A 71816-nucleotide genomic window follows, 5' to 3' on the forward strand; every position below is an offset into this window, starting at 1 on the left:
CTGTTAGCACCATTAGCTAAACTGCTAGCTAACAGACAGCTAACGGTGCGTTCACACCAAACGTGTTACATGTGTTAAAAACGTCTGACGCTTCATATTTGACGTGTGTGAACTATTGGTGTGTTCACACCGCTTTGAGCATCAGGGGCGTCTGGTTAACATTTAAACTCTATGTGGCGCGTCGGACACTCTTGACAGCGTCAAACGGTTCAAATCACGCCGTGCTAGATGCTCAAAACGCGCCACAACGGCCCTCAACCCTCGACCCGAACTCTACAGAGACTTTGAATGTAAACCAGACGTGTCTGACGCTCAAAACGCGTTTGGTGTGAACGCACCCAAACACTTTTGTTGAATAGTTAAACTCAGCTAACAGTTGAGTTTGTTATCTAAGCTGTTAGCTAACAGACAGCTAACACTGTTGTTGAACAGTGTGTTAGCTAACAGACAGCTAACACTGTTGTTGAACAGTGTTAGCTAACAGACAGCTAACACTGTTGTTGAACAGTGTGTTAGCTAACAGACAGCTAACACTGTTGTTGAACAGTGTGTTAGCTAACAGACAGCTAACACTGTTGTTGAACAGTGTTAGCTAACAGACAGCTAACACTGTTGTTGAACAGTGTGTTAGCTAACAGACAGCTAACACTGTTGTTGAACAGTGTTAGCTAACAGACAGCTAACACTGTTGTTGAACAGTGTTAGCTAACAGACAGCTAACACTGTTGTTGAACAGTGTTAGCTAACAGACAGCTAACACTGTTGTTGAACAGTGTGTTAGCTAACAGACAGCTAACACTGTTGTTGAACAGTGTTAGCTAACAGACAGCTAACACTGTTGTTGAACAGTGTTAGCCCAGGGCTTGTTGCTGTAGGACCTGAACCTGCTTTACAGTTTCTCCAGATCATTCTCTGACCTGCTGCCGGGTTCCTGGTCTCAGCTGATGGTTCTCTCAGAACCAGAACAGATGCAGTTAAACGAAGATTCAAAACGAGGAATAATAATAAGGAAGAGTTCCTCAGCTCACACACTGACTGTAAAGACTTTCTTTAAGGTGATGGCATCATTAAACATTCATATGGCTGGTCATACCCTCTGCATTTAAATTTAATAACCCATCGCCCTCTTTGTGCGCCTGAGACCCTAAAATAAATGCAGCTCTTCAGTCATTAATAAGTAACAGTGATTACTTTCATCCCGCACGTTGAGCCTCCAAAGCCACAATATTCTTTTACATTTTAGATAAATGAATAACTATCAGTCTTTTCAGTTGTACTCTTCCTCAGAGGTCCAGCTTTGTTCATAAACCAACCAGAGAATATTTTTAGTGATCATATTTCTATGGAAGCCTGTGAGTCTCAGTGTGTGGAGAATGTTGTGTTTCTAGTGAGGGAAGCAGAAACGGCTCGGATCTTTAGAGGAAGGAAAAAATCTGCTAAAAGCAAATCCTGCAGTTTCACTTGGGCTCTTCTCAGTGGCTGCAGGTGAAGATGTGAGCGCTCCACCTGAGTCCCTCCATGGAGCTAATTAGCAGCTAGCTGCTCTGAAGTAGATGTGCTTGAACCTTCAGTCTTCCTGTCTTCCTACCTCCGGTAAAATAAATCCATCAGTGAGAACTGAGCCTGGATTACAAATAAATATAAAACTAAACAAAGATCAGACAAATCCTTTCATTATGACTTTCAGAAAAGTCTAATTATTTAAATTTACATGACTGATGATTAAACAGAAATGCCTGAAGGGTAAATATTCTCATGATTTTCATAAAACTATATTTCAGTCCACAGATCTAATAACAATATAGGAGTAGAAAAATATTGCTGTCAGTATCATGTTTATGCTGAAGTTATGGGGAAAGTTGATTCATAAAGGAAACATTAAAGAGAAGATGTATGATGAGAGATGTGAGGGTTCTGCAGGTCAACGAGGCTGAACTGCACTAATGAATATGTTGGTGAGAGCGCCGTCCTCGTGCTGCAGCCCCACATCGGTCCTGTTTCAGACTGAAGAGTAATGAGAAAATGATGGGTTTGATTAAATGACAGACTTACTTTGTGCTCAGCACAGCAGAACCAGGATGGAAATAGTCATCGCATAATAGATTTCAATTTTTCTGATTCTTCTTTTCGCATGAAAAGATAAGAAGATCACTTCAGGAAGTGGTAAAACCTGATTATGTTCTTAGCTGGAACAAATCAATAAGCCTCATAAAGAGTTATTATTCAACGTGATGATGAGCTGCATCGCTAATGCAGGCTAATTGCTGCATCTCAGGGTTTTCTTCAAGCAGCATCAGAATGGTTTATTATCTGCAAAGTGAAGCTCAGTTTTATCAATATGCTCCATTTATTCTCACCATGTTTAACACTTTTCACAACCTGGACTGAAAAGTTTCAGGAGAACTGAAATGGAGAAAAGCAGGTGATAAAGAATCAAACATAAAACTATAAAACATTTTCAGAAATGACCTGGGAGTCTGAAGCAAAAACGTTACAGCAAAAAACTGAGAAAATATCATAAAATATTTAAGAAAAAATCAAAATGTGACCCAACCAGGAGGTCTTAGACAACTGCTAATAATATGCCAATTAATGATAATATAGCAAATATTATCTGTTGCCTCACTTTGAATAAAATAAATTAAAATAAAAAGAATAAAGAAACAGCAATTGAATTATAAAAATGACTGTTGCTGCTGTAAGTTTAGACATGTTACTGTGGGACTCAGCAGTTCTGAACTATTGTCTTTATAAATCATTTAGAAAGAAAAACCTGAACTGGACCTGCTTGTCTCTGGTCCCTTAAGATGATCCGATGTTCTGTGAAACCAGCAGGAGAATCTGACCAGAACAATCAGAAACGTTTTGACCCAAAGCTGTTTCTGCGTCTCATCGGTCTCCCAGCGCCGGCGTCCTGCTGACATCATCACCTTGAACCAGGTCAAGTCAAAAGGTTTTACTGGAAGGTCATGATTAAAACGAAGGAATCTACTGTGTTTTTATCTCTCACCGGAGCAGAGCGCCGTTTGTAATGTTTTAATTAGAAATCATTAATAAGCCGAACTTTCTGAGGGTTTCCAGGCGCAGCAGCACCTGAGGCTGAGAGCGGCTGAATCTCTTAAATATGAAATTCAATTATTAAATACATGATAAATGAGGTTATTGGAAAAGAAATGCTAATGAACAGAGACGTGGTTTACTCCCACATTCCCTCAGTTTCATTTATAAAACTCTGATCCTGTTCAGACGATCGGATCGGATCGGATCGGATGGGATCAGGTTGGGTCGGGTCGGGTCGGGTCGGGTCGGAGAGGAGAGGAGAGGAGAGGAGAGGAGAGGAGAGGAGAGGAGAGGAGAGGAGAGGAGAGGATGATGGGATATTGATGAAGCGCCGCTTCTCGTTTTAGCTGGAGGAAAATATATTTCCAGGCGTCATGCTGCTCTTCACCTGACGGATGTTTTGTTGTTAGACGTCATTTCTGCTGCTGCTTTCTCTTTGTTCCTCCATGTTTCACTCAAATTTATCTGACTTTTAAAAATATTTCCTCCTTTTTGCATGTGTGTGTTGAACATGGATATTAATGCTGATTATTTCCTTCATACCAAGACATTTTCCCATGGTGAGATAATCTGCAGTGGAACTTTTTACATCAATACTTACAGATTATTTACTACAAACAAGCTCCTATATTTTGCTTTAAAGTAACTTGTAAGTTAGTTTTGTCTTATTTCAAGTGTAAAAAGTTATTTGCACTAAAAACTAGACAAAAATACTCAGTAAGATTTTGTGTTTTTGCAGTGTACGGTTTGGATTAAATCAAACTAAACAAAATAATGATTTATTTCTCAGCTTCATCTCAGGTTTGAAAAGCTGTTAACGCCTCGTCAGAAACGAACCAGATAAACTTTAGAAGAACTGATCAACAGGAGATCAGAATAAACCTGAAATTAGACGGGTTTGAACTTTTCACATCCTGGGAACGATGCTGTCAAGAAACGCTTGAATGGAAACTTACAGATTTAGTTCAGACTAAATGCCCGTTCTCATTTGGTTCTGAACAGCCGTCAGAACATCCTGGTTCGTCGTCTCCGTGGTTACAGCCTGCAGGACGGACGACGCCAGAGCTTACAGTGAGGCGTCCTGCCAGTCTGACGCTCATAAATGAAAGGTTTAATTCTGTGGCAGGAAGACAAACGTAAACTCCTGGAGACGAGATGCTGCTGTGCTGACAGGCTGAACCAGACTGACGTCTTTCAGGCAGAAAAAAGAACTTTTTGAAGGTTTACATTTCTTTCTTTTTGAGTCTTTATGAAGGATCCAGGCCCGACTCACAACTCCAACTCCTCCTGGATGAGGCGGTTTGTTTAGTCGGCTATCAGTCCTCTATCTGAGCCGCAGAAAAACATTTCTACAGAATGAAAAAAGCCCTGAAGTGGCCTGGATCTTGATTTAAAATCGTCTCCTTCAGCTGGAGCTGGAGCAGCAGAAAAGCTTTTTGTTCAGTAAGAGCTGCTTCTGATTGTGAGAGCCATTTCTTCTCAACTTTCTCTCTTAGAGTGGCCTTTCACTTTTCCACCGCCAAAAACAGAAAGTCTGTGTAATTGTGGCTTTTAATGTTTCATGGAGTCTTTATGTCTTTAAAAAATCCCATTTTTTCCAGGTCTGGAGTGTTTTTCCCCTTTTGGTCCTAACGGGCCATTTATTGCTCTCATTAGCAGCTGAAGCATAAAGCCAGCTTTGTTTTTTTCACATGTTCAACATAACACACTCAGTCTAATTATACAATGGAGGATGTGTAATTGCAATTAATTACCTGTGAGATTAGCTGCATTAGGAAATGAAATGTGCTGCTAATTGTATTGAGTTGTTTCTTCTCAAACAGTGGAACTGATTCGTTCAGCTCAGGAGTTAATTGTTGTTCTGCAGGTAATAAAAGACATTTTAATTACATTACAGCTGCAAATCTGGAGAACTATAAAACCAGCTGATTTTTTAAACTCTGATGTTTTCCTTCAGATCAAACTGATGATCTGTGAGCTGGTGAGGATCATCAGACGTCCAGCTGTATTATTTTGTATTAAAACTAATAAATTTACACACACACACACACACACACACGCCATATGGTTCCTATAGATCATGAAGATCAATCCCATATTTGATATCATGGATTAACTGATATTTGTCCTTTTTTACCACATTTACCTCATCAAATCGTCGCTCCTGTTCCGCCTCGAGTTCCTGCTGATCTGTCGTTCCTTTTCCTCCGTCCGCTCAGATGGACTGATCTGGTGCAAAGGAATGATTGTTATAAAATACAGCAGCATGTCGTGTCAGTGGAAACAGAAACTGTTGTCAGATCTAAGCTGAACTGAAGGCAAAATCAGGATCAGTTATTTACAGAATCTCACAGAACTTTAGCTTAGAGTCCAGATTTCAACCAGCTGAATGTTAGATGTTCCTGGATCAAATTGATATTTAAAGAGTTGGAGGTTTAGAACTGAACACAAGACAGAAATAAAAAGACACTCAGGAAAAGTTAAAATAAATAAATTTTTTGTAAAATACCCAGTAGAGTTAGAAACCTTCCTCCAGCCGAGGTGTTAGCAGTTAGCATCAAATTATTTTACTGATTCATTGAGCAGCTATGATGGAGGATGAAGAAATGTCATTTTAAATATAAAGTCACAAGATTTTCCTCTTCAACAACAGCAGATGCTAAATTATGAGAAACAATCCATATTTCATTTTCCTTGCTGGATTTTTTCTTCTTTGCATGAGAAGTTTCCTTCCTGAACACGTCCGCATCAGAAGATTCACTCACAGAAGTGAGAGTGATGTTTTCTCCTCTTTTATTGCTCTAATAATGCTTAATATAAAGTAACAGATTTTTTTCCAGCTGCTTATCGATCAAGAGGAACAGGAATCCAGAGTCCAGATGATTCCTGCAGATGAAGCAGCAGCTGCTCCAAACGAAGCGGCTGAATCTTCAGGTACTGCTGCTAACACGCTTTGGAATAAAAATATTATGTAGTATAAACATAAGAAGAGGCGTCATTATGAATAAGAATGAAATCATGACAGGCTGTTAACACTGACGGTATAAACTCTTCTGTTTCCGTCATTTCAGTCAGGCAGAAACAAGCTGGTCAGATGTTTCATCCAAAGTGTTTCATAAAACCACAGATTTGCCTCGTTTGTTTCCAGTGTGTGAATGTCTGCTCGATGTTTCCGCTGTAGATGTTTTTCATGTCTGATTGGTCTGCTGGGTCAGAGAGAAACCAGAGCAGAATGAAGGTTTGTTGTTTGTAATCTGGCAGATATCAGCTCTTCCCCGGAGGCTAAAGAAATGGGGCTGCAGCCGATGTTTCCTTGTTGAGTTTGTTCTGAGACCAGAAACACTTTGTTCCCACAAATTTAATTAGAGGAAGATTCTGTTTCTGTGCCAGCCGATGCGTCCATCTGTCCGTGTCGACATTTTGAAGCCGCCGCCGCTGAGCTCAGCACTCAGATTAGAAAGTCCAGGATGAGTTTAGCTCAGACAATAGGATGTTTTTTTCTGTCTGAATCATGAATCATGAATAACTTCCTTTTTGGTTTCAAAGAGCCGTTTCTAATGAGTTCAGAGACCACACTGCTAATTTGGGTCCAACATGTTCTAATCCGTCTAAAAATGGGATTTGGGATGTTTTTCTCCCAGTGAGGCAGGATGAAACGTTCCAGCAGGACTTCGCCTCCTCTAAACATTTCTCTGTTTTCTAAAGGACTTGATTGTGATTTCTGAATGAAGTAAATACAGATTTTAGCTGCATCAGGAAAACAACAGAACTATTTATCTATCAGAATTTAAAACAATAACTCAGGTAGATGTAATGTTGTTCTCTTTTATGCAACATTCTCATTCATAGATTTTTGATACATTTCTGAATAAATGACAAATTCAGAGTCCAAACGCATCTGAGTCCAAACCTGAGGCTACGTTTCTGCAGGTAACGTCGCCATCACCCAGCTACGGCTACGCAGCTAATGTGTGTCATAAATCATTCACAAAGAGGTCTGACTGTATTTTATTGAATTAGTACTAAGAACAAACGTAAAGAAATCTTGGATTTAAGAAAAAGATGCGAACTGAGCTCCATGCCCTAACATAACCCTTCCTTCCAGTTAAAGGGGAGCTTTTCTTCCCACTGTCGCTGCATGCATGCTCAGGATGACAACATGTTGTGAAACAAACAGACTTGAACTGAACAGTCATGGTTCACTTCAGACTTCTATCAACCCTTCAGCTGAGATGAATCACATTCATCAGAACATGATGGCGTCGATGCGATCCTCTTCCTCAGCCGGTGTTTCCATCCTCAGACAGACTTCATCTCTTTAACACATCCTTCAGCTGCTGGAAACTCAATTCCCTCATGGATTCTCAATCCTATCACTTCAGCTATGCTATGCTTCACTGAGTGCTTAAAGCAATTTTGCAAATGACTTCTTGCGGGTAATGCACTTAACACAGATGGACTCACTGGCAGCATTCGTCAGTGCAGTCCGTTTTCTGAGGCATGCTTTTTGTCATGCGGTCCCTTCTGGAATCGGACGATTGGTTCGTTGATTTGTTTGATTAAGTTGTTGCTCTGAAGCCCTCAAAGTGTTGGTTCTGGTCTCTAAGGTCCGGAGAAACCCAGAGACGGATATTTGCCGGATCTGAGGCGCTGAGATTCCAGCTGGTTTCTGTCTTTAGGAAACTTCCAGCATCTCAATACAAAGAGAACCTGAATGTTTAATGGAGCATCTCATGGAATCTGTTCCCTCTGGGGACCAGAACATGTTCTGGACCATCCTGATCCTCAGGACCCTGTTCCTGCACTGGGACAACAGAGACCTGTACTGGGAGCTGGACTGGGAGCTGGAGTGGGAGCTGGAGTGGGAGCTGGACTGGGTGAGAAACACATTACCAGGTCAAATCCTCCATAATAAAACATGACCTGTCTGGTTGGACAGCTTTAGATTCAGCAGAGGTGGATCCATGTTTTTCTGAATGATTTAGCTCTGCTTTGCTTTTCTCTACCTGCTTTATAGATCAACAACATCCAGAGAAATTTCTCCTTCAGAGCACAAACACAGAGACAGTAACGCATCTCCGGCTCCGTGTCGTATTGACTGAAGTAATAATTCAGCCCTCCCCAGGAAACGAGTCTTTCATTCTGTCAGCCTGCGATATACAGCATGCATACCTGGGAGCGCAGTGTTTGCTCTGCCCACTGCAGCACAATTTATTCCTGCAAATCTATTACAACATGCAGGATATCATGGCTGCAAAGCACCAGCATCAAATAGACCCATTCCTCTCAGAAGCAGTCAGCTTTAGGAAGAACGAAATAAAAACGTATTCACTGTTTGTCAGGTTTTACTAATACTGAAGTGCAGAAAAATACAACTGATTTTCTGCCCTAAATTATTTAAAATGATGGAAACAAAGAGAAAAGAAGTGAGTAACCCTTTGATTAGGACGAAGACGCTCAGCTCATGTTTTCTGTCAAACTCTCACATCATAATGTAGGAATTTCAACCAATTAAAAATCTTTTCTTTACGTTCTTCTTTCTGGCTCTGAGGTCTTTATAAGACGAGCAGAGAGGCAGGGAATCGAACCTGAGACCTGCCCTACCGCTGAGCACAAACACAACCTGCACTTCTTTCTCTGAAGGTCCCAGCACAACATTTCCAACAGCAGGATGTGTGAACTTTGACTAGACCGTTGCAGGACCTTGATTCTTCTCTTCCCTTCCTGTTCCTGGTGGGACGTTCCAGGAAAACAACCAGGAGGAACGTTGACCAGATGAATGGCCTCAGCTCATTTTCAGGTATTTGTGACAAAATCTGTGTTTCTCACAACCGTAGAAGAACCGTCTGTATCTTCTATCATTATAGAGAAACACACAGATAATCCACCTCCTCCTCTGGAGGCACAGAGGAGGAGACGTCACTCAGAGGCAACTTTCACTGCCTGCCGTGAACAGCAGCTCCAGGAAACCAGTAGGACCAGTTATGGAACCAGTGGAGGACAGGGCTGGTCTGTGGAAACCAGATCAACGACGCAGTAAGAACCAAAACAACAGAATTCACATATATGATCACAGTTTAGGGTGACCTGACCTTTCATGACCTTTCATGACCTAATATAAATGTTTGTGAACCGTGGGAGGAAACTGGACCTGGAACAGAACTCCATCACTGGCTGGGATTTGTTGCTGGGAGGTAAAGCTGCGGTCGGTTCTCCGCTCTGCATCAGGAATCTGAATCAGCTGATATTAAATCTCACAGGTAGAGGAAGAGTTGAGCTGCGATCAACAGGATCAACCTTCTGTTTTTCAGACGTCTTTTCTAAATGACATGAGTTAATGTGATCTGGCACAAAGGAGCCTCTGATCTGCCAGAGGTTTTCAGAATCTGTTCTCTTCTCACTAATTACAGAACAATCTGGGAAGATTTCATCCTCCTCCAGCTTTTTGGTATCAATTATCCTAATTATGTTTCCAGGCATTGATTCATCAATAGATTGGTCCGGTATGATCGTTACAATTAATGACACTTTAATTAAAACTAATCAAAGGTGTGGGCGGACATGCTTACAAGTTTACAGTTTTTATTTTGTCAGTATAAAAACTCCTAAGAAAAGATGATTTTTTCTCTTTTTCCCAGCATGCCTCTGACCCTGCTGTTGATCTGTCTTTGCTTTTTTCCACAGTCTGTTCAGGGAACCTGAAACATACGTTGTCCATGTCCCTGCAAACCTACATATTTTATCATGTCATCATCATTTATTCATGCTGCGTATTGATCTGCTCTTGCATCCTGCCTCACGCTTGTTACACCTTCAAACAGCTTTAACAATTATAACTGCATGAAATATGAGCATATTTACAGCTGATGTACAGTGAAGCAGTGGAAGACGCAGCATAAACTGTGACAGATTACATTCATATTCTAGTTAAAATGAGAGCTAAACTATTTTTTTGTTAAGTTAGAGGAGATATTAATGTGTAAAAAATCCTGTTAAAACTAAAAAACTGAGGTTATAATGATCATTTAAAACTTTTTCCATCTTTAATGTGATATTTATCCTGTAAAATATAAAACATAAATCTCTCTGATAGCCTGATTGCAGAAGTGTTCAGGTATTAGCTTAGCGGTGTGAACACCGACGCCATCCGGTTATAGAAATGGTTTTTATCTCATTACAGCTAAAAAGGCTGAAAATCACTTTAACAGTTATTCTGGTCTCTGCTGTTAATCCAGATTTTAGCAGAAGTTTAAACCAACGAGGCCGCGGCGTCATGGAGCTCTACTGCCACCTGCTGGTTGTTAGCAATTCTGCAACAAACCACAGGCTGCAGGTGATTTGCAGAAATCCTGCAGAGTTTTGGTTTGATGCTGGTGACTGATATTCAGCTGGATACATTAATCATATCTCGGTATTTTTATGCTCTGCGTTTGATTTTATGTAAACTGGGTTTGTTTTGCATCCAGTTCAGCGTCTCTGGATGCCGAACTGGATGCATTGTGATGCCAGAGGTGGTGCTGTGTGTGTGTGTGAGTGTGTGATGAAAGCCTTGAACCTGATGAGCATTCAGAGGAAGAAGCAACACATCTCCAAGCAGTCAGTGCTGTGAGGTGAGTCTGGCAAGCCGCCGCTGAGCAGCAGGCCGACCTGGAAAGGTTTTCTCTTTCTTACCAGGAACGTCTCTAGAATTTCCTGACTTGAGCTTTGCTGCAGTCAACTTTCCTTTTGTCTCCCCAGACACACATGTGTCTCCCGCTTACTTTCCCAGAGACGTGTGAAGCATCATTAAGGTGTCAACATGAGAGCCGAGCCAGAAGCGCCATCACTGCGCTCTGAAAACAAAACAGACCTTCACAGTTCTGGCACGTCCCTCCTGCACATTAGTATGCAGCTGCATCAGGACTCATTTGAAGTGATGTACTTTAATTTGTGATGAAGATGAAAGTGTGTTTTTGCCTCTGGTTAGAGTGCAGCATCAGCCAACAAGTGGGATCAGCACCGCTACTCAAGGACACTTCAGGAGGAAGCCAAAGCTGCTCTGACGAGTGGATCTTTAACTTCATTCATACATTATTTAGCATTTCCTCCATTTAACAGATCAACTCTAAACTCCAAACAGAAGAGCGGCTCACCATCAGGCAGGAATCGGTCCAGAACCACACAAGGTTCCAGAAAAGAAGGAGAATCAACTCTGCAAATATTGACTTTTCATGGAAATTTGATATTTTTGCTAATAAAATTAAACAATTATCTGATTTTACAAAGGAATCATGTAAACATGTTAAAACCAGAATAAACAGCTAAATGTGTTCCAGGCCTCCCTCACCTTTCTGTTTATGTTCAGTTTTTGATTCTCCCTGAAAAATAAATATATTTATAAAAAGAAGCAGAATAAACCAGGGTTGGTTTTTGGCTCATGGCTCATTATTATCACTCTACTCACATTTATGCTGGGAATTCTGCAGTAAGAAGGACTTCTGCTGCAGGAAGAAATGCAAAAATGTACATCTTACACAGATATAAATATTTTACAGACATTCGACTGAACTAAAAAACCTTCTGATTCCACAGAGAGGGGCCCCTCTCTGTGGCCCCCCCACAGAGAGGGGCCCTGCAGACAGAAATGGATCAGCAGCAGTCAGGTTTTGGCCATGAAGCTGATATGAAGCATTGAAAACATCTGATCACTGCAGTGTTGTTATACCTGCTGTGGACACTAGGTGTCCTCCTTTCCCCAGATGCTTGATGATGATGATGAACCTTCATCATCAGCGTCATCAGGAAACAGAACAGATCCTAACATGAAGCAGGAAAGTGAAACAATGAAACGTTTTAATTTGTTATCAGAACAGAAACACTGAATTTATTTCTCTAGATAACCTGACATCCGGGTTGTTTGCTGGTTCGATTCCTTTTATGTATATCTAACTTCCTTTTATGTATATCTAACTGAACCGAGGTTCAACATTTAAAATCTGAGCTCCAGTTTTGTGCATGAAAGTACAAAACAAGCATCAATGCACAGCTGATTTTCATATCTATATTTAGCATCGCAGGATTTGAGGTTTGATTATCTTCATCAGCAGCTGCAGTAAAGCCTGAATCCTCTGACATCATCCTAACGCAGTTTTTACCCTAACCCTAACCCTATCCAAGATTACCCTAACCCTAACCCTAACCCTACTTAGATCGGGGACTTTGCGGTGGAAATATGGATTTTCCGGCCAAAAATCGGATTAAAGGGTAGCTTGCAACGGAGGATCGGGTTTATGGAGCGGATTATCAGGTTTATTCAGCGGAGAATTCGGGCAGGCAGCGGAGAATAGGGGCGGCGCACAGCGGATAATTGGGGCTCATTCAGGTCACCTGCCAGACGCCTGCCTTTTCCATGTGCTGAAGCCGCAGGCTGCAGCTCAGTTGCTTTCTGCACACACAGAGGAGAGATGACACGGACGAAGGGGAAGAGCTTCTGCCCTGTATGCATGCACAATTCGGGGAAACTGCTTCTGCACCTGCAGCTTCGACACAACGTGACAAACCGCACAGAGCGGCGGCTTCTACTGGCTTTGGCGTGTGGAAGGGTGAGTGTAAAAGGCATGGTTTGTCCGGTGAAACGCTGCAACTACACGGGAAACAGAGTGGACAGGCACTTGAAGGAGGTCCATGCCGAGCTGCAAGACTGGAAGGAGCACCTGAGACGGCTTCAGCGTAGCAGGACGCTCCAGTTAATGGCCGAACTGCGGAGGTCCGAACCACAGCCGCCGCTCGCAACCACTCTGGACCTGGACCACGGTCAGCCCGCCACCGTGGAGACATCCAGCCCGCAGCGCAGCCCTCCGCAAAGCCCGGACGCACAGAGCGCCACCGTGGAGAGATCCAGCCGGCAGCGCAGCCCTCCGCAAAGCCCGGACGCACAGAGCGCCACCGTGGAGAGATCCAGCCCGCAGCGCAGCCCTCCGCAAAGCCGGGACGCACAGGCCACCCTGGAGACATCCAGCCCGCAGCGCAGCCCTCCGCCAAGCGAGGAGGAGGAGGAGGAGGAGGAGGAGGAGGAGGGAGAGGCCCATGCTGCTGCACGTCCCTGCAGGGTGGGTAAAAGAGGATCTTTTAACCCGCCACCATCCATTTTCCCCCCATGCGTCTGCAGCTACCTGGAAGAGTTTCATGTGCACCTGGTCGGTGCCCTGCCAAGAGCCAAGCACTTGGAGAACTGCGGCTCCAAGATGAAGCGGCTCAGGGCGTTCTTGAGCCACCTCAGCGAGGGCAAGTCCGAGCTGCGCACCTGGCAGTTTGTGGATAATGTGCGGAGGGTCATGGCCTGGCCGGCGTACCTGCAAGGGCAGGGCAAAGCCGTGACAACCATCAAGGTGTACTTGGTGAACGTGAGCCAGTTCCTGGCCTACTTTGCTGAAACGCCGCCGCCGGACAGCACGCTTTCCAGGGCGCAGATCGTGCGCGCGACCAGGGCGGTGAAGGCTGCCTCATCGCAGATTGCAACCGGCATTGTGCTGCGCCAGATCCGCGTCAAAGCAGCCAAGGAGCAGCGGATGGTGACAGCGGATCTTCTTCGCAGGTGTAGGACCGGGGCTGCGCTGCAAATCCCAAGGCTGCTGGAGCGGCTCGAAGCGGAGCCATCCGCGGTGGAGCTCCGACACCGTTTCTATGGTTACTTTGCGCTGTATGTGACCGCCATCTATGGACACAGGCCCGGCGTCATCTGCAACCTGACTACCGCCGAAGTCCAGGAAGCCAGATCCAGAGCTTCGAGCACCTCTCCTGGGTTTGTGATTAACGTGAGTATGGGGGCTGAACCTCCAAGCACCACAAACCCCCCCAAAAAAGCATAATTCATCCATGACATCTCACCATCCTTTTTCCACAGGTGGAGAACCACAAGACCAACCGGAGCTTCGGGGTCGCACAGCTCTACTTGAAGTCGGACGAGTTCCAGTGGCTCACTCGGTGGATCGCGGTTAGGGCCGGCCTGGGTCCATCCTGTGACCTGGTGTTCTTCACACCCGGGAATGGACCAGTGAAGAAGCTTGTGCACAGCGCACAGAGAGCCTGGAAGGAGATGGGGCTCGCGGGGAGACCAACCATGACTGACATCCGCACCTCTGTTGCTACACTGGTAAGTAGGATCCACAGAGCCAGCCAGCGCTGCCCTAGAGCCAGCACCAGCTAATCGGAAGCCTGTCACATCCCTCTATCCACAGGCAAGAAACACGCAGCCAATGGATGTCCGGAGCAAGATGTCCAGGCTGATGTGTCACGACACAGCCACTGCTGACAGGTTCTACGCCCTCAACCTGGATGAAAAGCAGCTGGATGACCTCCGGAAGAAGTTTGAAGAGGCCACACAGCCAGCCTCCCCCTCCCCAAGTGTCGAGGTCACCCTCCGTGACTAGTGAGGGTGAAGAAAAAGCTTATTTAATAAAAAACATTACCCATGGTAGATGCACTTGTGTCCTGGATAATATTTTATTTAAAGTGGCCTGGAGGACTGCAGGGGCCCTTAGCTTATTAAGTAGCCTTAATTGGAGCATTGAAAGCTGGCTCTGAACACTGCTACTGACCCCTGCACAGCTCCAGGCCTGGAGGTCAGCACAGAACCAGGCCTGGAGCTGTGCAGGGGCCCTTAGCTTATTAAGTAGCCTTAATTGGAGCACTGCTAGCTGGCTACAACACCTGCAGTTGACCCCTGCAGAGCTCCAGGCCTGGAGGTCAGCACACAACCAGGCCTGGAGGCCTGCAGGGGCCCTTAGCTTATTAAGTAGCCTTAATTGGAGCACTGCTAGCTGGCTACAACACCTGCAGTTGACCCCTGCAGACATCCAGGCCTGGAGGTCAGCACACAACCAGGCCTGGAGGCCTGCAGGGGCCCTTAGCTTATTAAGTAGCCTTAATTGGAGCACTGCTAGCTGGCTACAACACCTGCAGTTGACCCCTGCAGACATCCAGGCCTGGAGGTCAGCACACAACCAGGCCTGGAGGCCTGCAGGGGCCCTTAGCTTATTAAGTAGCCTTAATTGGAGCATTGAAAGCTGGCTATAACACCTGCAGTTGACCCCTGCACAGCTCCAGGCCTGGAGGTCAGCACACAACCAGGCCTGGAGGACTGCAGGGGCCCTTAGCTTATTAAGTAGCCTTAATTGGAGCATTGAAAGCTGGCTACAACACCTGCAGTTGACCCCTGCACAGCTCCAGGCCTGGAGGTCAGCACACAACCAGGCCTGGAGGACTGCAGGGGCCCTTAGCTTATTAAGTAGCCTTAATTGGAGCATTGAAAGCTGGCTACAACACCTGCAGTTGACCCCTGCACAGCTCCAGGCCTGGAGGTCAGCACACAACCAGGCCTGGAGGACTGCAGGGGCCCTTAGCTTATTAAGTAGCCTTAATTGGAGCATTGAAAGCTGGCTCTGAACACTGCTACTGACCCCTGCACAGCTCCAGGCCTGGAGGTCAGCACAGAACCAGGCCTGGAGGACTGCAGGGGCCCTTAGCTTATTAAGTAGCCTTAATTGGAGCATTGAAAGCTGGCTACAACACCTGCAGTTGACCCCTGCACAGCTCCAGGCCTGGAGGTCAGCACACAACCAGGCCTGGAGGACTGCAGGGGCCCTTAGCTTATTAAGTAGCCTTAATTGGAGCATTGAAAGCTGGCTACAACACCTGCAGTTGACCCCTGCACAGCTCCAGGCCTGGAGGTCAGCACACAACCAGGCCTGGAGGACTGCAGGGGCCCTTAGCTTATTAAGTAGCCTTAATTGGAGCATTGAAAGCTGGCTCTGAACACTGCTACTGACCCCTGCACAGCTCCAGGCCTGGAGGTCAGCACAGAACCAGGCCTGGAGGACTGCAGGGGCCCTTAGCTTATTAAGTAGCCTTAATTGGAGCATTGAAAGCTGGCTACAACACCTGCAGTTGACCCCTGCACAGCTCCAGGCCTGGAGGTCAGCACACAACCAGGCCTGGAGGACTGCAGGGGCCCTTAGCTTATTAAGTAGCCTTAATTGGAGCATTGAAAGCTGGCTACAACACCTGCAGTTGACCCCTGCACAGCTCCAGGCCTGGAGGTCAGCACAGAACCAGGCCTGGAGGACTGCAGGGGCCCTTAGCTTATTAAGCAGCCTTAATGTGAGCATTGAAAGCTGGCTACAACACCTGCTACTGACCCCTGCACAGCTCCAGGCCTGGAGGTCAGCACACAACCAGGCCTGGAGGACTGCAGGGGCCCTTAGCTTATTAAGCAGCCTTAATGTGAGCATTGAAAGCTGGCTACAACACCTGCAGTTGACCCCTGCACAGCTCCAGGCCTGGAGGTCAGCACACAACCAGGCCTGGAGGACTGCAGGGGCCCTTAGCTTATTAAGTAGCCTTAATTGGAGCATTGAAAGCTGGCTACAACACCTGCAGTTGACCCCTGCACAGCTCCAGGCCTGGAGGTCAGCACACAACCAGGCCTGGAGGACTGCAGGGGCCCTTAGCTTATTAAGTAGCCTTAATTGGAGCATTGAAAGCTGGCTACAACACCTGCAGTTGACCCCTGCACAGCTCCAGGCCTGGAGGTCAGCACACAACCAGGCCTGGAGGACTGCAGGGGCCCTTAGCTTATTAAGTAGCCTTAATTGGAGCATTGAAAGCTGGCTCTGAACACTGCTACTGACCCCTGCACAGCTCCAGGCCTGGAGGTCAGCACACAACCAGGCCTGGAGGACTGCAGGGGCCCTTAGCTTATTAAGTAGCCTTAATTGGAGCATTGAAAGCTGGCTACAACACCTGCAGTTGACCCCTGCACAGCTCCAGGCCTGGAGGTCAGCACACAACCAGGCCTGGAGGACTGCAGGGGCCCTTAGCTTATTAAGTAGCCTTAATTGGAGCATTGAAAGCTGGCTCTGAACACTGCTACTGACCCCTGCACAGCTCCAGGCCTGGAGGTCAGCACAGAACCAGGCCTGGAGGACTGCAGGGGCCCTTAGCTTATTAAGCAGCCTTAATGTGAGCATTGAAAGCTGGCTACAACACCTGCTACTGACCCCTGCACAGCTCCAGGCCTGGAGGTCAGCACACAACCAGGCCTGGAGGACTGCAGGGGCCCTTAGCTTATTAAGCAGCCTTAATGTGAGCATTGAAAGCTGGCTACAACACCTGCTACTGACCCCTGCACAGCTCCAGGCCTGGAGGTCAGCACAGAACCAGGCCTGGAGCTGTGCAGGGGCCCTTAGCTTATTAAGTAGCCTTAATTGGAGCACTGCTAGCTGGCTACAACACCTGCAGTTGACCCCTGCAGACATCCAGGCCTGGAGGTCAGCACACAACCAGGCCTGGAGGCCTGCAGGGGCCCTTAGCTTATTAAGTAGCCTTAATTGGAGCATTGAAAGCTGGCTACAACACCTGCAGTTGACCCCTGCACAGCTCCAGGCCTGGAGGTCAGCACACAACCAGGCCTGGAGGACTGCAGGGGCCCTTAGCTTATTAAGTAGCCTTAATTGGAGCATTGAAAGCTGGCTACAACACCTGCTACTGACCCCTGCACAGCTCCAGGCCTGGAGGTCAGCACAGAACCAGGCCTGGAGGACTGCAGGGGCCCTTAGCTTATTAAGCAGCCTTAATGTGAGCATTGAAAGCTGGCTACAACACCTGCTACTGACCCCTGCACAGCTCCAGGCCTGGAGGTCAGCACACAACCAGGCCTGGAGGACTGCAGGGGCCCTTAGCTTATTAAGTAGCCTTAATTGGAGCATTGAAAGCTGGCTCTGAACACTGCTACTGACCCCTGCACAGCTCCAGGCCTGGAGGTCAGCACAGAACCAGGCCTGGAGCTGTGCAGGGGCCCTTAGCTTATTAAGTAGCCTTAATTGGAGCACTGCTAGCTGGCTACAACACCTGCAGTTGACCCCTGCAGAGCTCCAGGCCTGGAGGTCAGCACACAACCAGGCCTGGAGGCCTGCAGGGGCCCTTAGCTTATTAAGTAGCCTTAATTGGAGCACTGCTAGCTGGCTACAACACCTGCAGTTGACCCCTGCAGACATCCAGGCCTGGAGGTCAGCACACAACCAGGCCTGGAGGACTGCAGGGGCCCTTAGCTTATTAAGTAGCCTTAATTGGAGCACTGCTAGCTGGCTACAACACCTGCAGTTGACCCCTGCAGACATCCAGGCCTGGAGGTCAGCACACAACCAGGCCTGGAGGCCTGCAGGGGCCCTTAGCTTATTAAGTAGCCTTAATTGGAGCATTGAAAGCTGGCTCTGAACACTGCTACTGACCCCTGCACAGCTCCAGGCCTGGAGGTCAGCACAGAACCAGGCCTGGAGCTGTGCAGGGGCCCTTAGCTTATTAAGTAGCCTTAATTGGAGCACTGCTAGCTGGCTACAACACCTGCAGTTGACCCCTGCAGACATCCAGGCCTGGAGGTCAGCACACAACCAGGCCTGGAGGCCTGCAGGGGCCCTTAGCTTATTAAGTAGCCTTAATTGGAGCACTGCTAGCTGGCTGCAACACCTGCACTTAACCTCTGCAGAGCTCCAGGTCTGGATGGAAGCACACAACCAGGCTGGAAGGCCTGCAGGGGTCAAATACAGCTGTCAAAGCCAGAAATTGAGCACTGCTAGCTGGCTGCAACACCTGCACTTAACCTCTGCAGAGCTCCAGGTCTGGATGGAAGCACACAACCAGGCTGGAAGGCCTGCAGGGGTCAAATACAGCTGTCAAAGCCAGAAATTGAGCACTGCTAGCTGGCTGCAACACCTGCACTTAACCTCTGCAGAGCTCCAGGTCTGGATGGAAGCACACAACCAGGCTGGAAGGCCTGCAGGGGTCAAATACAGCTGTCAAAGCCAGAAATTGAGCACTGCTAGCTGGCTGCAACACCTGCACTTAACCTCTGCAGAGCTCCAGGTCTGGATGGAAGCACACAACCAGGCTGGAAGGCCTGCAGGGGTCAAATACAGCTGTCAAAGCCAGAAATTGAGCACTGCTAGCTGGCTGCAACACCTGCACTTAACCTCTGCAGAGCTCCAGGTCTGGATGGAAGCACACAACCAGGCTGGAAGGCCTGCAGGGGTCAAATACAGCTGTCAAAGCCTTAAATGGAGCACCGAAAGCCGGCTTCTGAACAGCCAGCCTGGGCAACCAGGGAACCTCACCCTCCCTCTGATCCGGGGTACCCACACTTAAGCACTCCCTACACGGACTGGACCCACCAGCACGCACAGCCCGGAGGCTCGTGCCCCTGGTAAGGCAAAGACAAGCAGCTGCAGGTTGGGGGGAAGGGTGCCTCGGTTCTGCCCGTTTCTGGGGGAGGCCCTGGGTGGCCAGGCCGACTGCTTGTCCGTGTGTGCCGGCCAACACACCACCTCCGCACCAAAGGGCTGGGACTTAGGCCATGATTCGAAGCGCGTCTCATGCCCCTGGTAGGGCATAGTTCCAGCAGGGGAGGGAGGGAGGCCCCGGAGGTCGGCCGACAAAGCGTTGGATCGAGAGCTGGCTCTCGGTGCCTTCCTTGGATGTGGTTGCCATTTCTCAGGCTCCCTCTCTCCGGAATCGAACCCTGATTCCCCGTTACCCGTGGTCACCATGGTAGGCACGTAGCGTACCATCGAAAGTTGATAGGGCAGACATTCGAATGAGACGTCGCCGCCACGGAGGGCCAGCGATCGGCCGCAGGTTATCTGGAGTCACCAAAGCGCGCTGGGGCGGGGCGGGCCCCACCCACCCCCGTGAGAGAGAGGGAGAGCCGCACCCCGCATGGGTTTTGGGTCTGATAAATGCACGCATCCACGGCGGACCCCCCACCCCGAGGAGGAGAAGGGGGGGCCGTGTCAGCGCTCGCTTGCATGTATTAGCTCTAGAATTGCCGCAGTTATCCAAGTAACGGAAGAGCGATCAAAGGAACCATAACTGATTTAATGAGCCATTCGCAGTTTCACTGTACCGGCCGTGTGTACTTAGACTTGCACGGCTTAATCTTTGAGACAAGCATATGCTACTGGCAGGATCAACCAGGTAGATCCCCCTATTCGTTTCCCTGAATGGGAGGGCGGGCGGCGCCGAGCTGGCACGTCCAGGTTGCCCCAGTGCCGCTGGTGGACAGCGGGCTACGTCTGGGTCGCCCCAGTGCCACTGCGAAACAGTGAACTGCGTCCGGGGGAGAGCCTGAAGCAATGTAGCTTGGCGCCGCTGCCCTACATCCGAGAACTTATAAGGGCGACGGAGAGAGACAGGGTTTGAGAAATCACATGACCTTCTGCGGGCACCGCTGCTTCGGGGGTCAGGAGGCGCGCTCTGGGGGCTCCGAGCGGAGGACGCGCGCCACCCTGCCCTGCCCGCAGCGGGCTGACAGTGTAGAACCGCTGGGAAAGACGGGGCGTCTCGGTCTCGCTACCGACAGGACGACCGCGGGCTGGGACTGAGAGCGGGGCGGACGGCCCCGAAAAGCCCCGTGCCTGGGCCTGGAGGCGAGCTCGCAAGGCTGGAGGAACCGTCCGTCGAAGCGCCGACACACAGAGTGCCGGGGCCGACGGGGGCCCTCCATGGCGAGCCACGAGTGCTGTTCGGTCAGGTGTACACGTGTGTGGTGCTGTTGGTTGTATGGGTTAGGGTCAAACCTGGAGCTCATACCTCCAACGGGCGCTTGGGAGAGCTGCAGAGCCGCTCAGAGCGCACCGTTTTCGGCCTGAGCCCGGTCTACCCTTTGACTGTGCTTCGTCACTTCCACGGAGCTCACAACCGACCCAGAGAGGCCACGGGTCCATCAGATGGACCCAGGAGACTCACCGGACCGGCCGGAGCCCGCTGCCTTAACGCCCCGGCGTTCCAGAGGACCGGAGAGAAAATCTGGGAAAACGGCTTAAAATGCTGGAAAAAGCCGAAAAAGTGTCTTAATGCGGCCTTATCTGAGCTTCAGAAGCCCCCTAGAACCGCCCTGGATCAAAACACTTAGTCATTTTTCGCTCCAAGTCCTCTTTTCCAACTCGCTCCTGTAATCCTGCCGGGGGGGTTTTTCTCTGTAAGGTCCCGAAATCCTATCTATGGCACATGCCATTTCGAAACGGGGGGGCAATGCTTTGCAGGTTTTCGGATCTGTGCCTCTGGTATGGCAGCTATAATTGAGCTGTGACAGTGTACTAACAGTGTGGCCAGCGGTCCGAAAATTTTACTTTATCCCAGGAATACGGGAGTCACATAGCGGTGATCAGGGCATTATTCTGGGATTATTGATCCTATTTTTTAAGCTCCTGGTGCCCGGGGAAGTGTATTTTTGACCGCTTTGACCAATTACTGTTTATGATTTTTAATTCCTCTTGCGGACGTCGCAGAAGCCAAACGACCACACCAAGCTACTCTCCAGACTCTGGCCTTTCCGGAAATATACGGCTTTCCCCTGGGAAATGCATTTTAAAAAAAATTTATGGAAGTGGAAAAATCACCGGTGCCTCCTGAGCATCGAGCCCGAGGACAGTGAGGTGCTGCGGACTCAATCGCCTGCCTCAGGCACCCCCCTCTGGAAGTCCGAAAATTCAACTTTATCCCAGGAATACGGGAGTCACATAGCGGTGATCAGGGGATTATTCTGGGCTTATTGATCCTGGTTTCGGACATCTATGAACCGGGGAAACCGCATTTGCGGACCGAACCTGCGCTAACCCTACCCAAGATTACCCTAACCCTAACCATATCCAAGATTACCCTAACCCTAACCCTAACCATATCCAAGATTACCCTAACCCTAACCCTATCCAAGATTACCCTAACCCTAACCCTAACCCGTCGCAGCATGTAAACTGACTAAACACATTTTCCATTGTAGTTTTATGCACCTCAGGTTTGATAAATCAAATCAGACCAGATCACATTAATTATGCCATAATTCATGCAACCTGAGTGTTTTTTCTCTTTCTTATCAGTGATACAGAAAGCAGTCACAGATTAAATAATGTTACCTCTGCTTACAAATCTCACATCTAGATAAAAATGAATGAAATAAGAAACAGGAACGATTCTCTGCAGTCTGGACCATCAGCAAAACAGGAAGTATTTATGTACTTAGAGTGAAAGAATTGAACTTATTTTAAAATGAATTTATTTAATTATTGATGTGTATGGCATGTTTAATAAGACATTTAATGGTTCATTTATTTATTTCGTAATGCATTATTTAATTTTGTCCATTTTGGCCTTCCATACACTGACGGGTCACATCACTGATTTGAAAATCTTTTCATGACACAAACTTTAACCTCCACTGCAGTCCAGCTCATCACAGGAAAACCAAACAGATGTGATGTAAAACTAAAAACTGCAGAACAAAAATCTTTTTCTCATGATTTTACTGACGTCTCTTCGAAACTTTTAAACCAACTTCCTGTTTCCTGTTTGAAATTTCACTGCTTCCTTTGTGAAAGATCAGCTGCAGTCTGACGTGTTTCAGAACATCGAGTTGGAAATTCGTCCTGCTGTAGTTTGACTTCAGAGACAAACCTGGAAAACAAAAGTTCATTTCTTCAAGAAAAGAGGAAAAAAATTACTCTGAGGTCACTGAGTGACTAAGTTTGCAGTATTAACTTTTTTATGTCTAATTTGTATCAGTTTGAAGTCAATGGGATGTTTTTCTTAGACATTTTGTAATTCAGTCATTTCTCCAGCTTTTACCGTCTTTTCTGTGGAAACACGAAGTTCTGGCAGAAGATAGAAATCAGACCAGATCAGATTAATGATAGAAATTCAGATTCTGAATTTCAGAAACTGTAACTCAGAATCAATCTTGACTGGGTTCTGTTCGTCTCTGGATATGAACTGGATCCAACTGCTTATCAAACTATAAACTACATCATCTGCAGATGAATAAAGTGAAACTTTTGTTTCTATCCAGGATTTAAAGTAAAAGACAAACAGAGCAAAGCGACTTTTTAATGTTTTTATTCACTGACTAAAAGAAGAGAATCATTCATTCAGCATCATTTCCAATCAACAGTCAGCAGGCCGACCGTCCGTTCTGCTCCGCCCCGGTCAGTTCAGAGGTCCTGCTGCCCCCGCGCCTCCCTAATACCCCCCCCTCCCCCTCCCCCCTCCTGCAAGGAGAGACGACCCCTGACCCCCAGCTGGGACGTCTGAAACCAGCTGCACCCTTCTCAGGTCAGATTCATTTGTTGGAGCTCAAGTTTGATCTGTGCAGATTTCAGAGGGACCGGGTGGATTTGTGTGTGAGGCGGGTCCAGCTGTGTGTTCTGGAGGTCGGGGGTCAGGAGGTCTGCGCCTCCACTTGGAGGAGGAAGGAGAAACCCAGCACTTACATCAGCAAACAGTCACACAGGAAGTTACACTCAGAGTAAAACCATTTCTGCAAAAATAAAAGCCAAAACAACAACAACATGGGGTCAGATGTACAAAGTCTGTGTGGTTTTAGAATCAACTTCATGTTCAGAATCTGAACCCGGACAAGTTGCATAAGAGGAAAAACCACGATGAGTCGCTGATACCGTTACAAATACGCACTGAGTGACTTCATATATATTCATCTCCTTATATAGTTTCTATTTCTTCCTCTATGGTTTTCTAAAGGCGCAGCCGGGCGCCGTCAACACTGCCCCTTGTGGCCGCTTGTAAAACTGCTGTTATTGCAAACTGTCCTGATCTGAAACAAATGCACAACATTCGTACCACGATAGAACCGGGGGCCGTCTAGCCGGTCTCACGGAGACCAAGAGCGACCCGCTGCCGCCGCCGCCGGGTTGGCTGGTCACACTTCAAAACGTCTTCAGACTAAAATGATTACAAGATCTCAGAAATCATCATCGTAAGGCCAAGTATTGTCATTGCACGTTCTCTTAGTTCACATCTAACACTGCTGCTCTGTGATGGCGAGAGAATGGAAAGCAAATATAAAAACAGAAAAATAAAGTTTGGATTAAACGCATTCCTCTTGCATAGTTGTGATGCTGGACTGGGCAGCAGGCCGGCCTGGCCGCCTGACCGGACGTTTGGCTCTCCAGTCCATCAGGACTTGGTTCAGCAGCCAGAAGCAGATCTGGCTCTGACTTCCTTTAACGTCCAGAGGAGTTTCATCAGAACCGCTGGTGAGGTTAACGCGCCAGAGCATCGGGTCGCATGAGGAGCTCCTCTGCTGCACATCCAGTGTTTTCTCACATTTACATTCCTGCATGAGTCCAGCTCTCTGCACGCTCCTTCTGACCTGAGCTTCTGTAGAGGAGCCGGTTCAGCTTCAAGCTAAAGGAATCTGAGATAAGAGACGGGAAACTTAAAATCTGGCGTCCCTGCAGATCCAGACCGTCTGCTACTTTGGTTACTGAGCTGAGCGGGTCCAGCAGAGGGACACAGCGAGTTAGAGGCCAGCTCTCTGATTGGACAACGCCACACCCGCCTGACTATCTGCTCCATGTAACACACAGGACACAGAGGCGACTGTCACCGCGGTAACGGTCGCCTAATAACTCCTGGATCAGTTTAACAGGTCAACATGTCAGAACGATAACCCCCCCAGTCTGGATGAAAACGTGAAATCAGCTGATCTAAAGGAGGAAGACGCATCGTCTCTGAACAGCGCCACCTGCTGCACAAACACACAACTCAGGGTAAAAAATATAGCGAGCATCATCTGTCTATAGATATTATTTAGGAAGGAGCCCCCCGTCCTTCATGTGGAATGTTCTTTCCTAGCAGCTAAATCAGTTTACAGCTTCATGGAGCCAGAACCCGCGACCCCATGACCCCATGACCCCTAGGGTTCACACTGCCTCGCTCCTCACAGAGAAACAGGGAGAAGAAGACGGGAGCCCAGAACCCCTGATGACGCGGACCCTGAGAGCCAATCAGAGGTAAGGACTCGGCTTGGCCACGCCTCCACTTCCTGCTCCGCTTTGGTTTGTTTCCCTGTGAGATCCAGAACCGACCCGTTCCAGAGAGCAGGAGGAGGAAACCACCACCAGGGGGCGACACTGAGGCGTGAGTGAATGTTGTTCCTCAGAACAGAACCGGGTCCGGAGTAATTCACACAGACGAGCAGCAGGCCTGAGATCGTTTCCGTTTTCGCGCCCTGAGAACCAACCGTTCCTGTTGCCATGGCAACGCTTTCATCACACACACAGGTCTCCTCTCAGCCACGCATCACATAAACACACTCCCACTGGATGCACCAGAAAACTGCAAAAAGGGATTAAACTAACTTTACAGGCACACAGCAGTTTGGATTGGATCGGAGCGGACCGACCAGAACCAGAACCGCCAAACCCAAACCCAAAGGACCGAGCTGTAAGCCCTGCAGGACTCCACAAGCTGTCTCCTTTCAGAATACTTTGTGCTGGACCCAGAACCGGTCGGACCGGGCCGAGTCGGGCCGTCGGCGCTGATCTGCTCTCACAGAACGATAGGAACTGATTTTCACTCAGTCTGACTTCCTGTCTGAGCCGACCGCAGCAGGAAGCGAAAGCGAAGCTGCAAAAATCAGATTCTGACAAAACGGAGAGGAGAATACGCTGACCTCTGACCTCCTTCACCCAGCTGATACCAGAGCACCATGGTAACCATCCGGAGCAGTCAGTGTGCAGCGCTCCGTTCAGTCTAGGTACCAGACCAAGCTGGAAACCATGGCAACCACGACCAGGTTGCTGCTGGCGCCGGGACTTTTCTGCAGCCGGTAAAGTTCTGGAAGTTCAGAACCAGATTTGGATCTCTGCAGTCTGAAGACATCTGTAGGAGAACGTCCCGCCGTCAGAGGGGCGGAGTCTCTCCGTCAACCTTAATCGTTGAAAACAAATGTATGATTAGGTTCTTTGGGCCTCGGACCGGACCGGACCGGACCAGGCCGGAGGGTCCGATCAGATGGCCAGACGCACGACAACAGCTAAACTACTACACCGGAGAACGTGGAGCCGTTTCCAAGGCAACTGTGACATAAGAGGAAAAGAAAAGTGATTGTTTTGCACATCCCACTCATCAGCATCAGCGGCGCCGCAGGCCGACCCGAACCCGATCCCTGAGGTGGCGCAACCAGAACCATTAACTGTGCTGCAGGTTCCAGAAAAAATAAAGGAAGGAATCTGTGATGCATGTAGCTCAGCCCAGCTTACATTCAGCGTTCCAGCTCTTCAGAACCGGGCCTGCAGAACACAGCCGCTGCTCCGGCCCGGTCCAAACAGTTTTACACGCCGGGAACCCGACTCGTCAAGAATAAAGCCAGAACTTAGTCGGCCGGCTGTGAAAGTTAAAATCAGAACATCAGATGGTTCTGATCAGCTGGAGGCTCACCAGGAAGTAACAAAACTCTCTGTAACACCGCCTGACACGCCCCAAGAAATGACCTCTGACCTTAAAATACCAAAAAATAACACATTCAATAACCAGTCAGATCATAAAACATAACACCCCCACCTGAAACAAAAAGCAGCTGCAGCAGTCGGCCTGGCCTCCATCACCAGCCTGCTGCGTCTGAGCAGGATTACAACGCATCTGTCATCAAACACATAGGGGTGAAAGGTCACCACGAAGTAAACAAACAGAGAACACACAGGGGGGGCAAAAAACTGACAGGGATCAGAGTTACATCACACAGAGGCTCCGCAGGGTGTTAGGGTGATGGAATAAGAACTGATGCCACTGTGGATCAGACCAGATCAGCCGAGCACAGATCAGACCAGACTGGATCAGACCGGATCAGCCGAGCACAGATCAGACCAGACTGGATCAGACCGGATCAGACCAGATCAGCCGAGCACAGATCAGACCAGACTGGATCAGACCGGATCAGCCGAGCACAGATCAGACCAGACTGGATCAGACCGGATCAGACCAGATCAGCCGAGCACAGATCAGACCAGACTGGATCAGACCGGATCAGACCTGACTAGATGAGCCCAGACTGGACAAAGTCATTTCAGCTGACTAGTTAAAAATCTGGTTTTATGAAGGAATTTGTTCCAATTTCTAAATTAAAAACAAAAAAGAAAAAAAAGACTGAAGCAAATTTAATGATCAGAAATAAAAACTAAAATAAAAGCCGATCCTGTGAGTGTGAGCTCTGCATGGTTTACTCGGGTCTGCTGCGTTTCCAGCTGGTCTGGTCCGTCCGGCGCCGCTACACGCCGGCGCTGAAGGCGCGCAGCTCGCGGTGGAAGTGTTGGGTGGGTTCAGACAGAACCACGGCAGAGTCCAGGCAGGGGTGCCAGACGCGGCCGAGGCCCAGAGAAACCTCCTTCACCAGGTTGTGGACCGGGTCGCCCTCCACGTAGAGGGACTGGTCCGGGTCGAAGTCCACGCTCTCCTCAGAGACGGTGAGGACGCGCAGGCTGGAGCCGCGCAGGCGGGAGATGGCCACCAAGTTATGGGACCACACGGTGTAACCTAGGAGACGGAGAGGGGGGGGTCAGGACGCTGGAGGACTAACACGGACCAGAACCACCAGGAACCGGGTTCTACACGGTTTCATGTCTGAATTCAGAATTTTTCAGGAGAAATTTAAAATCTCAGCTCCGTTGTTCAACCTAAACACAAACGTTCAGGATTATTTTTATTAATCATCAGATAATCCAAATAATAAACCGAATGTTTCATAAAGTATCAGTGAGGTTTTAGTTTCAATACCAACAATAACTGATCAATAACCTTAAAACAGTATCAATATTTAGAACAAAGCATTTCTATTCCCTGGTAAAGATTGAAGCAGAGGTTGTGGAACCTGCTGACGGTCCCTGAACGCACCATGGATCACCAGGACGGCCAGCTGGGTGCAGCGCCACGCCAGCAGCACCAGCGGGTCCTCGTTGCGGTTGACGCTGAGGTCGGGGAAGCCGGGCCCGTCCCTCAGCAGCAGGAAGTGGGTCAGGGTTCTGTTGTACTGCTGGGAGATGAGCTCCAGGGCGCCGTCCGTCACCAGTGTGCTGTAGCTGTCCAGGTGGAGGCGCTCCAGAGGAAGGCTGGGCTTCAGGACGCGGAGCAGCTCCGAGCTGTCCACCTCCAGAGCCATCACGTAAACGCGCAGGTTGGCGCTGACCCGGACCTGCGGCGTCAGGGAGCCTCCGTCAGAACCGGCTGGAGTCAACAGCGACAGCTGCTGCGGCACCGACTTACCAACACCTTCCAGTCGTCCTCTGTAGCCGTGCCCTCCAGCGGTTTGAACTCCAGGGCGGCGCCGTTGAGCAGCAGCGACAGGCGGTGCAGGGGAGCTCGTCGCGGCGATGCCAGCAGACCACAGAGCTCCGGCGTGAAGTCGCAGAAATCCAGAGCCAGAGAGTGAAGGTTGGAGAGCCGGTCCAACTCTGAGGGGGAGACCAGGGGGCCTGCGGAGAACAGGCGAGACAGTCAGCACGCCGCTCAGACCCGATCCAGCTCTGCAGCCGTCAGAACCGGACGGATACTGACCCAGCTGGTGGTCCAGTAAGCTGAGGTGCTGCAGCGTCTCGGCTGCAGGGTTGGAGAGGCAGGAGAGGGAGCAGGGCGTCGCCACACCCAGCATGAAGCTGCACGACAGCCAGCGCAGCTGGCGGCTGTTGGACAGCAGCTCCATGAACAGCTGCTGGACCCTGCAGATCAGAGGTCACAGGTCACTTCAAATCAGCAACCATTACTTCACTAATCAATTATTCTGACCATAAATCGATTTGAAAACCCGCCACATTCTGCAGATTAAAAAACAACGACAGTTTCTTCCATCTTAAAAGCTAAATGTAGATTTTTTGTACAGTTTTGGTTCAGTTGTGGCTCTAGGTGTTGTTCTTTCAATAAATGGCCTATTTCAAGTCTGTATGCTCCAGTTAATGATTTATCAATTAATCGTTAATTAATCACAACACTGATCTACTTCTTTCACTTCTGATATTGATACCAATATCTGAGCTTTAGTATCAGCTGATCAGATACAAAACACAGAAAACCAACTGAATTTACTGAAATATAGTGAATATTGTTCTAGTCCTGGGCCAAAGACAGCAAGGCAGCCGAGTCCTGATGGTACCGCTTCCATGGGTCAGACCGGCTCCAGACGGAGCAACGGCATCAGCAGGGGCCCAATTTCATTTTTCGTCATGGGGCCCAAACTTCCTGCCGCCCCCGCCACCAGCCGTAAAGTACTTCTGAACTGTCCATCAGCTGAAGCTCGGTCTGATCACAACAAAAATCAAGCTGCTGCAGCGGCCTAGTCAAAGCAGGACGTGACTGAATCCCCGAGGAGAGGACCGGAGCTCCTCCACAACCACAGGAGACAAACCCCTGCCGCCAGCTGACCCAGGAGTTTACCGTCTGGTTTACCGCCTGTTCTTAGTCATATACTGCTGCCAACATGGCGGCTGCTCTGCTCTTACTCGTTGATCTTCTTCTCCCCCTGGTGGACCTGCTGCAGGCTGGACATGTCCAGCGGTCCGTCCTGCTGCAGGATGAAGGTGTCTCCGTACAGACTCAGCTTCTGCAGGTTTCTGCAGAGAACAAGACAAAAACGAGTCGTCATGTTGGTGGGAAACAGGTGGAGGATCAGTTTACCGCCTGGTTTACCGCCTGGTTTGTTCCGTTTGCGTTATGGCAGCAAACAGTCGGTCAGAAGTGAGATGCAGCGTCGATGTTTCCAAACTAAACTACGGAGTAATTGTGACTCGTTAAGATGTCAACATGAAATAATGTGTCACTTTGTTCAGCTCTTCTATGTGAGCTGCAGCAAAGGTCAAAGGGCATCAGAGGACATTCACCTCAACACAATGTTTACATCGCCCATGACGGCGTCTGGAAGATGGCTGCATGAAGCGAGGTCAACCCGCCAGGCAGAGCGCCGCTTCCTGAGCAGCTGCCGACGTAGATTTTGTTTCCTAGATTGTGAAACCAGGAAGCAGCAAACAGGTTGTCTAGAAATGGGCAACAGAACCCGTAGAAACCAGATGGATCGGATCGGATCGGAGATCAACTGAGAATCTGTTTTACTCTCAGCTTCAAAACTAATAAGTCCCACAGTTTCTGATCCATAAATGCATCAGGCAACGACGTCGACTTTAATGCAGTTTAACGATAATCTGTGATTCATTCATTCACTGGTGGATTCAAAACTAAAATGTTCATTAAAAAACATTTTTTCTCTTAAATCATTTTAATTCATAGAATAAGAGATAAAAAACAATTAGTCCAAATTAAACTGAGAAGGTCAAAGGTCAAATAAGCCAACTGATGCCTCTTTCGATGCTACCTGTAAGACAGCCATGTTTGATCATCAAATACTTTAACTAGGCCATCCTAATAAAGAAGAATATCATCCAGTGATTGGTTTGTAGCGTAAAGGTTTTAAAATGCAGATAATCGATAAACAGAAGCTGCTAAACGACAAAACAAAAGCAGAACAACAGAACAGATGTTGGTGTGGCCTAGACAAAGTAAGCAGGTCTGAATGGGGGCCTTGTTTTTGCTAGAAAGTCCTGCAGAGCCTGAAAGAGAACGTAGGAGAAGAAGTTGACATGAAAAGGAAAGTTTCCGCAGATTATTCATCCAGATTATCTGTGTAATCTGCTCAGGTGGGCTCTAACCCACAGCAGCTCATCAGGACCAACACGTCTCCACGTCAAGAGTCAATGAGTGTGTGTGTGTGTGTGCGTGTGTGTGTGTGTGTGTGGGTGCGTGCGTGGGTGTGTGTGTGTGTGTGTGCTGATATCAGCAGGTCACAGGCAACAAAGGCTCTCTGCAGCGCTTCATTGTACCTGCTGGTTCTGACACACACACACACACACACACACACACCTCTTCACACCAACAGACCCAGCAGAGGCAGGACTGCTGATGAGATAAAAACGTCTGTGGATGAATGCCGTCAACGATCCTGAAGTTGGTGTCTGATTCCCAGCTTCATTAAAGGGGTATTTCACTGATTTTAAATGAGCTGGATGGTGATTAGCTCTGGTTAAAAACCTAGAGCTGGAAACTGGTTGTATTTATGAAGATTCCAGAAAACACATTAATAATATTTAATAATAGTTGGATTAAGTAGAGAAATATTTCATCTTTTTATGCTGATAATTAAAAGTCACATCAAATGTAATTTAAAGGAACATTTTAAACTGGACATTATTGTGGTTATGTTCATTTAAAAAATGTCAGCAGGGAAAATATTGACATTCAGGACAGAATATGAACGTTTAACTCCCTCTTAAAAAGCAATAAATTAATTACATTAATAATTAATATTTGATTAATTGATAAATAAAAATTTCACTTTCTCCAGTCCAAGCAAACGTTTTAGACACCATACTGTTTGGAAATAATTATAATCAGCTAAGTTATGTTCTCATAAACTATATTTTAAAGAATCTGTATCACTGTCAAATAATTCAGGCTCAGGTTTTTGACCTGCTGATTATGAAAATAAACATATGAAAGATTAGCAAAATGTGCGTCGGGCTCCTTGATGGAGGGACTAGTTTTACATTTAACAGAAAATAACAGATTTAACACCTCATCCTAATTTAAGACCATTAAAGTCAAAAAGCTGCATCCGGCTTGGTGAAGCATTAATAAAATGACATTAGAGGTATTTTTGTTAGATTAATATGCATATTTAGAACAGTATGAAACTTTCCAGTCCAGGTTCAATCTAAACAGAGCCGATCTACAATAGATATCTGACTTCCTAAAAACGGTGAAACAGCCCTTTACCTCTGCTACGAATCGGAAGCCAACTTCACTGCCCTCCGCACAGACAAGACATGATTACGTAACTCCCTGAAGCCTGGGTTTGTTTACACTAAAGCTCAAAATGTTCAGCAATTAACAAATGTCAGGTAGTTTTCAGGATGTAACACAAAGCAGCACACGTCTCTCTGAAGCTGCGGTTTTATGTTACCTATTGTTGCGGATGCCGGTGAACACACACAACACCTGGTCCAAGTAGGTGGCCATGGCGTCCCTCCACCGCTGGTGCGCCTCCTGGCCGCCGGGAGGCTGCTCCATCCTGGCTGCCGTCGGGTCGTTGCTCAGCGGGCTGAGGTTTCCTTCCACCAGCTCCAGCTGCAGCTCCCGCACGAAGGAGCCGAACTTCCGCATGAGGAACTCCAGCTTGGCCGCCTCATCGGAACCGGAGCCGTTACAGCCGCCGCCGCCTATCCGCAGTTTGAGCTCGGTCCACAGCGCGGGGTAGAACAGGCACTCCCTCCAGCGGGAACACACGGCCGAGGCCCGGAGCTTGTCCCGGTCGGACAGGAAGGAGAAGATGTGGACGATGAGCTCGCTGGGTAAAGCCAAGGCTCCGACACCCCCGCACAGAGCCATGGCGGGCCGGCAGGGCAGCGAGCAGTTAGAAATGTTCAAACCGTTTCTGTTTGAAGCGATGCGGCCGCGCTGGATGTCGGCGACGCTTCTTCCTCTCCTTGAAAACAAATCGTTCTTTTTTGCAGCTTCGCCTTCACTACTGGACCGACCCACTTTCACTCAGGACGCGGGGGCCAAAACACGCCAAGACAAAAAGCCTCACTAAATTTTTGCCTCAACTTTAACTCAACTAGACTGTTTTCACTTATATTCTAAAACCAAACCACAATGTTACCTACAAATAAACTGAAACTCTGTTTTATTTCCCTCTGGTTTGGTGAATGGTTTAGTCCGGAGGCGCTCGTATTTTTGCCATATCTCTGTCGTCCAGCAGAGGGCGGTATTTCTCTCCAGCCATTAAAGAAAAAAGAGAAACTCGAGCCAACACGTGATCTTTATTTTGGTATTTGTTTCCAGCGTGACGCTCCCCTCTTACGTTCACACCCGCTGCAAAAATCTGACGCAGGGCTTCATGTGGGGGCAAACCAATGCAGCACCAGCGACAAAACATGATGTCACCCCAAAAACATGGCTTCTGCTGCTAAGTAACGGCCACTTAAAATGGACCCAGCAAAAAGGAAACAGTGTGAACTTAGGAAGCTTACAATAAAAATCCTTTAACAAATATTAATCCTTTGTATTGTTTAGAATAAAATCCTTGATTTGTGTCTCAGAGGGGAAATCCTAATGTATCAGTAGAGTGGAAACACACTTTAAACATAAGCAATAATAATAAAATAAATGAGATGCAGACTGTGCAGTTATAGAAAATAGACAAGGCAAAAAGAAGGAAACTACACAGTTATGAACACATATTAGTTACAGATCTGATTGTTTTTGTTAAAATGCTGGAAAGGAGACAAAAACAATACCTTACAAAAGTATTCACACTCTAACTATTAGAAATGGTCATAACTGTGAGATTAAATTGATGATCTAAAAAGTGCGGCATGCATTGTTTTCCAGCCCACCGTAGAATAATTTAACATCTTATTTTGATTAATTTGTTTTGTTTGATAAAAAAAAATTGTAGAAGTTATACATATTTTTCCAGTAGCTCTTATATTAATTTGCTTTTGTTATTTCCCATTAGAATATTTCCTCCTTATGGTGAAGTTCCTCCTGTTTTTACAAACTGTAGACAGTTTATTTGATGCTGTTTTAGTAATAATGTGTTATTGAATGGTTGTTGTAGCGTAGTTGTGATTTTTCGAGCAGCAGGTGGCGCCAGAGGGCTTCAGTTGTTAAACAAAGACTTTTTCTGTCGTTTGAGTTGGTGAGAACGTTATCACGCCAAGTGCACAGCAGGGGGCGACAGAGAGCAACATAACCAAAGATCCAGGTGTAAAATATCCAAACCTGTGTAAAAACATAATGGACACGTTACACATGTAAATAAAACTGCAGTTCACACTTTTAGTAATCTTTTTAATTTAGAAAAATCATAAATAGACAACAATTTTGGGAGTATTATTGCCACATTTGAACTGAAACCAGGTAAAATAATAGTAATTTAGTAAATCTGATCAAACTTACAGCTCCAGGTTGGAATGGACGCGCTTCACTGTGAAAAAATATTTACCTGTTTTTGCTTTATTTATTGCCTTTAAAATGATTCAAATGAAACTGATTTTGGAATCTGACAAAAATACAGAAATCAGTTTTAAATGGTTTCATTTATTAAGGTAAAAATCTTTAAAAACTCACCTGGAAGGAAACACATAGAAAAATCAGTGGGGTTATTTATTATTACCAGATTATTTTAGATGGTATTTTCCTTTTTAATAAATAAAATCATAATTTGAAAACTGTTTTTGATATTGATCTTTGTCTGCTGCATTAGTAACATTTTTTTAATTTATGTTGTGCTCCATTGTGAACCTGCTGGCCTCGTGACGGAGAGGGCAGGACGGGAACTCTCTGTCAGCATCACACTTTTACTCCCACCATGTTCCCTCTTTTGTCTCACTGACCTTTTGACCCCTTGCGTCACTCACAAACATTTGGTGAATTACAATTATGACAAGCAAGACAGAGAAGCAAGGGTTTATGAAAATTATGTTCAGTGTTTTTAAAAATCTCTTATTTCTGTTAAAATGTGGCTTATTTGTCTAAGCTAAATGTTTATTTTTATTTTCCATTCAGTAATTTTGTTAAAACATGTAAAGCTGCTGTAGGTGTTTGCAAACAGAGTTAGATCCACGGGATCATCTGAAGGTTAAAAAAGTTAATATTTGTCTGAAGTAAAATCACAGGAAGCCAATGTCTCAATTTGGGAAAAAAAAAAAACATTTTCTAATAATGAAATAAAAACAGTATTTCCAGTTTGGTGTCTTATTTTATTTTACTTTTGGACATGTTCGGTTCACTTGTTTCTGATCTGGTTCCATAATTTGTGCAGATTAATTTGTCTAATGCTTTATAACTAACTTTATTAGTTTGACCTCTTGGAGCCTTTTTCCCCAAACAGACTCCAGAGACTCATTTTGATGTTTGGTGACACAAACAAAAGAGACAAAAGTTCATTTTGTCTGAGCGGACTGGCTGATCACACATTGCTCTTTACAATTTAGATTTTTATGTTTTTTTGTAAAGTTACTTTAGACAAGCTTTGTTGTTAAATGGTGCTTTAGAAATTAACTGAATAGATTAAATGACAAATTTTGAGTCCCAGAAGGTCAAACAGAGTCAGAAGGTTTGCAGAAATGAACAATAAAACCAACATATCAGTTTTATTTTTATTTTCATTGAACTGAAATCATATGAAACCCATTAATTTAGATAAAAGCCTCCCAGTGAAACTCGGGGCTCCTCCAGGCTGACAGCAGCTCTGGTTTAATCCAACATCAGGAGTATCGACAGACCGCCGGTCTGATGGGTCACAGAAGGTCACCGGTTCTTATCCATCACACTTCATTAATAATTCAACCCCCCCCCCACCTCCACATGTGAATGATGTAATAGTGTGTCTGCCGATGATTTGGTGCCGCTGCGCGCCATGTGCTCATCTCCCGGCCGCCAAATGAAGAGAAGATAATCCTGGTTTGTGGACAAATAAAGAGTGAGTAAAATATTACCGCATAAATTTAAATAAACGCTGATTGGAAATAAAAGTGATGCTGAGCTTGATGCGGCTTGACGGAGGAGGCAGGTGGAGTCGTGGCTGCTGGGAGGGAGGGCGGAGAGCAGAGCATCCTCCCCCGTTGTTCCTGCTGTTGGTGTGAGGCGTGCGTAAAGACGCGTAGATAGACACGCTCCGGCAGCTCGAGTTGGACCGGACCACTGCTCCAGTGCGACACGGGATGTGGTTCGGACCAGCGAGTGGTGCGGCACCACGGGGGGAGGCATCTGAAGCAGCCTGTCTGAACACACCGCGGGGGTGAGAAGGAGGGGGAGCAGCTCCAGCGGAGAGGCAGACAATGCGGCTGGTCGATGCGCTCATCGCTGCTCTCTGACAAAACAGGCAATGGACACGGAATGCGTCGTGACTTGATTTGATTTCTTTCTTCCTTTTTTTTATTTTGGGATTCGCCCTGAATATTTTTCCTGCACTCCCTGGTTACTAAGGAACCAAATCAAAGATGAAATTTCCAATAGAAAACCCGACAAAACAAGTAAACTGGGACCCAGAGCAAGGTTGGTGAATCCATCATTTCCTCTTAAATCCTGAGTTTGCTGCCAATTCCAGAATGTGTTTATGTGAAAGCCTCGTCTCAGCAGCAGCTCGTTGAGGTGGGCTACCTGCAGCACATCCGCATTACATTCTTCACACGCTTGAACAGTTCTGCTCTGTTTCCTGTTGCTGATTTGTCTTTTATTTCCACCGACAGTCTGAATCATTAATGGGTGTAAACAGCAGAAAGGTGTTTGTGACAGACAGATCTCCATCATTCCTGTTCTTAGCTGTGCAAAGCAGCATTGATGGGAAAGTCAGGACAGCAGAATGTCTGAGACAAGAAGCTTTTCAAAATAAAAGCATGAAGAGCTACTTTCCAAATTCATCCAAAAGATATTTCATTTCATTTTTAGAATGCATAAATAATATTCATTAAAAATATCTACATTTCAGTTAACATATTGGTTCAGTTCAGCTTATTTATATTGTGTTAATTGTCTACTGACATCTTAAGGCACATTAAAACACAAACAGGTCCAATTCATTTTCAGTTTAACAGAAATTCACCATGAATCCAGTTCAAACCAGTTTTATAAAATCATGTAAATAAACTGGATTCAGTGACAAACTGTCAAATCAGACGTAAAGCACTCTACTCCAGTTTAGGATCATTTATCTTACGCTTCATGTTCTTTTGGCCCCAGCAAAAAGCATAAAGTTATTTACATTTATAATCACAAACCAGAAACCGAGCGAGCAGAACCAAACGATCCGAAGAAATATTTCAAATTTAAATTATTTGGAAAGTGGTTTGATTTTTGCTCCTGTTATTCATTTAATTGATAAACTTACATAATTTCTACAGTATTAGTCCAAATATAAGTATATGAAATGTTAATATCTGTCCTCTCTCATTTACTGTTACAAATCTCTGTAACAAGTTGCACAAATTATATTCATATAAATGTTCATCAATATGTCAAAGTAGAAATTATACACATTTAACAGATAAAAGAAATATAACTACACCATTTAAACCAGTTTTTAAAATGTGCATACCAGCTAAATTTTAATTAATTACTAAAATAATTTTTCACTTATTTATTTGTGACTGAAGTGATAAAGTTTTAAATCTCTTCAAAGCAGGAAGTGTGAAAACTACCAGGTCTGAAAACAAACCATCAGCTTCCTCTCTCACCTCTTGTGATGTCATCAACTGGACTAAGCATCTGATGACTCAAAACTGAATCAGCTTTTTCATTTCTTCAGTTTTCCTTTTGAGAATTTTATATCACGTGAAACCAGACAGTAAAATTATTTCTTCTAAATAAAATAAACAATTAGATGTATATGAATGTAAATACATGTAAATAGTCTTTTTATATTTATATAACTGTTTTAATCAGATTCCTTGTTTGTGCATTTTAATAATGGACTGAATGACTTTTATTTTGAAAAACTGCTTTTACCTGAAGATGGAGACATTGAATTGCAGCTTGATGGCAGATTTTATGAGTGAATATCTGGAGGCAGCTGACTGCCATCAGGAATCAGAGAACCAACAGAACCATCAGAGAACCAACACAGAACCATCAGAACCATCAGAGAACCAACACAGAACCATCAGAACCATCAGAGAACCATCAGAACCATCAGAGAACCAACACAGAACCATCAGAACCATTTGAGAACCAACACAGAACCATCAGAACCATCAGAGAACCGACTCTTCAAATCATTTATTAAAACTGTTTAAAGAGTAAAACAGGAAAAGCAGAACCTGCTGCAGTTTTACTTTAACCGGCTGTGAACCCGCTGCAGCCCAGAGGTTCTGCAGGTTCCATCAGAACATCTGCTGGGATCAGCTCCACCATCACTCCTCCACCTCTTCCCTTATGGATCATCATCTGTGTATTTTCCTTCTGGTCAGAGAAGCGCAGCGTGAGGGCAGAGGGGTGAAGGCGTCTAATGGCATCAAACTCTTTCCCTCCCTGTTTATCTAATTTACAGAAATCAATGTGAAACTGTTTCAGCAGCTGCAAAATGATTTTACCGTAATGCCACCTTCATCTCCAGGAAGCCAGACGGTGTTATGTTCGCTGCAGTTTGGTTTGGACTGCAAGTCGTAGTTTGAGTTCTTAGTTTAGATTTTATTTTTCTAAATGTCATGAAACATGGCTTCCTGTGGTTTCCTGGTGATCCGCAGCTCTTCACCTTCACTTTCTGACAGTTAATGTTCTTGGAAGACTGCTTCATCTAAAATGTATTACATAAAAAACAAGGTAAATAAAACAACTTTTCCTGTTTTTTCATCATTTATCAAAGTTATCACCCATATTAAACGTTAATAATCCACTTCCACTGGAGACGTACTGCTACATTTGGCCCTGAAGTTTTTCATCTCTCTGCAAAATCACTTTATTGGGAACATTTAGAACAGCTCAGCTGTTTGCAATGAACACATTACCCATCAAGAGTTTAAATGTCTAAATAAAACTAATCTTACAAGAATTATTTCCAAATTCATCACTAAATCCTATTTTCCAGTCACTCATTTCACGAATAATCCTTGAAAGAAAAACACTTGAAATATCTTTAGTGTTGATAGGAATGTTTTATTGTAAGCCTTGATAAAGAAAATAGATTATTGCCTAACACAAAGAAAATGACAAAAAGTCAATTACCTGAACAGATTCAGTTTTAAACATATTTCATATGTTTAGCATTGAAGAAGCAGTAGTTACGCCCCCTGGTGGTAGAATCAGGATCTGTGGCCGCCAGGCTCCTGAGGTTCTCCGAACTGATTGCATGAAACCTGCAGACTTGGTGGCTTCAGCCGAGGTTTCAGTTTCCACAGGAAGGCCGACGGCACCGCGCTGCTCACCAACAGACCCAGAACCAGGAGAAAAGTTCACTCCAGTGTTCAGAAAGCGTTTACACACAAACCCAAGGATGAACTGAACTGAGGGTGTTTTCCCCTGAGGAACGGGAACATGTTGATCTGAACAGCAGCTGCTGCTTTCCTGTGCAGCTTGTTGCAGCATTTGGTATATTTCTGCCAGTAAATTTAACTTTTAGTGAATAACTAAAAAGATTCCTCCGTCAGAGATTGAGACTGTTCTTGGAGGTTCTTGATTCCTGGTGGATGTTTGGCATAGAGTGCTGTTAAAGCAGAACCGTTCCTCCTTCAGTAAATCCATTTCTCACTGACCCTCCATGTGGAGATGAGAAGCGTCACAGACAGCCGCCGCCCTGAGGCACTCCAGCCGGAGAGGTGTGGGCGTTTGGGTGGAGGCCGGAGCTCCGAAGAGCTTCAAATCAATACATTTAAAGGATTCTATATTTGGTTCCTTCATGCTGTGGCTTGTTGTATGTTTGACCTGCAGCAACATCATGTATGTATTAATGCCTAATCCAGCAGAGTGATGTTAGTGGGAACATTTGTTCATGAAATATGTTTGGAAGATCTGCTGCCAGCTTAATGAACCGGGAGGCGTGTGTGAACGCTGTCCTTTAAATCCAATTCATTTCTGGGTCTGTAATTAATTAATCGCATTTCAATTGAAAAGCATATATTGACCAAAAAAAACAATATTTTCAATTCAAATCCCGTTTTGTGGTAAAGTATTGGATAAATGCTCAACAACAAAGATATTTACAGTTTTTAATTTTCAGGTTCTTCAGCTGGCAGATTGGAGTAAAGTTCATCTTTCCTGATCGTTAATGGAGCTTCTCTAGAAATGTGGACTGTGCTCGGTGACATTAGCGTTAGCTGCTAGCTGTTTTTAGCACAACTTCAGCATATCAAGTCTTTTCCAGCGTCCAATCAGATTGATTAGAGTAATTAACCCTCAGTGGACCAGAGAAGCGGCGTTGCGGTTCGTTGTTTGTCGCTTGTGCGTCAGATTTATGAACAGACCAGAAACACGACCCAAGGGTTCTGGCTTGGGACTACTATATGTATTAAAAATGCAAACATGTTAAAATCTATTAATTATTTAATCAAAATGAACGTGTTAAAACTTCAATCAGAAACCATTTCATCGTCATGAACTACTCGCCATCATTTCTTGGACTTTTCGTCATTCTGTGAAAACCAAACAAAGGATAGGATGGAGGATCTATTCTCTGTAGATGGAAAAATAACAACAAACAAAAATTGCTTGAGGTGCAAAGGACAACTTTGTTTTTTGTTTGCTTTCTAATTGTGATCCCCTGACACAGTGGCGCCCTGGGTGTGAGCCGTATTGCCCGTATCAATAAGCCATAACTGTTTGTAAATGATTGTTTTGCTCGGTTTAGTTCTGTTTCCATGTTTTTTTTAGATCAGAACATTGTTAATACTTTCCAGCATGATTGAAGCAGAAGTTGAAGTTAATCTGAAACGTCTCCAGATTTTCACATTTGGAGGTGAAGGAGAGTGAGCGTAGTGGATAATACTTATTTTTTCTGAGAAGCATTCCTCTGCAAGAAGCCGTCTGTTTGCCCAGAGTGAGCAGAGAAAAGCTTTTTAGACCTTGTGAGTGGGGATAATAGGTTTTTTAATGGCTGTAATGCTCTTATGTCTGTATGCAGCAATGTATCTCTAGTTATTAAATATGAACTGAAAACCATTACAAATGGTTTAATTAAACCCATGTCATTAGTTTACATTTTTAATTCTACATGTCAACAAGCTGTTGACCACAGACAGAGACAGATGTCTCTGGGCTCTGGGATCGTATCGGCCGATCAAAATGCCTTTGCATTCACTTTACAGGAAAGAAAAAGTCACCAGATTTCTCGTACTTTTCCCTCCAGGCCGTGGAAATGTTCCGTCTGTCCAAATAAAACCTAACACTTCTTCTGGTTTTGTTTCCTAGTGGCGGTCCAGACCCACTTGGTGCCGCCCAAAAAGATGCAGCCAGGCATGGTGAAGTCCAGCCTGGTCCATGCCAGCGTGGCCACCATGCAGAACCCGATGGGCTACGACCCGCGGGCCAACGGCCACTGCGCCCTGCCGCGCCTCTCCATCTCCTCACGCTCCGCCAGCATGGTGGCCAGCCTGGACGCCAGCACCGACGGCTCCATCGCGGCGCTGCAGTCCTGTGATGAAGTGGAAGACGGTCATGGCGGTGTTCGTGGTGGTGGTCCTCTACCTGGTGGCTGGAGCTCTGGCCTTCAAGGCCCTGGAGCAGCCCTTTGAGAGCAACCAGAAGACCAGCATCACCCTGGAGAAGGCCTCCTTTCTGGAGAGGAACCCCTGTGTGACTCCCACCGAGCTGGACGACATCATCAAGGTGGGTTTGGATCTTATCCATGTTGCATCTAGTCTCCAACTCCAAGGGCTTTCAAAACGCTTCAGGAGTTGGAGAGCAAGTCAAGTTCTTGAAGGACAGAGTAATTTACTCAGTGAAGGATAATGCCTTGACCTTTAACCTAAGGGAAGGGAAAGTCATGGAACAGCAGGCAATAGAAACTGTTGACTTTGTACCAATGAACATAATCTGTGTTTTATCAGTTTAATCTGAGGAATCTTCAGGTAAACCAGCATTCAGTTTCATTTGAGCGGTAAAAGAGGGAAGTCAGAGAGAAGATTGAGGCCCTAAAATAAAGCAGAGTTGGGTGTAAACTTCACTGTTACCAAATTTATATCAACTCTGTAGCAGAAATTACCAAGAGGAAACAGATGAACAAAAGGGGACTGAGGACAGAACCTTGAGGAACGCCACTGTTTACTGTAAACTAAGACAAAATGTTTGTCTTCATCATATCAAGTTGTGACAGAACAGGTGAAGGCAGAAAGTGTTGCAGCATAAAAGCCTAATGAACGACATGCAGAACAGGGATGGAGGGAAAACTATAGAGACAAACGACAAAATACAGAAAGGAAATAAAAACTACAAAACAAGAACAGATGGAAATACACGACCAACAGCCACAAAAACACCAGAGATCAAGATGATAAAACTCTCCTAATTTGCTTTTCATTTAACTTGAGAATAAAAACAAAATGTTTGACTATGAATCCATTAGTCTGGTTTTAACTACAGTCTAATATTGTATTTCTACGTAGCACAGCTAAAATCAGCCTGGAGTTTATCTCACATGTGGAAGATCAATGTTGAGATTCGCTGTAAATTTGTCAGACGTTGTTTTGGAGGCTGAGAATGTCACAGGAGAAATCTGATCTGAAATGTCAGTTCATTTTACAGAAGCTTCTGACAATTGTCATAAAGAAAAGGAAAATGTTGGACAGGTCAGGAGAAGAGGTGATGTCTGCTGTTTTCTGTTTGCTTATAATAAACATTTAAACACCTGCTGTAAGAGTCTAACTTCAGGTTTATTTAAACACTGTGTGGAGAATCTCAGTTCTTAATTCCAAAATTTAAATGAGAAATTCTACATTTTTTGCCACTTTCTGAACTTGAGTGTGATATCTGAGGATGTTCTTGTCGACTTCAGAAAAGCCTCGCCTTACCTGACTTTGACACTCCGCCTCGTTTTTGCTGTGAAACCTGAGCAGAGGTGTGTGTGTGTGTGTGTGTGTTTGTGGGTGTGTGTGTGTGTGTGTGTGTGTGTGTGTGTGTGTACCTGTTGTTTCCTTCAACATGTTCTCATGTCTGTATTAGTCAGACTCACAGTTAGGAAGTCAGATGTGTTTATATCCAATTCAAAGTTAGAATTAATTAAATTGATTCCAGAGAAAAGAGACAGAATGATTCCACGCAGAGTTCATGGAAATAGAAAAAGTTGCTGGGATATTTCTGACTTCAAGTAGAAACTCAATCAGCGACAAACTGAATCAGCAATTTATCAGCACGACTTGGGAAATTTCCCTTGTCAGTTCATAGCTCCAGGAAACAGACTGAGTTCAGTCAGAATCCAAATTAACCGTCAATTTAACTGTTTTTTACACGGTCAGCAGCAGTGATATGAAGCACAGCTGTGATTTATTCTGCTCTCTGGCATTAAACTGAATTATCGTCCAGACTGAGGGTCACTGCATCACCATGACACGCACAAGTGGAAAGGGGAATGGGGAAATGATTTGAGATGTGCTGGAGTAGAGTGAGCAGAAAGTTTACAGGTTCAGGACTGAAGATCAGCCAGTCTGCAGAAATCGGTACAATATGCTGCAAAAAGTCCAGGAACAAAAAGAAAATCCAGCAGCAACAACCTTATGTAACAACCCAGTCAGTTCTCAGTCAGAGGACTGCAGCCCAGTCCTTGAACTAACCCAAACGGGTCGGTGGCGCTCGTCTTTCCACCAGAATAACTCCATTTGATCGCCCACTCTGCTCCACAGAGCCTCTCTCCCTCTGCAGCTCATCCAAACTTTCTTTGGGATCCGTTTTTTTCTGCACCACGTTCCTTTTGTTGTACTCAGCCTTTCAGCCACTGATGCTCCATCATGAGTTTTTGAAAAAAATCAATGAGAGTACTTCCTAAGAAGACGTGTGGAAATGAAAACCTTTAGCGCGGCGAACCTGGGGTCCAGAGGAATCAATTATTCATTGAGCAGATCTGCAGACACAAACCTCCTGGAGCGAATCACAGCCAGCAGCGTCTTCTGGACAAATCAGCTCAATCTCTACCTCAGATTCTACTGACAGAACAAATCTGCAGGAAGATTATCTGAATGTGTTCAATGAATTTAGATATTTGAATTTTTATTTAATGACTCGGTTTCTTTCTGATGAACAGCAAAAGCTTTAAATTTTAATGTGTTATTGTTACAACATGGATCTTTTTCATAACACTTTCTATTTCCCCACATGTCAAATAGTTTCAGTTTTCAAACTTTACAAAGTGTCTCAAAAGAATGCACAACTCTTCAACTTTTTAAACTTAGTCACAGTGAAACCACCAACTTCAGTGTGTTTTATAAAGATTTGGAAAATAGAAGGAAAATAATTAATTACTTTCAAACTGCAAACTAAGAGGAGAAGATAACGCCGATCGGAGATTCATTCATTTAACTGCACAAAGATCAGAAAACAAGAATAAAAACTGAACTGAACACAAAGAAGTGAACTGAGTAGGAAAAGATCTGTTAACAACCAGGGTGTGTATCTAAGGTTTACATTTCTCTTGAATAAAATCTTGATTTTGCATGTCCTCAGTGTATCTCCTGCCTGCACACAGCCGTCACTCTGCTCAGCTGGAGGGAAAATAATGCATCCAACATGCAGAGTTTCCTCCTGTAAACACTGAAAATCACAAACAGAGAATCATTAAAGCTGCATTCATTTGAAGTTTGTCAGTAAAATGCATCATTGTTCAGTTCAAAGTTCTCTGCAGTTTGAGCTTTGTTAAGCTTGACTGGCAGCAGCTTTACTGCACAGATGTAATAATGACATGTTCACTGATGGAAAGTGGAAGAAAGTGAATATTAGTCTTTCTGAATAATAAATGTATTCCTGATAAACGTCAGAGCTCGATCAGCTCTTAAAGTAACAGAATGACTCAGTTTTATGTGTCTGCTGTTTGAAGAAAAGGCCTGCAGGACCTGCTGCTTCACACGTCCATCATCAGAAAGTCTGCCTGCTCCTCTCACAGCTTTGGTTATTAGTTATCTGTTGGTGCTCCAGTCGCTCAGCCGGAGAGCTGGCAGCGGCGACGCTGTTGTCAAACTGTTCTGGTGAAGAAGTTGACAGGAAAATGGCAACCTTGGGAATCCTGTGTGGGCCGATCTATCAGGACGGCAGCTCTCGTTAAGGCTCGCCGCACAGCGTGTGCTGACTTAATGCGGCCAAGCGCGTCTGTTGACCTCGTCACGTCTGCTCTGGTACCAGAGATGCCCGCTCACCCACTGAGTGCCACAAACACTGCAGCCCTAATTGGCTTTGGGGGCGCTAGTTTGATGACTCACTGTGGCATTATGTCTCTGGCAGCAGTTAGGCTTCATGTATTGATGACTCACTAATTTGCAAATAAACTTCTGCATTCGCCGTGTTACTGCAAGTAAAAATACACCAGAAACAATCTAGCTTGTCATAAATTATGTAACATAAGAGAAAAGTGTAACAGGTTGGGTTTGTTTTTATTTCTAAGGATTAGCTGCACAGAATCCTGCAGAGGAGAGATTTAGCCTGAAAGTATTAGTTCAGAAATTGTTTTTTAATAGAAAATCCACCTGTTACTGTTGTTGAACTCAGTTCTTGGTTGTAGCATCAAAGGTTTCGAGACGGTTTGGGTCAGTGTTCAGGTGTTACTGATGTTAAAAGTGTTGCAGAGCAGAGTTGTTGGCAGCGTGTCAGAATGCAGCAGGGGAGCAGAGCGTGAGGAAGCTGCTGCCCGGATCGCTGCCATCACCTGCTGAGAGGATGGAAATCTGCAGCGACTGTCTGCTCTCTAATGATCCTGCAGCGCAGGATGAGAAACACATCAGCCAAGAGCCAGCTGGTGGTGGCAGCGTTTCTGCACCTGTAGAGAAACCAAAGCAGACCAGAACATTACGGATAAACAAACAGTTTGGCTAATTACCAAATTCACAAAGTTTCACATCAGATAAAAATAACCTGAACACTTGACTTCCTCTGGTACAAAATGAAACCTTGTGTTGCTTTTATATCCACCAATTCTCACCTGCAAGGATTCTCAAACGCTTTACATAGTTTTTATTATTTCATAAATGACAGGGTGTCAACCTCAAAGATGATTTGCCTTTGACTATTCTAGTTTGTCTGCCTCCAAACAATAACAATCCTACCTTGAGGACAAAACAACATCAGAGGTTTCTCACCTGATTGCCCAGTGGACCCGATTCCAGAACCAGAACTCCATCATCTGCTCCACCTCCAGCTGCTGTGGTTCTGACCCAAACCAACCTGTTCCCCTCCTGGCCTGTGGGGGCGCTGCACCAAGAACCACTGAAGGAAACCACACAAAAACCTCTGAAGACTCTGAGAGCAACTTCCTTCTTCACCAGATGGAAACAAGATGGAGGCGTCAGATTTTACTCTTTAGTCTTTGGCTAAAGACCAGGAGCCATTTCTGTTGCTAGCGCTAGGCTAACACATTTGTTTTGGTTGTATTTACCCAGAATGCTCTGCGCTGTAGTCCACTTCCTGCTTTTGGAGCAGCCTCTGGTCCGCTTAGGCTTTCACATATAAATTCAAACCGAACTTCAACTGAACCCAAACTGAGGTTTGTAGGCGGATACAGAGTGTCAGAGTACCGCAGTTTAAAAGTTACTGTTGGTTATTTTAAAGAACATGAAGACTTGAGTCTAGATCATGTCTGTTGTTTTGTTCTGATTAGAGCTTCATTTAGGGATAGAGGCTGTGGCGTTCACAGAGTGGAGTGAAGCTTCTGGAATTATCTGATGTTCAGGAAAGACATTTCAGTGAAGTGACTACAAGTGATCAAATAATTATTAGCTGAATTGATTAGAAAGGAGGTGAAGCTGAGTTTCATATTTAGTTTCAAGCATCCAGAGAGGAATGTGTCTGCTTAGCTTAGCTTAGCTTAGCTTGAGATGGAGCTTTGAGTGTGTAGCGGTGGCAGCATGTAGCCTTGTGCCTGGCCGCTGTGATCAGTGGAACTGACAGCATCATTTTAGACGTGTAAAAACTAGACTGGCTGAGCATCTGTGTGTCTGCAGCGTTGTGTGGAACTGTGCCAAGATGGAAATGACTCTGTTTATATTGATTTTAGATGCAAATTAATGTCTTAACATAACAAATATTTGTTTTCACTATTGATTTGAATAAATTAGCAGTTATTTGGACAACCTGATACTTGCATTCAGACAGATCTTTTTTAGTGTGGTTGTGAAAGTTATGGGGCAAAAATAGAAGTCCTTATAAAATATTCAGGCACATCGAGCAGCTATGTATTTCTGCCCCTCGACTCTAAAATTAGGAAATCTTTGGCTTATTTAATAGGATATTTTTCCTCATAAATGATTAATGTTTATTACAACCTCAAGCATTTTGAAAGTGATTATTTTTAGATTTTGAGTGGATGTTATGAGTTGGGTTAATGCAGCTGAGGCAATCAGATGTAAGATGGTGAGTAAGCAAGTGCAGCAGCGTGTTTGCAGGTTGTGTTATGATATTACTGCTTTAAAATGTGTGTCAGAAGAGTACATGCATATTTTATTATAACGGCTGACAGCTTTCAGAAAGCTTGAGTGAACAGATTGGGGGTTGCCCTGAATGAAGAAGCCACAGGTAAAAGCATGACGCTCCAGCAGTGCTGAGAGGAAACGGTTTCACAGTTTATTTGCCCCCAGAGGCAGAATATTACCGAGCACATGTATATGAAAATTATAAAATAAATGCTTTTCTCATCAAATGCCCATGAAGACAGAGATTATAAAGAACAAAAGATAATAGGTTGATGTTCCTGGGTGCATAACGGAGCCCAGAGGGAGATCATTGAGAAATGATGCTGTAAATGGTTTTCACACATGAACCAAACAGAAAAGACTTCTGAACAGCTTCGGTTAAACTGGAACACAGAACAAGATCCTGTGTGAACAGCAAGGCTCCATAAATATTGTTTCTTTCTGAAGCAAAGAAACTCTCTCAGATTTTACAGTCTGTTGATTAGTGTCACAACTAACATAACTTTAAATTATTTGAGTACAAAATCAAGAAAACTTCTTTCTGCGATTCTTTTAGGGACTAAATGGACTAACTATGAGCTGAATGAGCAGCTGACAGAGGTCACATGACCAGGTGTGCTAACCTGAAACCTCAGGCTGCTTCAGGTCATCACCTGAACCTCTGGAAGATTCCTCCTGACTTTACTCATATTTTAGCTGAGCTGTCAGTCCAACATGAACCCAGGTGTCATATTGGACTGACACTGGATTCCAGTCCAATATGTCATTTAAGACTGATCCTTGTAGCTCATCTACTGTGGTATAGATTCCTACTGACTGCATTTATCGTTCCCATTTATCTGCAACATGATGCTAAAAGCCTTGAAATAAATTCTAGATTTTTTAGAACCTTTTGTTTGTTTAGTGAGACTATTTTTCCGTTTGTCCAACAGATGAAAAAAGGGATAATTCTGGTGTTTTTACAATAGTGTTAATTGTTGTAAACCATTCCTACCAAATTAATAAAAAATAAAATTCTCAACCAAAATGAAAAAAACAAATCAAACATTTGATTTAAGTACATTTATTAAGGGCTGGGGGAACAAAATCCATTTTCAGAAATAATTGTTTTACAACAAACAAAATTCATATTAAAAATCCTAATGTTACTATTTTAACCCTACAAGGCTCCACCAGATGTTGTTTTTCAGCTTTTTAAGATAAATTGGTTTTATCATCTTCATATAAAGTTTTATTTATTTTCAAAGTATTTTCATTTTTAAAACATTTTTAGACTTTGTTTTGTCTAGAAGTCTTTTTATATGAAGTGCATAATGTGATGGTGTGTGTGGTTTGTCCAGACTTGTTGCATTAACACGTTATGGAATAATATAACAAACTACAACAGAGGTGATGCATTTCAATCCTACACTAGCTCTACTGCCAACTAGTGGTCAAATATGTAAATTCAGGAAAAAGACAAAATCAAATCTAGAAAAATAACCAAGAGGGTCAGTTTGAAAAGTTAACTCATAGATAAGTATGGTGGAGGATCTATGGTGCTGTGGGTCGGTCCATTTCATCTGGACTTCTCTGAAATACGAGGGCAGTTTGAACTCTGGGAACTGAACCCAGCAGACAGAAAGTTTTGGTGTGCAGACCCAGACTGAGCCGAGCAGAGAGGAGAGGAGCGACGACTCCAGAAACATCTGGAGAGATTTAGTAGTGACAGCCTGAAGATCTCTGTCTGGTTGCTCCAAACTGGTGAATCGTTAAATTAGAAAACTCTGTGCTGTCCTGTGGGGAAACAGAGGTTATAAAAAGGTCAAAGGTGTGACAGGATCCATGCTGAGGGTCATGTGTGAATATCTGGGCAGAGAAACAGACTGTTTTTTCCCAGCAGCAGGTCCCCATCCTGAGTGGGAGCCCGGCGCTCTGAACTGTTTCTTCTCTTTGTGACTGCTGAGCTGCTCATGTTTTTCTCTTCCTGTGTTTTAATCAGTTTATTTATATATAAATCTTGAGTTTTGATCAGTCTCACTGCTCCCTGTTTCCTGCAGCATGCTATAGACGCTGTGAGCGCAGGAGTGAGGCCCATTGGAGAAACGTATAACTCCAGCTACTGGGACATGGGCAGCGCCTTCTTCTTTGCTGGAACGGTCATCACCACCATAGGTAGGAGCCAGAAAGGTGCTCTGCTCAACAAGTTTAATATTAAACCTCACATAGAATGTAATAATTACTTTGCAGAACATTTTTAATGTATGAACTTTAACTTGTTCATTTCTATTAATTAATTGCATAAATTTTAGCATGTAAAAATGTTAATGCAGTTATCAGAGTTTTATTAAAATACATAAATCCTGAGCTGGAAATTTTGTGCTGTGTTTCTGGTACGCCTGTAAATCTGACACTCAGTCTGCTGGCAGCAGCGATGGATAATAAAGCTGCTTCTCTCGGCCACTGAGGCTCCATTTCTGCTTCGAAACGATCCAATTGGATGCTGGAAAACAATATTGTTGTGCTAAAAGGAGCTAGTCTATCAGTAAAGGTCATACACCACAAGTTGATGAAAATAAATTTCATTGTTCCTATTTTTACAGTAAATGTTTTTCTGTCCTTTCCAGTTTTATTTGCTGTGGTTGAATAGATGCAGTAAAGTCTCAGCTGACCTGAGTCTCATTATTATTCCCGGGTGATTTGAACGACGACGTTCGCTCCCTGAAGTCCTCCTGGCTGCAGGAGCTAACAGCCTGTGAAACTCAGCATTCTCATAATTGCTTAGAGAAACTGCTGACATAAACATGTTGTTTTCTCACGACGAGCCGCCTTCCTGAAACAACTTCTGCTGCTTTTACACAAAACATGGAGACGATTCAGACCATTTAAAACACCAACATGAGCCACATCAGACAGGAGGGTTTCTCTCTCAATGTACAGAGCTTCACAAAACTCATTCATACACACTATGAACGTTGATCTGTTGTTACTACTTACATATTTTAATGGGATATTATGTGATAGATAAAAAGATATTTATTTTTTTTAAAAACCCATTAGTGAACAATCAGCATCATAAAGATCCAGAACGGTGCAGTTTAAAGCAGGTCAGGTTTTACTGCTCTGAGATATTTTACAAAGAAAAACAGCAAAAACTTTTAGTGTTTAGATGTTTACAGCTGGTAGAGTGAAAATGTTCCCCAGAGTACTAACTCATACTAACAAACACTTTTCACTTTCTTACTTGTATCATTTTCCTTTAGCTTCACAAAACCTAAAAATTATTAAAATACACCAAAATATATCATCTTAACGTAAAAAATGTGAGTTTTTCTAAAGCTTCAAAAGTTCTTATAATTTTTCCTAAATGTGATAACCGGGTTTCTGTGGGTTAAAGATGAAGAAATCAAGCTGCCTCCTCCAGCACTGATTTTTACTGTACCTCTGTATGTTACAGTAAAGTCATTATTAATGCAGTTTCCTTTAAACCTAATTACAGCCTGTTGGAGCTTTTCCATGCACTAAGAGGTATTGCATAAGGCCATCAATTGATTGAGTTACATAAGAGAAGCTTGATTGAGTCTTCCTCCTCGTCTTACGCGCCAGCCTTCCCTGCGTCTTGTTTTGGGTCTGAGCGGGTTCTGAGACGTTCTGCTGATCTCTACAGGTTATGGGAACATCGCTCCCAGCACGGAAGGCGGGAAGATCTTCTGCATCCTTTATGCCATCTTTGGCATCCCTCTCTTTGGCTTCCTGTTGGCGGGGATCGGAGACCAGCTGGGCACCATGTTTGTGAAAAGCATCTTGCGAGTTGAAAAGATATTCAGGGTGAGGAGCGTGTTGTCTTTGTTTTGATCAGTATGCTTTTTTTAGCTCTCAGTTCTATATGAGAGGAAAAACATCCTATGTAATGATGCCCAGTGTCTGAAAACTGCTTTCTTTATGTATCACTTTCTCTTTTTTAAATGATATCCAGTGTGAATCTGTCATATTTGAACCTTTTAATAATCCACGTTTTCCTAGTTTCTAATCTCTTTCTTGCTTGGCTCAGCAAAAACACAGACAGATCAGCCAGACGAAGATAAGAGTGACATCCGCCCTCTTGTTCATCCTCGCCGGCTGCATCGTCTTCGTCACCATCCCTGCTGTCATCTTCAAACACATCGAGGGCTGGACCACGCTGGAGGCCATCTACTTCGTTGTGATCACCCTCACCACCGTGGGCATCGGCGACTACGTGGCAGGTCGTCCCACAGCTGCAGCCTTTTACTGAAGCTGCAGGATTCAGGCCCTCTAAAATCGCTTTTGCTCCTACTGCAGGTGGGAATCGCACCATCGACTACATGAACTGGTACAAGCCTCTGGTGTGGTTCTGGATCCTGGTGGGGTTGGCGTACTTTGCTGCTGTTCTCAGCATGATCGGAGACTGGCTGAGAGTTCTTTCTAAAAAGACCAAAGAAGAGGTGAGCGTCCATATTTCTGCATCTTCAACAAGCCTGGCGTCGCTTTCCTACGCAATCCAGCTCAATTCTCATCTCCCTTCAATGCTCCATCTGGGATTTCTCCCATTGAGGTCAATTTCTCAGGATGAACTTCAAACAGGAGAATCAAAGAACAGAAGGAGTTTTGAACAATGATGTTGATGTCATAGGTCACAGAGTAGCGTTACTGATTGGGTAAAACCAGATCCAATCGTTTACAACTCTCCGGTCCGCTTGGCGTTCACATATACTGTACATACAAACCACATCAGAGTTCACTTCAACCGAACCCAGACGGAGGTTTGGAGACGAACCAGAGTTTGTCATTTTGGATCGATTGTGTATTCACACCTCCATTAAACAAACTGGACTTTCTAGGCAAACATACTGCATTAATAATTAATAACAAATGGATTAAAGCAGACTAACCCATGGGATGCCATTTGTAGAGTCACAGTGTAAGAAATTAACAGCAATATTTTATTTATCCTGTGATAGACAAAAAAATGGGAGTTAATTTCTCAGTCATGTTTTCCCTGCTTCATTCATACAATTATAAATGTCTGATTCATAAACTAAATATTTAGTTCATGTAATATTTACTACAGTAATCTCAAATTAAATATTTAGTTACGAGCGAAATATGTAGTTCCCAACAATTTTTTTAGTTAATAAATTGAATATTTAGTTTGTTAACTAATTAGTTTCTAACTAAATAATTTGTTGTAAAATAAAATAAATATTTATTTTCCAAACTGAATACTTAGCTCAGACTTTAGTATCTAACTGGTAAGTAAATACTTAGCTTCCCAATTATATATTTAATTTGCGCATTAAATTTTTAGATTACAAGCTAAATATTGAGCTTGTGACTTAAATATTTAGGTTTGAATGCTGAGATTTATAAAATTATTAATAATATGGTGAAATGAACTCCCATTTTTTTTCTTACAGGCCAAACCAAACAAAATATTGTTTGTATTTTTTACTGCGTAACTTTACAAACGGCTCCCCTTCTACTATATGTATTGTTTTGAAATAAACACATTTATTGATGATATTGTGATTTGTTCAGATGAATCCGTATGTGTGTAATATACCTGCTGTTCTGATCGTTTTGGTTTTTCTGTTTCAGGTCGGGGAGATCAAGGCTCACGCTGCTGAGTGGAAGGCAAACGTCAGAGCGGAGTTCCGTGAAACGCGACGGCGCCTGAGCGTGGAGATCCACGACAAGCTCCAGCGGGCCGCCACCATCCGCAGCATGGAGCGCCGCCAGCTGGGCCTGGAGCAGCGCGCTCACTCGCTCGACATTCTCTCTCCAGAGAAACGGGCGATGTTCGCCAGCCTGGACGGCGGCCGCTTCAAGACTTCTTCCCAAGAGAGCATCAACGGAAAACTGAACAACCTGAGGCTGAAGGGCGCCAGCGAGACGTACGACCAGCAGGGCAGCGAGCAGACGCCGCAGACTGCGTCTTCCTCAGAGGAGAACCTCTTCAACCTGCGCTTCGGCTCACTTACCAAGCTGGCCCGGCGCAACAAGAACCGCGACCTGTGCAGGAACATCACCGAAGACTCCCGGCGTACCAGCATGGCCATCAACACGCCCATGCAAGGGGAGGAGAGAACGGGCGAGGATGAGGAGCCAGACGAAGAGAGCCGAGAAAAGAAAGAGGAAAACATCAGCCTGACAAACCTGTCGCAGTACGCAGCGGAGCGCAGCAAGCTCAACGTCTTCACACCGACACAGGCCAAGGACAGAGAGAGCGATCAGATCTCAAATGCATGAACACTTCAGCTGCAGACATAGACTCTAGAAAGAGACAGAAAGAAAGTCGGACTGAGTCACAGGGAGAGTTCACAGTCCTTTGAGATGTCAAGAAACGTGCCTTTTCTGTTTCCTATGCTTCGACTGGAACCGTTCCCATCAAATTCAGTCATCGTGCCATAGCAATGGGAAGAGAACCTGCTGCCAAAAATGAATCAAAACAAACATCCAGAAGAGCCTGTTGTTCGATTACCTCATTACATATGTTGCTGTAAAATGGGCTACCTGTGATGTGAACTGAGCTGTCACACTTTCAGCCCTGGAGGCGCTCACGAGACAGCCATCTGTTCACCCTGAATCTTGTTTTTCTCTCACACTGTGGGAGCGACAGCCAGAGAGCTGGATTCCTGTCATTCATCTCCAGAGACATTATCGATCATTTTGTCATCTCATACCGTGGTGGCTGTTTATGGGCCGCCGGCCTGCTGAGGAGGGACTTCAACCTTAATGACTGCAGTTTGGAAGGTTTCGGTTTTGCTGGATCAATAAACAATGCTAGTAGCTACCTAGAGGACATGTACAATTATCCCTACATTGTATGTGGCTTTGCATATGTAGCCTGACAGTAAAAGAAACAACTAAATATTAAGATCTGTGATGAAAAAAATGAAGAAAAACTATACACAGTGCATGGTTATTAAAACACAACCATAGCAGCTAGCTGGAATAACCTTAAGAGTTACAGCTGTTATAATGTTTCCTTTTTTGTGAAAAAATAAAATGTTTGGCTTTCACTCCTGGTTTCTGCTCATCCACAGTAAAACTAATGTGTTTTTGTAACGTCTAATTGTGAATTAACACAAACATCCAAACAACTCCGGCAAGATTGTCAGCAGCCTTTATTGTACACAAATTTTTTACACTTTTTTCAATCTGCCTTTTATTTCTATCAGGATTTGACATGTCTACCTTGATTCTGTTCATGAATGTGATGCTGTTGATTTTTATACTCACTAGCATGTTTGCATCTGTGTTTCCTTGTTTTTCTATCAACCATACACCTCGGTTTTGTGTATTTTCCATTAAACTGTAACATGAACAAAAGATAGTGATAAGTGTTTTATTTTTAATAAAAATGCATTTTTGTATCCTTAAACTGCTTTTTCACCCAAATCCCCAGTAAACTTACAGTTGTATATGTTTTATATAGGCTGGAAAGCTCAGTCAGTGAGCCTACATTTCTGAATAAAAATTATTTTTTATTGGTCTGCTATATCCTTCTAATTTAAACAAAATGTTTGGGTTTTATTCACAGGGCGCTGGAGGACGCGGGTTGTTTTTAGGGATGGAAATCTCTGATCTCTACACATCTGGATTCACATCTGGATTCACATCTGGATTCACATCTGGATTCACAAGATACGATGAGATACATTTAGGATTCCTCCTCATCAACCAGCGATTCCATTAGATAAGGTTTATATCCTCATCACATGCATCTCGATTTAAATTAATTTAGCTGAAAAATATAGTTTGTATATTTTTTCATTAATAAAAACAAATGACGCAATTCAAATTTCAATCATTTTTAATTAATTCCTCTTTTACATAAGTGTTATTTACAAAAATGTCATAATTTTGTGTGGGAAATGCATTTTTTGATGACAACAATCCTGATACAGGGGGATTGTTGTCAGTTGCTACGGCAACAAGTGTGAGTATAGAATAGCCAACACAAAGGGAGGAGAAAGAAAAGCACCAGAGGTTTTGAGTTATTCTTCATTTTTCTGTGGCACATGTAACTGAAAATATAATATCTCCAGGTTTCATTTAGTTAGCGGGGCAGCGCAGCTTTGAATGGCATGTAAAATAGTGTTTTTGCCTTCCAGCATTGTGCGCATGCGCGAAATTTCCGGATGTAAACAACAACACGCATGGGGTCGTTAGCGTCTGTTAGGGCTGGAGGGGAGTTAATGGCCAATTGTCCGCTGAAAACGGATGAAATGCTGCCTCGCCATGCGTGGAGCTGCAGGAAGAAGAACGACGTGACTCTTCCTGTGAAGAGGTGAACTGATCGGCGTTTCCACGGAGTCCATGACGTTTCAAGTGAGTTAAACGGTCAGTCTGCTTCCGGTGTATTTGACCGCAGCATGGCACATTTTACAAATCGCATTTGCTTTATCAAGCGGTTTGTTTCTCTTGTATAATCCACAGTGTTGCCAAACCTTAGGTTTACGTTGTGTCAGTGAATGTGTCGGTTGCTCTTGCTCCGCCATGTTTGCCGTCCTTCCCAGCTTCTTCTTCGTCTTGTGGCGGCTGGTGAACCCCACAATGCTTTGCGGGGTTCAAACAGGAAGCGCTGTTTGGTCAATCATTAGTTTTGTTTATTGTGCATTAGTACATTCATGTCGAATTCAACTGAGGTAAAATCCAATGTATTTAGAATTTTTCTTATAAATCTCAGAAATTTAAAAGTGCCTTACCGATTCATTCCTTTCACGCGCACGTCCATCGATCAATGGTCCTCCTACTGAAACGGACTGAACTGGACGGCTGGGAATGGTGCAGCCAAAGTGGCTGGGTGGTGGAGATAATGCTTCTCCAAGAACTTAAACAGATTTGATTTGCACAAGTTTTTTAAAAGAACTCATCCTAATTATTTTCTACGTAACATTACGACTCCTAATAGTCAAAGCAAACGGCGCAGATTATCTTCATCACATCTCCTGAGTGGGCAGGATGTCAGCATCGTGTCCTCAAAGATAATAAATCAAAGTCAGGAGAAATGTTCAGATTGAATTAACTTGATTTGGGTCAGGATGGGATAAATCGGTAGACGTCAGATTGTCTTTAGAACTTGGGCTGTCATGACGTGTTGCTGGTTGTATCCTGTGTTTTATTGTTTTTGGATGGTTTTAAAAACTTAAACCTGTTGAATTCTTTGTAAACCCAGAGCTGGACCCTGCAAGGTGGCTGGACCCCTGGACCGACCCGTCTGGACCTGCAGCCTCATCACAGCTCTGTGCGTCCAGCTGGAGACAGGCGGGCGGGACAGGTAGGCTCAACGCGTCCTCATGTGTTATTGTTGGACACGGCGGCTCTGCTGGAGACGTTGGAGGTGTGACAGGACGCTGAGAGTCCAGACAGGGTGTGAGCTGTGTGGGTCGGAACCTGAGACCAGAACCCCAACTGGACCAAACACAGTGAAGAAATATGCAGAATGTCTCGTTTGTCCTTTCTCTTCTGCTTCCCACTCAGAATTATTCAGCAGCATGTTTGACTACCACAGGTAGAACGTTAAGGTAAGAGGCTGATGCCATGGTAACCAGCCTGATGATATGAGCAGCTTTTTCAGGCCTAAAAGGTTTTAGCTCTTTACATCGTCTTCCTGCATCCAGACCAAACCAAACGATGCATTTTAAGTTTGTTTCATTTTGATGATTCTGGTTTACAGTCAATGAAAATCCAAAATGGGTTGAATATGGAACATAACACATATTAAACTGTCACCATGTCATTCTGTTACAATATGAGACAGATAATCTGGGAAAAGGTCCAGCTGCTGTGCCCTCTCCCAGTGCTCCCAGTACCAACCACAGAAATACACCACTCAGTCAGGAGCAACCAATCAGAGCCAGGAGGAGGGTCTCAGCGCTGTCAGTCAGGCTCATGAAGGCGCTGCTCACACCTCTGCTTACAGCTGGTTAACCACAGCAGAGCTGCCATAAATGCTAAGACCAGTTAGCATGCTCACTGACGACAGCAGATAAATGGTTTTCCTGTAATGTTAAGTTGTTTCTCCACATTTAGCAGCAAGTGCACGAGCTTGACTGACTGCACTAAGACCCGCCTCCTGGCTCTGATTGGTTGTCTTTGGGTGGAGGTGAAGGAGTTTGATCTTTTCACAGATGATCTGTCTCATAACAAACTGTCACAGTTTTAACAATTATTGGGAAACATGTTTTTGTAAGTTACATATTTTAATGGTTTTATTGTACTTTCCTAGACAACTACATTTCTTTATAAACCAGAAGTCATATTGACCAAAACTAACAGAAGGAATGATTTAAAATGGAGATATTTGGTCTCAGTGCTTGTCAGAAGTTTCTCCTCCATCCTTCAGACTCGCTGACCTTTAAGGTCAAACAGAAACAAACTGTGGCCGACAGATGTTCCCTGAAATGGGACGTGTGGTTTGTGGCTCCAGCTCAGTGACTCTTGTTCGATACTTCAGTCCTGATTGGCCTTCAGCTGCAGCTCCCTGATTGGCTGAGAGTGAAACCAAAACTACAGAGGCCTTGGGATGACCTCCACCGACCTCTGCAGCCTGAGCTTCTTATTGACATCATCAGATTATTTTTGTCTTCTGGCTGTGACATTTGATCACTTATTAAATTCTTCAAACACTGAGCCTGTAACAGATTGTATTAACTTGTTAAAAGTAAAGACAATATTAATCTGATGGATGCAGACATTTATAGATCGCACCATTAAAATGTCTGAAGAATATAAACTGGGAGATTTATTTATATTTTAAACACTTTATAGAAATAGAAATAAACTTCAACTAAACTTAGATTTGACCTTTAGTTTCTTCATATATATTTAATAATAATAAGCATAGTAATAGTAAACATATGCAGCTGATTTCTGTTTGCTTACTTTATGCAATAAAATGTAAATTAATCATTTTAAAGTCATATAATATGTTGTCTGGATTTCTTTTCATATTCTGCCTCTGCTGGTTGAGACTCCATCGGTTCTGTGGAGAAAACCTTCATCCAGTTCTGTGTTTTGAGTTTGACTTCATAGTTTTGGTTTCCGTTTTATTCATATTGACCAAGAAAATCCTGGTATTAAAAGCATTTAAATGACCAAACAGGAAGTAGTTACATTTGTTCTTTTACAAGAAAACTTGTAAATAAAATGACAAACTTGCTGTAGGTTTTCTGTTGTTCTTAATCTAGAACCAAAGACTAGTTTTTGATTTAAATTGTATCAGTTAGGACTTAATTGTTGAACAAATGACACAAAAATCATTTTTAATTTAACCTAAAGCATGAACAGCTTCCTGTTTTCTGCTCTCTCCTCCCTGCAGCAGATTTCTCCTCTGCTGTGTTTGGAGCTTCAGGTAATTAAATGACAGAGTGTCTGATTGTAGAAGTGACCCGCGGCGAGTTGCAGGACGCTGCAGCTCCAGGTCCCCGCGTGCGCTCATCTCCCTCCCTCTGAGCCACAGACAGAACCGGACCGAACCGCGGGTCCGGTTTGGTTCTGTCATCAGGCAATTAGGCAGCCAGGCAGGGCAGGTGGAGACATTAATAATAAGATTGTGTGTGTGTGTGTGTGTGTGTGTGGTCTGCAGAGCTTTACCTCAAGGTGAATGTGACCTCTGCCCCCCGTCCCACTGCGGCTCCCACTCCTCCACTACATCTGATCCAGTTCTATTGCTGCTCTTTAAATACTTTTCCTCTGGACGCATCATTGACTGAACATTGTTGTGGTGAACAGTCAGAGTTATTTACAGGGAAGGAAGCTGACAGGCGATTCGTTAAAGAAAATCAATCCAAACAGAGACTCAGCAGCAATAAAGTGGCAAAAGGAGAAGCAGGCGTACCCATAAGAATTGACATTTCCTAAATACAATGAATGGTTTTTGGTGCCTGAGAAATATTTAAATAAATCTTCAGTGTGCTGCAGTGTTACGTAACTCTGCCTGAACAACAAGGAGAGCATCTTCTGTCAGGAGGAGCAACGACCTGATCTGCAGCAGAAACCACCAACCTTCACTCAGTTTAACTTACTAATCACTAGAATCAATAATTATAAAGTTAAATCTTCACCAGTCCTGCTGAGCAGCTGGACATGCAGACTGTTTATGAAGGAACGGGTCGTTCTCAGAACCTCATCCCAGCTTGGTACCACGATGCCGTCTGTGCAGGAAGGACTTAAAGTTGATCACAATATTTTGTTGTGATATTGTTATAACAATGAAAACTTTTTTTTTAAATAACTGCATGGCAGTAACCGTGTGTGTATTTACCAGAGTCCATAATGTTGAGCCTGATCTCATCCTGAACATTTAAAGTGTGAATAAAAGCAGACAAACCAACACAATGAGAAGAAACAAACTGTTAGGATTTTCTCCATCCAGCCTTCGTCTTAAATGTGATTCTAGATGTTGACCTGTTGTCCTTTTTTTAGGAACCGAGCTTCTTCATTTGTGTCAGAGATTAGAAGTGGCTGCTTTACTTTTCCTTCCGGCACAGAGACTGTTGAGGCGTCCTTTAATAGTGCAATTGATCAGTGAGCAGTGTGTGTGTGTGTGTGTGAATAAAGGCTTCATCCGGAGTCGCTGACAGCATGCGTGGGCTCACATCCTAATATTAGCCAGAGCAATTAAAGGAAGGTTGAGGAGCATGAAACGAATTGAAACCCGGCTGTGAATAGATCCAGAACAAAGATTGTAACTTAGAGCTTCTCATGCACTTTTTGATCCTTCATATGCAAGATGAAAATAGTAGAAACAACAACTCTACAAACGTTTACCAGCTCAGCGATGAGAGATCTGGTGAGACCTGGGAGTAGTGATGGACTCTGACCTGAACCTCCAGAGCCACATAAAGACAGTTACAAAGTCGGCCTTCTATCACCTGAAGAACATTTCCAGGATTAAAGGACTAATGTCTCAGCCAGATCTAGAGAAACTCATCCATGCGTTCATCTTCAGTCGTATTGATTATTGCAACAGCGTCTTCACAGGTCTGTCCAACAAATCAATCAAACAGCTGCAGCTGATCCAGAATGCTGCTGCTCGCGTTCTGACTAAAACCAGGAAGATAGAGCACATAACACCAGTTTAAAAATCCCTCCACTGGCTCCCTGTAGCTCAAAGAATAGACTTTAAAATACTGTTGTTAGTTTATAAATCACTGAACGGCTTAGCACCACAATACATTAAAGATCTGCTGTTGTTGTATCAACCTTCCAGACCTCTCAGGTTCTGGTTCTGGTTCTGCTCTGCATCCCCAGAACCAGAACCAAACGAGGAGAAGCAGCTTTCAGCATCTATGCACCACAAATTTGGAACAAACTTCCAGAAAACTGTAAAACAGCTGAAACACTGACTTCTTTTAAATCTCAACTGAAAACCCACCTGTTTAGAATTGTATTTGAAATGTAATCAATTACAAATTTATGGATGGAACTTGACTTAATGCTTTGTTTTGATTGTTGATTCTATATTGCATTGTGTTTCTGTGTTTGATATGATGTAAAGCTCTTTGAAATGTCTTGCTGCTGAAATGTGCTATACAAATAAAATTTGATTGATTGATTGAGATCAGAACTGAACCTCTGGGTAAAACATGTGTAGAAAAATTAAAACTGCACAGCATCATCCCCACAGGGAAGCATGGTGGTGGCAGCATCATGATGGCTGCTCCACTCAGGAAAACCAAAATAAATACAAACACATACAGGAACTAAATGATTTACCAAAGCCAAACAGTTAAAGGTTAATTCTACAAAACAAACATGAAACCTCAGCCTAACTTCATGTCAGATGGAGGGAACTGTGTGTGTATTTATGTATAAAATGTACAGAAATCTGGTAAAAACCAGCTCAGTTGTGTGACAGGATATTACATAATCCATATTTTTGTTGCAAAATTTAAAAGCTAGCTCAGGTTGTGCTGACAGTTGAATGGAAACAGCTTCTGTCCTGAAAAATGTTCCTTTACTTGTTGCTTTATCTTCATTCAGTTTGTCTCAACACTTCTGGTATCTTCCCAGTCCTGCAGACTCAGTCATAAAAATATCCACATAGAGGCGCAAAGTGTGAAGAAGAAAAGAGCAGCAGAGATTCTGACTCCTCTGAAGCTGCTAATAAATCTATACCACAAACCTAAAAATAATGCCTGTAAATATTTTTATTGCAGTAATAGAATAGTTTCAGTCGGATTCAACAGTTTTAGCACATTTGCTAAGGTGGAATGAAGCTAACTGCTCCTGCTCCGGTGAAACCTTCAGGATCTCCGGTTCGGTTCGGTTCGGTTTGGTTCTGATGACTTCACTTTACGCCTCTCTTCATGTCAGAGTCTCAGATGTCGAAGCTGCCAGGCGGATTTTTTGTCTCTGCGTTTGGGTAGGTTTCATGTCCAACCCTCTGCGCCGCTCGAGGCCACCGTCTGGCACTTCCTCCAACTTTTCCTCTTCCTGTCGCTCTTAGCGCCATCACACTTCTTCAGTTCCTCACAGCATCTTCTAGTTCTGGCTGCTGGTAGAATTGTAAAAGGAACGAGTGAAGCACAGCAGAAGCTGCCTTCATGTGTAAATTCTCTCTTTGCTTTGCTGGTTTTTAGTCTTTTTTAGACCCAGTTAAATGTGCAAACAGCAGATTTCTGGAGCCCCTCTCAGGGGTCACTGGCTGAGCGGCAGAGGTCACCCTGGACAGGTGGCCGGTCTGTCACACAGAGACTCTCAGGTAAATCAGAGACAAATGAACCCAGCGGCGTTCGGACAGCTGCTGTCCTGAATCCAACCTACGGCTCGTTAGCTGGACTCTGCAGAGCGGCATGACCGACTGCTGAGGACAGAACTCAGCTGTTCTGGAGAAGGGCTGGACTGGTCCGGTCAGTTTACCAAACAATAGTTTCATCAGACCACAGGAATGATTTTGCAAACTGTAATGTGGCTTTTTGTGAAGTAATGGCTTCTTGGTTTCTGAGCAGCCGTTCAGCTCCTGCTGGTCCAGGAAACGTCTCACTAGACAACGAATGAAGTTCCTTCACAGGTTTTATTTCCGTCCATCTCTGAACCGGATGATGGCTGGACATTCCTTCGCTGTCCGAACTTAATGTTTGAACGGATAAATGTGGATCTGGCAGCTGTTTTCAAGAATGAACCAGACATTTGATCCATAATCCATAACACTTTTCCTGGTTTCTTGACTGAATTTTATTTTTTCATAAAATCAGACAAAATCCATGACATCAACAGACCTGCTAGTCTTAAAAACACATTGATCCTGTTTTTTATTTTAGCATTTGTTTGAAAATCATCTCATTTTCTTTCCACTTCATAAACTATATTCTGCTTTGTGTGACACGTAACATAAAACATGTTTGTATTTGTAATGTGATCAAATGTGAAGCAGAGTGAATAACTGGAAGGAGCTGCAGCTTGTTGAGTTTTAGCTGAAGGATTTTACGTTTCAGAAAAAGACAAAGTTTCACACTGAAGACGATGCAGTCAACTTGTGTTGCTATGGAAACAGCGTCAGCAACAATCCTGCAAGTCATCATGTCAACCTGCAGAAACTTAAATTAAAACTCGTCAGCTCTGCACCGTCAGTATTCTCAAACTGATATTGTTGAACTTTATGTTCATCTGAACTCTCATAACTAACAAGTCTTTAAGGATTCTTCAAAGGATGAAGATTAGAGAGGAAACACTGGTGAACATACTGAATATAAGTAATATTATCAAAAACAAACAACACCACTTACCATGATTATTTTAAACAGCAATTAATTTTTATTGGTTTGATGTAATATTACAATTTTTAATGTCATGTTTTCATTTCCTGTAAGCAGAAAATCATCATAAGTAACAGAAATAGAGGTTTGCAAATATTCATCACAGTGTAATTTATCTAAATAATATTTTTATATAAGGAGTGATAAAGTTCCTGAAATAATTTTCAATAATATTCTAGTTTATTGAACATGTCTGTATGTTTAGAAAGACTTTATAAGCCACAGATAGAACCTTGATTATTATCATCAATGATATGAATGAAAGTTTGGCTTTAGATGATTTTCATTCAGTGAATAAAAGTTTTTATTCTGAATGACGTCACAGAAAAGTATGAAGTTAAACAGCAAAGAAATGTGGCTGCATTGCCTACAATGTCCACTAGAGAGCAGCATACATCCATAGGTCTGTTGCAAACATTTCACAACCACAGAGTGAAAGCACAGCCAGGAATAATATTTATATTTTAAAAATGGGACGTTTTTCTATTTAAGGATTGAAACTATTAAAGTATTTTTGCTTAAAACATTCAGAAATGTGAAGAAACTGAAAACTCTAATAAATGCATATCAATCAAATTTGCACAGGAAGAAATTGTGCTAATATCCATTTGTCATGTATATTTATCTGTTAATGCAGTTAAACAGATAATTGGGCTAAATAAAGCATCTGTTAGGAAAACACAACAAAAGGTTAAAATCAGCTGCTGAGCAGGAGGAAAACCAAACGTTTCTGTACGCGGCTCTGTTAGCAGAACCAGAACAGTTCTGATAAAGTTTGTCCTGCGAACTGATTTTAATTAAATAATCAAACCTGGTGGGAGAAATCAAAGTACAAAGTAAAAATGAAGGAGGGATCACAGAAACACCTGACTGGGGAGTTTCCAGGATATTTATTCACATCCCAGCTGTATGTCATATCTCAGCTGGGTTATAATTATGGTTTTAAACTTTGATATGGAAATCTTGAATCATGTTTTAGCAACTGAAAATACTCCCAGCAACTATAAAACATTAAAATATTGACATATCTAGTGACCTAAAGCAACATATTTCCCAAAACAGAATAATAATCACTGAGCTGTGACAGACTGCTTCACATCAGGAAGGAGACTTTCTCTCCTCCTTCAAACCTGCAGCTTGATTTCTGGGAAACGGGTCGCCTCATGGTAACAATGACAGGATGGTGAGTCTACAGGTCTGTTGCTTATTAACTGGGCCAGTTATTAAAGAGCAGTAATTGCATCGCATTATCGTCCCTCCGTTCTGTAAATACAGAAAACTGGACATAAAAAAAGAGTCAAGGACAAAAACTGAGGAAAGAGAATCACAGGAAGTTTCAACAAAGTCCAGATAAAAGACTGAACCAGACTGTGGGATGGGATCTATGAGAATATATCTATAAAAACCACAATATCTGGGTTATTGCAAACAGGGCCTTAGTTACAGCATCCATCCATCCATCCATCCATCAATTAAATTAATAAAAGAAAAATGTACATATCATCTTAAATGGTTGAGCTATACACTCCTTTTCAAACATCGGTTTAAAGATATGTTCATATCATCATCGATATGTTAAAAGGTTTAGAACAAAACAATTTTTCTTTATTTTTTATTGAAAATGATGCAGTTTTATTTCTCTGTTCTGTGAAATGAACATGAATAAGAGCTGTTGTTTTTTTTTTTTAAACAAACTTTTTAAAAAACATGGAAGTCATCTTTAATTGAACAGCTGAATTAATTTCTTCTACAACAGAAATCAAATAATCTTCAGGACGCTTTTCTCTTACTGTCCGACACCTTCAGGTTGTTTTGCTTTATTCTTGTTTCCAGTTCATCCTAAACCAGTTTGATGGTTTAAAAACATACTGGTCACTCTGGGTTGAAGCTTCCCGTCTGGGTCTTTGTCCTAAGGTAGTTCTGGTGTCGTCTGGGCGTATGTTTTGGGTCATTATCTTGAATTAAACCCTGACTAACTATCTAACTAACTAACTGCAGGATGCTGCTGCAGTTTCTCTCATCCTGTACAAGCCACCGACCCTGGAACCAGAAAACCAGACCCAGACTGTCAAGTTTCCTCCGACCTAAGAACCTGATGGTCTCGAGCTTTTTAGTAATTAAAAGAACGAGATCGCGGATAGAAAAATGAGTTTCTGCCTCAGGATGTCTGACTGTAGAGACAGGATGAAGCGCTTCATCATTCAGGAGGAATTTAATATCAACTCATGTCTAAAGGAGGTTTATGTTCAGCTTAAACTCTGAAATCAGTGGGCAGCTGAATTAAAACTTCTGCAAAAACTTTTCCTCTTTAACTTATACAGTTTATCCCTTCTGTCCTTTTCTGCTTCCTCAAGAAGAAAAGCAGAATCTGTTGGATGTTTTCCTGCCCTGTTCTGGTGATGAAGCAGTAGAGCAGAGGGTCTGCCAGGCAGTTCATGGTCGATATAGCAGTGCTAACCTTGTAAATACAGAGGAACCATTTAAAACCGTCGCAGCCATCCAACAGCATGTGGACCATGAAAGCAACACGGATCGGTCCGAAACAGACCAACAGGCAGAGAAGAACCATCGTCAGCAGCTTGGAGATCCGCAGCCGTTCTTCATCCATCGTGGCTCTGTTGGCTTTCACTGCCAGGTGTGTTCTCCAGGTGGAGAAAAAGACGATGAGAACCGGAACCATGAAGCCCAGGAAGAAGAGAGCGATGCTAGCATTAGTCATGGTCTGCGACAGCGGGAGGAAGACGTAGCACAAAGAAATCATGTTGTTTTCATAGTAGGACTCCTGCCAGGTTATGGTGCACACATTGAAGCCCAACACCAACACCCAAACGGTGACGGAGGTCACGGCGGCGGTGCTGACCGTCCTCGTCCAGGCGAACCTGAGCAGATGAACCACCACCAGTTAGCGGCTCACAGCGATGCAGCAGAGGAGAGCCTCACTGGTGTAGAAGTTGGTGTAGAGCGAGTAGATGGAGGCCAAACAGACGTAGCCTCCGTGGGTCCAGACGCCTCTCCACAGGAAGTCCAACCACAGGGAGAGGCCAAAGGTGAAGGTCAGGTCAGTCAAGGCCAGATGGAAGAGGTAAACGCCAAGGTCGTTCTTCTGCCTGATGTGCTGACACGACACGTACAGGGAGAAGGCGTTCGCAGGGATGGAGATGATGACGACGGTCAGGTAGTAGAGGAGGAAGAGTTTCCTGCCGAGGGGCGTTTCCACCGGGAAACACCCTGAAGCATTGGCCGCCAGAGTCAGGTTCTCCATGGCAGATCGCAGGTTTTAACGCCAACCTCTGGTGGAGAACAGGAGGAAGAGAAACTAACAGCTCACTGATGGAAAACTTATTTACTGACATAACATTTACTGAGTTCACTGTGTGCCAGACTTACCATTAATATTTAGAAATATTAAAGTTCTGTCACAGGTGTTTTACTTTGACAAATCTGTTTCTTAATTTGTCTTAAGTTTTTTTTAATAAGATAGTTTGGTGACATAAAGGTAAGATTTGTTACTATTTCACATCTAAATACATTCAGATATTTTCTCTCTTTCTGCAGGTGTAGAGCCAGATGTTTCTTCCAGCTTCTTCTTCTCAATTCCATTCAGTTTATTTGGATATCACCAATTTACAACTAATTTCTCAAATCAATTCACTTTGTGATGATATTTTAATGTACTTAATAAGGTCCAATGTGTTTAAAATGAGAAAACCCCACATCTGTCATGTCCTCTGGTCAGTCTTTGCTGTTTGTCCAAATTTTTCAGAGAGAAATTATTTAGAGGCCACATGCCAAAACCATGTTGGAGCCAAACTATCAAAATTCCCAGAACTAACTTTTCCCAAAAGGATTAAAAGTTTAATCGAAAGGGGAATTTTGACTGAAGTCCAACAGTTCGGTCAAAATGTTGCTGTTCACAGCTGCATTTTTCTGGAAACTTTATAGCATGTATCTGTTCCATCATTTTGTGCATCACATACCATAATGTGTTTGTTTCTGAGTTAAATTACACAAGTTCAATTTAATTAATTCATCAGACCTCCACAGAGAGAGTTATTACATTTTTGTAAGTGGAGCATTGAACTTCTGGATGAAATGAAACATTTCCAACATTTCTGAGCTGCTATTCTGGGTGAAAGGATCTACACCCGACCCGTCCGGAGGAGACTCATCAAACATTAGCTCTGGACAATAACTTGTATAAAATAAACAAAATACTATTTCTAACGAATTAAGTTCAGGGTTTTTTTCAGGTTTAAAACTCAAAGCTGATCACTTACAGTTTTCTCCTGAACTCCGTCCATATACCTGCAGCGTAGATTAGGCCAGCTTCATGTTTCTTCATCAGTCTGCTTCCAAACGAGCAATCAGGAGAAAAACAAACAGAGGCCAGTTTTAATCTGCACACAGAGTGAGAGGCTTCAGTGTTTATTGCATCGTTACGTTGGTGATGATCATGACTGCCTGTTGGTTATTAATGCCATGTTTCCATGTTGCACATATCAGCTCTACATGTTCCTGTTTAAAATAAAAGCCCATTTACCTTTAAAACATAATTCTGATGTAATTTTCTGTCCTCTACAGAAACGACACCCAGATCTCTGAGTTTAGTTTAGTTTTTTAAATTCAATTGGTAAAAGTTTCTCTTTGCTCCTCATTAGAAACATGGAACTGCCTGAAACATGTTGCAGGACTCTGGTTGTTCTTCAGTGTTGCTGTGTTTCATGAAGGATGGACATGTGCTGATTACATTATGTGAAGGATAACAGCGCCCCCATGTGGCCAAGCTGGAGAACATGCATGCAGAGTTTTTAGGTTGTCCACTTTATTTCTCCAAAATGAAATGAAATGAAAACAATGAGAAGATTAGAATGTTATATTAACAACATTAAATTTAATACAGAAATGTGGGCCTGTCTATGTTGTACTTTACTTGGTCTGGGCTCCTTTTGCATGAATTACTGCTTCAATGCAGCGTGGCATGGAGGACATCAGCCTGTGGTTCTGTTCAGGAAGTCTAGATGCTTTAATAACAACTGCAGCTAAACTTAGTAAGAAAAAAATCCCTTTTATTAGTAACCAAGACGTTTGACCTTTCTAAGTTTGGAACCAGGTGGTTTAGTTGCTGTAGAGATGACAAGAATAAAAGCTTTCTAATGTAGACAGCACATATCAGGCTCATCCTCTGAAAAATAGAATAAAATCATTAAAACAATCTCACCCTACTGATATTATTTTCAGACAGAAAGTTGAAAAGTTTCAGGTCCAGATTACTGAACGACTTGTATCTTCAGTCAAACCTTCATGATCTGCTCTGATTAGCTGCTAACCTCCAGGTCACTATTTATATCTAACTCCAGTCAATAAATGGAGTTATACTTTATGTATACTTTATGATGTGAACTGTCTCCTGGTTTTAGTATCAGGTCAAATCCCAAGTGGTGTTTATCAAACTGGTAATAAATCATTCCTAATCTGTCCAAAATCCACTTTTCATAAGGACTTTGGACCATCTTAGCACTCCATTTGTTTTCCTCTCAACCTCTGATTCCAGAGGAGTTTAGAACAAGGAATGGATCAGCTGCAGTCGTTTCCCGGATCCGTCTGTGTGTGTTGGTTCCTGAAGTCCAGCTGAAGGTCAGACGTTATGAATCTGTCTTTGCTGCAAAAACTTCTTGTTGAGTTTTTATCTGCTTTTTGTGCACTTTTTTCTACCATAACTTTTCCTTCCACTCAATTTTTCATTAAAATATATGAATACAATAATTTGTGAAGAGTTATCTATTTTCGCAATTAACTTGTGTGTGTAGACCCGTGAAAAACAGACAAGTTATATGTATGTGGAAACACTGAGTATAAAAACAGGCATCCCAACATTATTATTTTTTTTTAGTTTCTCATTGTAATAAGTTCTTTAGTGTTATTTCAGCTATTCAGCGCGATTCCACATACAACCGCTGGGGGGCGTCTGCCGCATTGGTGGCATAGAGGAGGTTGTGTACACAGAAGAAGAATAAACCTTCCTGTTAGATGCTAATGGAAGCTCAACATGTGTGTCTCATCTTTTCTGTATCACAGGTCAGTAAAAATATATCTTGATGCATAAATATTGATTATCTTTAGGAGTTGAAGAGGTTATTGAATCGGGAGTCAACTAGTGAGTCACGTTATCCAGTTTATGATGAGTATTGTGTAGAAAACGGGACATAATTCCGGAGGCTAATTTATGCTAATGCTAGCGGCCTGTGTACCTGTGTGCTGAGCTAGCTGAGAAACAGCTGAAGGACTGCTGAATTCACTTTGAACTGGTTGGATTTTGTACATTTCGAAACAATTTTCAGGATAAAGGATTTTAATCTCTTTATCTGTAAAATGGAGATTTCTTTATGGGTTATTGCAAAAACCATCGGAACCATATTGTTACGACATTCATAACTAATGGCTGTTTATGTGTAAAGCTTAGTAAAGAGGCGCAGCATTAAAGGAGCATTACACCTTTTTCAGTTTTGTAGTTTTTTGTTTTACTATTATTCAGTAAAAAAAAAATACAGTTAAAAGCTAAGATGTTTAAATATTAAAATATATTTCATTTGAGTAGAAAAGTTGTAAAAGCTATTAATAGTTAAATTAAATTCATATAATTTTATTTTGATAGTTAAAAATACAGTACAAAAGGTTTGAAAAAACAGTACTTCATATTTGATATGAATTACTGAATATGGCGTATGTTCATTATAGAGAAGAAGAATAAACCTTCCTGTTAGATGTTAATGGAAGTTCAACGTGTGTTTCATCTTTTCTGTATCACAGCGTCAAACGTTGAGAGGACAAAATAACCATTTACCCTCAGCACATCCAAGGTTGCCAGGTAACATGTGACTTACTTTGCTTATTCAGTGTCTACTGAAATGCAGTCTACCTTATGACATATATATATATATATAGAGAGTGCTGCTGAGGCTTGCAGCTGTTTACAGTTCTGCCACAAAATGTTAACATTTAGAAGCTGACAGGCTGCCAGGTCAGTAACAGCTCTCCAAGTAAAGCATGCGATGTTTACAAAACACAATATGTGCAGATTTATTTCAGGAATTCTCTTGAGATCATTTATGTAGTCTTAAGGGCTGGGAAAGAGGAAAGATTAAATATTCCCACTAAACTAATAAAAACTCTTGGAAGATGTGTTGCTTAATCTGCAGAAAAAAACATAAAGAAATATCCTTGAGAGAAAATTACTATGTCTTATTTGGGTTAAAAAAGTTCCTGCAACAAACAACTTTGATATAAAATAAAGAAAAAGTATAAAAATAATGACTTAACCTGAACATGCCATGTGGTCAGACGTTAAGGTGTGTCAGCCCCTTCAGGGTAACGAGGTGTTTCTGAGTCACCAGAACAGGAACGGGCTCTTTGTCTTCATCCAAGGTCCACATTTCTAAATAAACTCAATGAATGATCAGAGCTTTTTGAAACTTTAAGAAGATGAATTTCTAATGATTAAACAACAGATTAAAAACTATAAATATTTTTGTTGTTGAGCTCAGCTGTCTATTCATTCAACAATTTAACAGCAAAAAGTAGATTTCCATTTAAATTGTTGCTTTTTTGTCAATATATCGTTTTTAGTTAAATTGTCAATTAATAATTACAGACCCTGAAGTTAATTCAATTAAATTTTAATCAGACCCCACCACTAATGAAGACATTAACAGATTAAGTTAATGCATCTCTCTCTCTCTTTCTCTCTCTCTCTATATATATATATATACAGTATATATATACACACACACACATATGTAAGTGTATACATACTGTACATGTATATACACATGTACAGTATGTATATATATGTATGTATATATATACAGTACAGACCAAAAGTTTGGACACACCTTCTAATTCAATGGGTTTTCTTTATTTTCATGACTATTTATAAGGCAATAAATCCCACTTATTAACCTGACAGGGCAGGTTGACCTATGAAGTGAAAACCATTTCAGGTGACTACCTCTTGAAGCTCATCAAGAAAATGCAGAGTGTGTGCAAAGCAGTAATCACAGCAAAAGGTTGCTACTTTGAAGAAACTAGAATATAAGGGCTATTTTCAGTTGTTTTACACTTTTTTGTTTAGTGCATATTTCCACATGTGTTATTCATAGTTTTGATGCCTTCAGTGTGAATCTACAATGTCAATAGTCATGAAAATAAAGGAAACTCATTGAATTAAAAGGTGTGTAAAAACTTTTGGTCTGTACTGTATATATATGTATATATACAGTACAGACCAAAAGTTTGGACACACAATTATGTCCAAACCTTTGGTCTGAAACTATATAATAGTTTCAGGAAATTTCCTCAAACCTTCCCAAATTGACCCAGTTTCTGTTAGAGTGAGAATCTGATTTTCTCAGGTTGTAAACATCATGGTGTCAGCCACCACAGAGGAGGTGGAGACGCTTCCCTCCACCAGAGCAGAACGGCTCATCTGGCCAGGAGGAAAGGCAAAACATGCTGTTGGTGTTTATTTACAGTCACCACTCCCTGTGATTCAGCAGCAGGGCAATCAGTGTATCCAACAAACATGATCAAATCTGAAAAATTTCCACAGTATTTATTCAGACATGAGCAAAACCAAATCATGTGACTGAGAAACGCTTCAGTATATTTGTGTCTCACACAGTAGAGGCTGACATCAGGACACAGAGGACTCTATGCTCCAGTTTGGATTGGATGAGAAAAAGTTTAGCTCACAGAGTCAGGATGGAGGCCCAGGAAGACTCTGAAATAGATTTGCTTACTTGACTTCATGTCTGCTGTAAATTGAAGAAATAAGGTCTTTTTTATTATATGTTACAGAAAGAATAGCGTTAACAATATAAGTATTTCTGTTAATGTGCTAGTGAAGAGTGTGAATCACCAGAGAATAACGGTTAATTCCCACCAGGCCTGTTAAGTGTCCTGTAGTCTAACTCTAGTCCGTTTTCCAGAAAGTGCGGTTCGTTTGGGGAAGTGTGAATGTGTAATTAAACTCTGATCCAGA

The 71816-nt window shown here is 43.5% G+C and overlaps 3 protein-coding genes and 1 long non-coding RNA gene across 4 annotated transcripts; 2 read left to right on the forward strand and 2 right to left on the reverse strand.

Annotated features, from left to right (window-relative positions):
- Window positions 1-7793: 7793 nt before the first annotated feature.
- LOC116709205 (uncharacterized) lies at window positions 7794-14521 on the forward strand. Its single transcript, XM_032547617.1, has 4 exons — window positions 7794-7937; window positions 12579-13853; window positions 13943-14191; window positions 14277-14521. Exons 1-4 carry the CDS (start codon window positions 7794-7796, stop codon window positions 14466-14468), a joined length of 1860 nt encoding a protein of 619 aa, XP_032403508.1. The 3' UTR covers window positions 14469-14521.
- An 8440-nt stretch (window positions 14522-22961) lies between these two features.
- On the reverse strand, window positions 22962-32456 carry fbxo33 (F-box protein 33). The gene is made up of 6 exons (XM_032546562.1): window positions 31880-32456; window positions 29370-29480; window positions 28432-28592; window positions 28141-28349; window positions 27772-28069; window positions 22962-27414 (listed from the first exon to the last, which is right to left on the reverse strand). Exons 1-6 carry the CDS (start codon window positions 32302-32304, stop codon window positions 27149-27151), a joined length of 1470 nt encoding a protein of 489 aa, XP_032402453.1. The 5' UTR covers window positions 32305-32456; the 3' UTR covers window positions 22962-27148.
- Window positions 32457-35418: 2962 nt separating this feature from the next.
- Window positions 35419-54508, forward strand: kcnk10b (potassium channel, subfamily K, member 10b). The gene is given in 8 exon segments (XM_032546561.1): window positions 35419-35979; window positions 40822-41045; window positions 41047-41238; window positions 49055-49169; window positions 50662-50822; window positions 51046-51238; window positions 51315-51457; window positions 52611-54508. Coding segments are annotated over 8 exon segments (1734 nt in total). The 5' UTR covers window positions 35419-35924; the 3' UTR covers window positions 53262-54508.
- LOC116708632 (uncharacterized) lies at window positions 45043-45804 on the reverse strand. The gene is made up of 2 exons (XR_004336726.1): window positions 45687-45804; window positions 45043-45367 (listed from the first exon to the last, which is right to left on the reverse strand). It is a non-coding gene; the product is annotated as an uncharacterized LOC116708632 (long non-coding RNA).
- Window positions 54509-71816: the final 17308 nt, after the last annotated feature.

Source organism: Xiphophorus hellerii, chromosome 19 (genome assembly GCF_003331165.1).
Source record: "Xiphophorus hellerii strain 12219 chromosome 19, Xiphophorus_hellerii-4.1, whole genome shotgun sequence".
NCBI lineage: Eukaryota > Metazoa > Chordata > Actinopteri > Cyprinodontiformes > Poeciliidae > Xiphophorus > Xiphophorus hellerii.

Excerpts from the sequence above, each read along its gene's own strand:
- LOC116709205 (XM_032547617.1), top strand. The coding sequence starts at position 7,794 with ATGGAATCTGTTCCCTCTGGGGACCAGAACATGTTCTGGACCATCCTG. Across the intron at positions 7,938-12,578 it reads TGGAGTGGGAGCTGGACTGG|CTTCGACACAACGTGACAAA; the intron begins GTGAGAAACACA and ends CTGCACCTGCAG. Across the intron at positions 13,854-13,942 it reads CTCCTGGGTTTGTGATTAAC|GTGGAGAACCACAAGACCAA; the intron begins GTGAGTATGGGG and ends CTTTTTCCACAG.
- fbxo33 (XM_032546562.1), bottom strand. The coding sequence starts at position 32,304 with ATGGCTCTGTGCGGGGGTGTCGGAGCCTTGGCTTTACCCAGCGAGCTC. Across the intron at positions 28,593-29,369 it reads GGGGAGAAGAAGATCAACGA|GGTCCAGCAGCTGTTCATGG; the intron begins GTAAGAGCAGAG and ends TCTGATCTGCAG. Across the intron at positions 28,070-28,140 it reads AGGACGACTGGAAGGTGTTG|GTCCGGGTCAGCGCCAACCT; the intron begins GTAAGTCGGTGC and ends CTGACGCCGCAG.